Source organism: Silurus aristotelis (genome assembly GCF_946808225.1).
Source record: "Silurus aristotelis genome assembly, chromosome: 7".
NCBI lineage: Eukaryota > Metazoa > Chordata > Actinopteri > Siluriformes > Siluridae > Silurus > Silurus aristotelis.
In genome coordinates, this window is record NC_139580.1 from 6768252 (window position 1) to 6839343 (window position 71092).

Consider the following 71092-nt stretch of genomic DNA (forward strand, 5'->3'; position numbering starts at 1 on the left):
TGTTGTAGGAATGAGCAAAGCAAAGTGTAGAAAATGCGCAGGAAATATTGGATTTTATTCAGATTAGGCTTATATATTTAAAAACTCTCTATTTATCCTATTCTTCTTTCCAAAAAAAGGAAAAGTTTCTTCATATTGCTAGAAGATCTCCCTTGTACAGCTCTTTTTAAGTCTTTCCATGGGTTTACAATTGGACTGAGTTCTCTGCTCTGGTTGGGCCACTCCAGGACTTTGATTATCCTTTTCTGAAGCCATGTCTTTGTTGATTTTGGTGTGTGCTGTAAATAAATGTCATGTTGAAATGTGAAATCATTCATTTGTAGAAGGTTTTGTCCCAAAAAATATTTTCACATTTTCCATCTATCTTGACAATTGCCCCTGGGCCAGCTGAAAAAAAGCATTCCCGAAGCATAATGCTACCCCCACCATGCATTAATGTCGGCATGGTGTTCATTGGGTGATGCTCTGTATCGACGTTGCATCAAACGTACCTTTTAGAATTAGGGCATTAAGTACATTTCCCATGTGGTTTATAGGATAAACTTGTTTGGCTCAGATGGTGTCCAGCATGTGTGGTGATGCCCTGATAAGGAGAACCAAGAAAATTGTGTCTTGGCTACAGTTAAGCATGATGGCGGTTGCATCATGATCTGGGGCTGCATGAGTCCTGCTGGTACTGGGGAGCTGCGGTTAATTGAGGAAAATATGGATTCCAACATGAACTGTGACATTCTGAAGCAAAATATATTGCATTTAACATAATAATGACCCCAAAATGTTTCTTCAGACCTGATCCCTACTGAGCACCTGTGGGGCTCCTCAAGCGGAAGGTGGAGAATATGTATATACTATAATAATACAGAGGTCAAATGTTTCCTGTAGTTTTTCACCAGGTTTGCACACACTGCAGGAGGGATTTTGGCCCACTCCTCCACACAGATCTTCTCTAGATCAGTCAGGGTTCTGGCCTGTCGCTGAGAAACACGGAGTTTGAGCTGCCTTCAAAGATTCTCTATTGGGTTTAGGTCTGGAGACTGGCTAGGCCACACCAGACCTTGATATGCTTCTTACAGAGCCACTCCTTGGTTATTCTGGCTGTGTGCTTCGGGTCATTGTCATGTTGGAAGACCCAGCCTCGACCCATCTTCAATGCTCTAACTGAGGGAAGGAGGTTGTTCCCCAAAATCTCGCAATACATGGCCCCGGTCATCCTCTCCTTAATTCAGTGCAGTCGCCCTGTCCCATGTGCAGAAAAACACCCCCAAAGCATGATGCTACCACCCCCATGCTTCACAGTAGGGATGGTGTTCTTGGGATGGTACTCATCATTCTTCTTCCCCCAAACACGTTTAGTGGAATTATGACCCAAAAGTTCTATTTTGGTCTCATCTGACCACATGACTTTCTCCCATGACTCCTCTGGATCATCCAAATGGTCATTGGCAAACTTAAGACGTGCCTGGACATGTGCTGGTTTAAGCAGGGGAACCTTCCGTGCCATGCATGATTTCAAACCATGACGTCTTAGTGTATTACCAACAGTAACCTTGGAAACGGTGGTCCCAGCTCTTTTCAGGTCATTGACCAGCTCCTCCCGTGTAGTTCTGGGCTGATTTCTCACCTTCCTTAGGATCATTGAGACCCCACGAGGTGAGATCTTGCATGGAGCCCCAGTCCGAGGGAGATTGACAGTCATGTTTAGCTTCTTCCATTTTCTAATGATTGCTCCAACAGTGGACCTTTTTTCACCAAGCTGCTTGGCAATTTCCCCGTAGCCCTTTCCAGCCTTGTGGAGGTGTACAATTTTGTCTTTAGTGTCTTTGGACAGCTCTTTGGTCTTGGCCATGTTAGTAGTTGGATTCTTACTGATTGTATGGGGTGGACAGGTGTCTCTCATGCAGCTAACGACCTCAAACATATATATATATATATATATATATACACACACACACACACACACACACACACACACACACACACTCATCTGTTGGCTGCCCAGGACCCTGTCGCTGGTTCACCACTGTTCCTTGCTGACCACTGCAAACCAGGAACAAACCAGGAACATCCCACAAGAGCTGCAGTTTTGGAGATGCTCTGCCCCAGTCGTCTAGACATAACAATTTGGTCCTTGTTAACCTCCTGAGAGCCTTACACTTGTCTATTTTTCCTGCTTCTAACACATAAACTTTGAGGACAAAATGTTCACTTGCTGCCTGTTATATATACCACCCACTAACAGGTGCCATGATAAAGAGGTAATCACAGTTCTTCACTTCACTGACCATACATGGCCATGGAAGAGATCACAAGAATGTGGATCTTATTAGAATGAACACTTGCAGTGACCATGCACATACAGTAGACTCAGCACCGTGAAGACATCTTGATAAAGTTGATTCCAGAATAAAAAAAAGAAAAAGACTTTCAAAAGGCTTTATTGTGTCATGTTTTAGAGGAGTGCTCCAAACCGGTTTGAAGGAGGAAAACAAAAACAAACGCTAAAAAAAGTCCAAGTGAAAACATAACAACCCATTAATGTGCTCAGACACATTTTCATTTCACTTTTATTTACCTGATAAAGTCATTTTTTTTTGTCCTCTCTGTACATCCCCACATTATTGCCCTTATTAGTATTAGTCTTAAATTTTACATCGGGTCTTTTATTTGATCAACGTTATTTACCGACATCATGCTACACACTTTACATTACATAAACAAAAAACAGGTGTAGCCAGACACCATAGTTTTTATCCTTATATAGTTACTTTAAATGTTATTGAACTCCAAAGACACTTTACAAGAGCCTTTAGGTTTCAGAATGCAGAGAAAATATACAGCCAATCATTCTTTTTCAATATTATATTGTGTTGGTGATGTACTTGTCACATGTACTTTAATACAGCACCCCTGGAGCACAGAGGGTCAAGGGACTTGCTTAAGGGTCCCAAGAGTGGCAGCTTGGTGATACTAAGGATTGAACCCCTGACCCTCTGCTCAGTAACCCACCTCGCTTAGTCCTTCTTTTGTCATATTTTTGGGAAACTTTTGCTATATGGAGGTCTGTGGCGGTCTGTGTGGTCTAAGTTATTTTTTTGTTTCCTCCTGTAATGATTTGTTCAGCACCGCTTCTCTCCCAGGCTGTATATGGTTCAATTGACAATAAAAGCCACTCGACTTGACTCGGCATGTATTTCCTACTAAAGAGAAAGATCTTTTTTCTATCGTTATACAATACAAAAAATGTCGTGAGTTCACATTCAGAAGGCAATTGATTAGACACTGAACTTGAAAATGAAAATTTAAAATCATAAATAAAGAATGCAATTCAATGCAAATATTGCACAAGATTCTATTCACAAGCTTGAGTACATGACTGCCAGAACAGTGTATTGCACATTCATACACTACCATGGGAGGTATGTTGCACACTGAGATTAGGTCATTAAGTGTACACTAGGGCATGTACTGTATGTTTTGCTGCAACATGAGCAGTCCTCAGTCCTTTACAGCCATGTTTCAGTTATGGGTGCAAAATAATCCAAATAACATACACACAGCCCTCATGGCAGTGTTTCTTCTTACTTATATCAGAATCAGCTTTATTGACTAAGTTCCTATCTATCTATCTATCTATCTATCTATCTATCTATCTATCTATCTATCTATCTATCTATCTATCTATCTATCTATCTATCTATCTATCTATCTATCTATCTATCTATCTATCTATCTATCTATCTATCTATCTGTCTATCTGTCCATTTGTCACATGCATATCTATCTATCTATCTATCTATCTATCTATCTATCTATCTATCTATCTATCTATCTATCTATCTATCTATCTGTTTGTCTGTCCATTTGTCACATGAATATCTATCTATCTATCTATCTATCTATCTATCTATCTATCTATCTATCTATCTATCTATCTATCTATCTATCTATCTATCTATCTATCTATCTATCTATCTACAGTGAGGAAAATAAGTATTTGAACACCCTGCTATTTTGCAAGTTCTCCCACTTAGAAACCATGGAGGGGTCTGAAATTGTCATCGTAGGTGCATGTCCACTGTGAGAGACATAATCTAAAAAAAAAAAATCCAGAAATCACAATATATGATTTTTAAACTATTTATTTGTATGATACAGCTGCAAATAAGTATTTGAACACCTGTCTATCAGCTAGAATTCTGACCCTCAAAGACCTGTTAGTCTGCCTTTAAAATGTCCACTTCCACTACATTTATTATCCTAAATTAGATGCACCTGTTTGAGGTCGTTAGCTGCATAAAGACACCTGTCCACCCCATACAATCAGTAAGAATCCAACTACTAACATGGCCAAGACCAAAGAGCTGTCCAAAGACACTAGAGACAAAATTGTACACCTCCACAAGGCTGGAAAGGGCTACGGGGAAATTGCCAAGCAGCTTGGTGAAAAAAGGTCCACTGTTGGAGCAATCATTAGAAAATGGAAGAAGCTAAACATGACTGTCAATCTCCCTCGGACTGGGGCTCCATGCAAGATCTCACCTCGTGGGGTCTCAATGATCCTAAGGAAGGTGAGAAATCAGCCCAGAACTACACGGGAGGAGCTGGTCAATGACCTAAAAAGAGCTGGGACCACCGTTTCCAAGGTTACTGTTGGTAATACACTAAGACCTCATGGTTTGAAATCATGGAGGTTCCCCTGCTTAAACCAGCACATGTCCAGGCACGTCTTAAGTTTGCCAATGACCATTTGGATGATCCAGAGGAGTCATGGGAGAAAGTCATGTGGTCAGATGAGACCAAAATAGAACTTTTGGGTCATAATTCCACTAAACGTGTTTGGAGGAAGAAGAATGATGAGTACCATCCCAAGAACACCATCCCTACTGTGAAGCATGGGGGTGGTAGCATCATGCTTTGGGGGTGTTTTTCTGCACATGGGACAGGGCGACTGCACTGTATTAAGGAGAGGATGACCGGGGCCATGTATTGCGAGATTTTGGGGAACAACCTCCTTCCCTCAGTTAGAGCATTGAAGATGGGTCGAGGCTGGGTCTTCCAACATGACAATGACCCGAAGCACACAGCCAGGATAACCAAGGAGTGGCTCTGTAAGAAGCATATCAAGGTTCTGGTGTGGCCTAGCCGGTCTCCAGACCTAAACCCAATAGAGAATCTTTAGAGGGAGCTCAAACTCCGTGTTTCTCAGCGACAGGCCAGAAACCTGACTGTGTGACCTGAGAATATCTGTGTGGAGGAGTGGGCCAAAATCCCTCCTGCAGTGTGTGCAAACCTGGTGAAAAAATACACGAAACGTTTGACCTCTGTAATTGCAAACAAAGGCTCCTGTACCAAATATTAACATTGACTTCCTCAGGTGTTCAAATACTTATTTGCAGCTGTATCATACAAATAAATAGTTAAAAAATCATACATTGTGATTTCTGGATTTTTTTTTTTTTTTAGATTATGTCTCTCACAGTGGACATGCACCTACGATGACAATTTCAGACCCTCCATGATTTCATAGTGGGAGAACAAAATAGCAGGGTGTTCAAATACTTATTTTCCTCACTCTATCTATCTATCTATCTATCTATCTATCTATCTATCTATCTATCTATCTATCTATCTATCTATCTATCTATCTATCTATCTATCTATCTATCTATCTGTCCATTTGTCACATGAATATCTATCTATCTATCTATCTATCTATCTATCTATCTATCTATCTATCTATCTATCTATCTATCTATCTATCTATCTATCTATCTATCTATCTATCTATCCAACTATCTATCTGTCTGTCTGTCTGTCTGTCTGTCTGTCTGTCTGTCTGTTCATTTGTCACATGGACATCCATCCATCCATCCATCCGTCCATCCATCCATCCATCCATCCCCTGTGCAATACAATCACTGAGGCTCCTTTAACAGTGCAGAAGTAGAAACCCATATGACCGGCAGGAGGCGCTGTTTTCAATGTCTTGCTCAATAAAAGTGAAATTTCTCTACATACCAGAAATAAATACCCCAAATTATTGCCAAAAGTGTTTTTCTTTTTTTTGCCCCGTTTTTTTTTTCTTACTACAGCAGAATACATAATATGAATTGTATATTCATAAAACAGGTAAAATAGCTGATATTAAAAAAGAAAAAATCTCACAAACGTTTGACAGATTTATATATTTATTGATTGATTGATTTTGTCAGTCAGGAAAACAAATAAACAAACAAACTAAACCAAAAAAATAACATTGCACTTCCAATTATTTTAATCAGTTGATAGTGAGGTTTTCTACCTGCAATCAAATCAGGGAAGGAAATCTGAACCCGGGCATGAACATAAGACTGAATAACGCGTGATAAAAAACATCAGGATCACCATTACAACCTACAGCTAATTGTTTTAGGTGTGGGATTGAAGTGCAGGGTTGTGTGGGTGTGTGTCTATACATAAGTTGGGTTTTCAGTGTTGCATTTTGTTTACTGTAGCATGCATGGCTGATTTGCTTTTTTTTTCCTTTTGTTTTATTATCATGAGCATCATTCCTGCATCGCAGAAGCAATTGCATTAAAAAAAGATTTTTTTTGGGTGTCGTATAAAAATGTATCGCTGACGTACAGGATCATGTGAGTTTCTTTTTCGTCCCAGATCTCCCAGTGTAATGCACGGCTACTTTCTCTCTCCTCTCTCTGTCTGTAGGTTTCACCCAGCAGTCTAATAAGGATCTGACCATCAGTTTTACTTATGGGCGCTGATTGCGGTCTATAAAACAAGAAGAGGAAGAAAAAAAAAGGATTTTTTTTTTCACAAAAAAGTGTCGTGGGTGTTTATTTTCCCCGGATTACGAGGTAAGAATATTATTTGATGAGTTTGTTTTTATCCCTCTATTTGTTATAATAATGATTATTATAATAATAATGAGAGTTGCATTGCATTACAGTGCATTATGGCACTGGGACATGTATTGCACTGCACTGCACTGCACTGGGGGGGAAGTTATTGAACGCAGCATTGCAGCTTCTTCCTTTTCGTTCCCATTTCACTTTTTCGCTGGGGTTTTTTTCCCCACACATTGGGATTGGTTTCCTAGTTTACAAATAATGTCTTGGACACTTTAAGGGGTTGTTGTGGAAAAGAAACAAGACGCTTGGATGCACTTACAAATAGAAACAACACTAAATAACACCGTTTATGACTCTTATAATAATGTCTATAGGCTGCACACACTGTATACACTGTAACCCCAAACTCCAGCTTTAGATACATATTAACAGTGTAAACGCTTCAGCAGGTTACAAACTCACTTTCTTTAATATGCCGCATGGCGACTTTTCCCCTGTTTCTAACGCGCTCTGCTTTGGGAGAAGTTCATTTTCCAGTTCAAGCACAAGCTTTTAAACTTTGGGCATTAAAAGTGCCACTGATGCCACCGGTACTGGGCTTTGCATAAGGGCTATTGGAGGGGGGGCATCTTGCTGCTAGCTTAGCCTACTTAGCCTAGCCTAGCATGTCGACACTTGGGCAAATTTATAACCCCTAAAGACACATTTTCTAAATTCACAAGTGAGGCAAAGAGTCTCGATTCTTGTTTTTGTTTATTTGTAATCTTTCTGTGTGTTTAGTATGAGAGAACTGCTCCCAAGGAAACGACTTAGCAGGCTAGTCATGTGGGTTCTAGCCAGCCTGCTAGCCTGTGTGTGTGTTTATATTAAAATATATATATAATGTGTGGTTTTATGAAATATTTGTACGCTTTGTCCACCATTTAATCAAAGTCCACTTTCTCCTGAACATTCTCGAACATACAAGATTTGTGTTGGTGTGTTAGGAAAATGATTATCTGCTTTGCTAGCAGTGCCATGAAGGTGCCATAGATGTGCATCATTATGTGTTTTTATTTTAGTAGTTCATTTTAAAACTGCTTTACACCAACATTTTGCACTTTAGAACCCATGAAGGTCGTGCAACATGTCTGTAAGCACCCAATAGTTCTTTTCGGGTTATATCTATTGGGTTATGAGAAGACAGGACTCTGGTCAGGTAATGAGTGTGTATAGATACATGACCATTGGACTGGCCTGATGTTTACAGGTCAGGGGGATTAGGGTATTATAGGAGAGGTTTTCCTGCGCAATTTGCATTACTGTAAAGCTGTTTATTTTCAACCGAAGTATAATCAGGGTGAAGTTCTGCGCTAGGATGGTTGGGGGGTTTGAAGTCCCAGGAAAGCAAGAGTCATTACAATTATTGTAAAATAAACATCTGTGTTTTAACTTCTTTCCCATCCAAACTTCTTTCCCACTGTATGTTGCACCAAATCCTCCTGATCTTGGTGTTAGTGAGCTTAAGGTTCATCTCTATCTAATGCGCTCTTCCTGATTACAAATGGAAGACCACCCAGTGCAGCTGAGGATGTTCTTCACATGAACAGTCCAAAGATCCATGAGGTTACTATGTCTTGTTAAACTCAAGAACCATAATGATTTGGACTGTAATTAATAGAAACAGTTTGCTACAATTGCTTACCATTGGCATGAACAGTTTTTGCATTTGTGTCCATCAGTGAACAGTTCATGGCCTTAATATTGAGAAAGCTATAATGAATAGACATTCGGGGTCTTCTAGATGAGGATGGGTTCCACTCAAGGTATCTTCGTCACGCCATCGAAGAAAGTTTTTCCATGCTGCCGTCGCCATTGGCTCACTTATCAGAGTAGAACATATAGGGACTGGTTTCTAAATGTAAAATTTTAAACTCATGTTTGGAAATTACAGTCGAATTGATGCAATGGCGCTTCAGTCTTTTGGTTTCTTACATCACTTAATCTGTCCACTCTGAACAGATCAGCTTCCAAACCTTGTCAACGCGTGCGCCAACATCTCCGATGATGAACCTTTATTTTTTATTTAATGAAGATAATCCTTTATTCGTCCCACAGTGGGAAAAAATGTGCAAATATGAAGCAGAAACAGTACAAATACATACAGTACAGTGTATTGACTCAAAAGAAAAAACAATAATAGCAGTAGTAGTTACACTATCAAACAAACAAATTGCACCAGGGTGAACAATGAACATGGCTGAAACTGATATGAGCGCTTGTTTTATTGAGTTTTTATGCGCTAGCAGCAATACATTTCGGTTTATCGCATATGTTTTGAGACTGTTTCTATTTCTTCTGTTAAAACCCGTCTATGGTGTCGGAGCTATGTACATTCGCTCATGTCTCCCAGGAGTAACGAAAAAAGGCAGAAACACTAAAGACAACACCAATATTTCACTATAAACACATGGGTTTCAGGGTGGAGTTTTGCTTTAAGCAAAATCACTTAGCCTCAACGGCACGGCTCTGTGTTTGAATTGGATCCTCGCTTGTACACTGCTTTGGATATAAGTTTCTGCCAAATGAATAAATGTAAATAATCCTCTACAGGCTTGCACACCACCGCTGTCACCACTCTGACCTGTTTCACGGCCCTCAAAGTTTCAACCGAGCACCAACGTGCACCCATACACTGCTTCGGTTTTGGGTGGAAGTCAGAAAGAAAAACCGGGTGATTTCAAATGATTTGGATTATCACTTGGGCAGTTTTGTAGGGCGTCTCTAAAATTGCCGCAGCTCCCGGGTTTGATCTTTTCTTTATCCTTTCTGAGTTTTTGTGAATGTTCCTAGGCCTATGTGGGTTTTCTCTGGGTTCTTCAGGATCCTCTTAACCCTCCTCAGAAAAGTTTAGCTTACTCTAAATAGCCTTTATGTGTGTGCATGAAAAACTGTGTTGGCCTGGTGTCCCATGCGCTCGTAGGATCGCTCCACAGAAACTATGACCTAGTTAAAGCACTTCCTGGAGATAAATAAATAAATGAATGAGTGGATTATCATTGTGAAGAAGTTCTTGTTGAATTCAAGTGGTCTAAACATCAAACTGAGTGTGTTCACCTTTTTTTTTTTTTTAAGTGTGAAATAATGGAAAATAATGTTTTCTATATATACAGTATATATATGGACAGAATATTGGGACACATACATTTTTCAACCATATGTGCTTCTTCCCCAAACTGTTACAACAAAGTTAGAGGCACACAATTGTACAGTACCTCCTTGGATGCGGTAGCATTATATTTTCACTTCTATTGAACTCGAAGAACCAAACACAAGTTCCTATAAACACTACAAAATCTAGTAAAACATCTTTCAGAAGTATTGATGACATTATAGCAGGTAATAGGGACTGAACGTGAAATGGGATGTTCAAAAAGCACACCAATCTTATGGTCAGCTGTCCTGAAACTTTTGTCTGAGGATATAGTGTATCCTGAACTTTTTAAAAAGATTTTTAGACCAATGCTGAATTGGGGAATTTGTGGTTGATTTTAATATTTTACTAGTTATTGATGTGTATTTTACTCATATTCAGTGTAAGATAATGTCCATAAAAAGAAAGTACCCGTAAACCCCTTACACAGCTTATTTTTAAAGCAGTGCTGACATCTTTATATATTGTCATACATAGATAATATCAGAAACGTCTTCAAATATGATTATATAAAGTCTGCTAGATACAGCAGTTAAATATGTTGGAGTCAAATCAGTATTACTTATTACAGTATTACAGCACTTTCAACAGTTCTTCTTGTCACAAAGCAGAGACAGAAAGAGAAACAAGCCTTGAGAGAAACCAGACTAAAAAGAGAACCTCATCCTCATGTGTGTGACAGAGGATAGTGCGATTTATAAATCATTTCTGTATAATATATAGTCAGAAAGTGCCATTATGGTGGCATATTGTACATGCATTCAGCTCCGTCAAATCACTGACTGCACGTAGGAAACTTTATACATATTTCTATGCATAAAGTTATACAGGGTAAACCCCAGCCTACGTCTTTAACATTCTTGGTGTTCGGGCTTGTAGTTACTTTATGCATTCCCTGCATTTTCCTATTATGCAGCATGGTCGTGGAATAATTAGCAAAAAAGATTCAAACATGAATTTTTTTTTATTTACTTAGAGCAATTGATTCATTTAAATCTGTATATATATATATATATATATATTTATATATATATAAATTTTTTTACATTTATTTTTAGTAAGAGACCTGTGTGTGCTTAAATATTGAGTTGTGCATGACCACCACCTTTGCCAGGTCGCTTTTAGAAAAGAGAACCTTGATCTTAATGGGACTTCAGACAGAAAGACCAGTGATAAATAGCTAGACAGACAGACAGGTGATGATAGATAGATAGATAGATAGATAGATAGATAGATAGATAGATAGATAGATAGATAGATAGATAGATAGATAGACAGACAGACAGACAGACAGACAGGTGGCAAATAGCTGGATAGATAGATTAATAGACAGACAGACAGACAGACAGACAGGTGATAATAGCTGGATATGTAGATTGATAGACAATAAACAGACAGACAGACAGATAAAATGTAATTATAGCCAGACTCTTATGAGCATCAATGTTATAACTTTTGTTAGTTGAAGTTATCAGTGTTCAATGATTAAGACTTGAGTGCATAAATGTTTGCAATTCTGAGCCCTCTTTATAGTTTATGGTACCATCCACAGGAATTTAATATGCAAAGCAATATATGTGTGTACATGTACCAAGTAAATGAAAGCTATGATAAAAGGTATTGTCAATGTAAAATATTCTACAGTAGAGTACAGTACTTTTGAACTTGAATGAACTCAAATGCACCAAGGTTGAGTTGGAAAAACCCCTTTTCAGTTTTTCATGTGCTTGATTCCTGCATCGTTCACGAGTCATTCACGATCGAATCGTTTGCCAGAAGAATCGGTTTGAACGGAACTTACACAATGATTGATATTTATGTTCAACTCCAAAAAAGTTGGGACACTGGGCAAAACGTGAATAAAACCAGAATGCAGAAGTGATGATTTGCAAATCTTATAAATCCATATTTTATTCACAGTAGAACAAATACAATACGTTTAAACCGAGGAAATGTACAATTTGAACGAAAGGTCATTTTGAATATGATATGTTTAACACAATTCTGGAAAAAAAGTAAGTGTTATTAAAATTAAACTGTTGGAGAAACATTTTGTAACTAATGAGGTTAATTGCCAGCAGGTCAGTAGGATGATTGGGTATAAATAGTGTATTTTAGAGAGGCAGAGTCTCTCAGAAGTAAAGATGGGCAGAACTTCACCAATCTGTGAAAGTCTTCATCTACAAATTTCAGAATAATGTTCCTCAAGATCAAATCGCACAGTTTCACAATTACAGTGTCGAATCTTTTTTGGATTTGGGGTTGTATAATATGACTTATGGAGACATTGTATATCACATTCCAGCTTCAAATGTTAATGTCTGGAGTTTTTCAGAATGAGTTCCTGTGTATATTAATACTCTATGAACTTCCTATTTCTTCACCGACACGATTCTGTCCTGAGCTCTTTGCTAAAAGAATCCTGAAACTGCCTTCTTTACATATTGAACTGACAGATACATGACCTGGAGTGCACTTTTATCTGTTCCAACTATAATATTATGTTTTTTGGGAATGATCATGCTTTATTTTCATCTGCTTTGTTTTGCAGAGGTGTAAAGAAAATACAGAATTAAGGGGTCAGTGTGGGGTGCAGGGGGTTTAGGTTTCAATTCCAGCTTGAAGAATGCATTAATCTGTACTTTGCGTGAACTGCCATCTTGCAAAATTGTGTTGTTTACATACTGCCGAGCTTTTTTTTTTTTTCTTTCTTTCATGAGGATTGTGCAAGTCAGGCCAGAGTTGCCAGAAAGTGCAAGTCAAGAGCAGCACGTACACTTTCCTTCTCCGAGCCCACTAAAACCCACTGGCTGTGTTTCCATGCTCATCGTTATTCGTAATTAGTCAAGCGGTAATGACAGGAAGAAGAAGGAGGGGAAGAGGGAAGAGAGGGGAAAAAAAAAACTCGTAAACGTGATAATTAGTTAGGTACAGAATCCTTGGTGATGGATTGAAAATGACAGATGAGAACTTTGGGCCAGATAGGATTTTTTTATATCCTGTAACTCCTGGGGAAAAAAAAAAAATACGGAATCGGAAAACCGAACCTTTAGTATAATGTCATGTGTCAGGTCGCGAATTTGCATAAGAGGAAAGATTAGGTTTAATGAAAGTGTTAGGAATTGGGACATTTGGGGAAACGGTGGGTTTTTCATTTCAAATCTTTTGACACAAAAGCCGCGGCGACGTAGATCATCGTCTCTGTCATTTGTTTTAAAATTAGCCGTCTCTGTACAGCACCGAAAATAAAAAAAAAGAACTTGTTAACAGTGTATGTATATCATCACAGGCCTAATTCTAATAATACCCCATTTGTGCTTGTTGTAGTAACCACTCCAGACTCTAGGCCTTATTGGGAGTGCATGACTGGAATGAGATGTTTACATGGCACATTCTGCAGCTTATAGTCTAGCGCTAGCACTAGCATGGAAACACGGACACTTGGCCCTCTTCTCCTGTCTGCACCGTTGCAAAAGCTGAAACTTAAACTACTTTTCTTTACTTTCCAAAAAAAAGGAGGTTTGTTCATTTTAAGTGTTTGTTTATTGCTATTTTTTTTCTGTTTAGGTCTTTCTCACACGCTTTCGCTCCCCTCTTCTTTACCCCGGGTGTGAGATATTTGCTGTATGGTGCGTTGCCAGAATCGTAGCGATGAGCTGCCAGCCTCGAGAGATTGTAGCGCCAGAACACCTCCTTAAAAAATCTCTCGCTTTGCTCAGGACGAGCGAAATCTCCTCACCCCAATCCTACGTCTCTTTGGTTTTACTTCTGATATGCTTTGATTCTTGAGCTTGGATCTTGTGAGGATTCAGGCCATGTAGGATTGGGGGAAGGTGCACAATTCGATATTTCGAGCAATTCCAGAGCCACGATGCAGGAGAACAAGGTTAATCTGCGTATGCTAGCTTTTAATTAACGACATGGTAGCGGTGTTGTTGCTGTTACAGCCCTGATTTGGTCAGATCAGACCTTCATTTTGTTTCTGCTTTCGATTCCGGTTTGACACACTGAATTTGGATGTTTAAAAGTTTTCAAGAAGATCCACACGGGGTATCCTGGCTAATCATGGCGCATCGATTTGTTCCTATATTTAGCTGAGCGACGTAGAAATCTGGAAGCTTGTATCTTTCTAGCCAGCTGATGCATGCTACCGTGGCAGGAGATAACACCACATGTCTCAGTGCCACTGGCCACAGTCAAAGCCATGAGGTCACACGCTGGATAACGGCCACTCTTACAGTCTGCAACAGCTGAATCGTATACTGCCTCCTGGTTTTTCCATCGCAGGGTGTGGGATCTCTGCTGCAAATTTCAAAGTTTTCTACTATTGTTCCTCTTCTCCTGCTCTATGTTTAGAAGGATAGAAGAAGGAAAGGTGCTTTATATTTGTCACATGGACTTTTTTTCAAACCACAGTCAAGTTCATTCTTTTTATATCCCAGTGATGTCAGGGTCAGCCATGTTACACCACTACTGGAGCACGGAGGGTTAAGGGCCTTGCTCAAGGGCCACAAGAGTGACAGCTTGGCGATAACAGGGTTTGAACCCTGACCTTCTTACCAGTAAACAAGAGCCTTAACCACTGATAGTACTTCTTTTCAGGCTGAATCTGTTATTGATTAAAGGACACATCATTTTTCATAATTTCATAGTTACATTTAATGACAGACAGACAGACGATAATTGGGTTTGAACCCCTGACTTTCTCATCAGTAACCCAGAACCTTAAATTCTGAGCTACTACTTCCTCTATTCTATCCATTCTCTATTCGAATGGGTATTTTTGTCTGACCATGTGTTCAAAAAGTAACCACTACTCTACAGGTTAGATAGATATGTTTTATGTTTTTTTTAGTGTTCCCCAGAACTCTGTGAGGTCAAACTGAACCATTTTTCTATTCCCGAATGAAGAACAATAGCATGTCCCTGAACTGAAAAACATCTCGCTTTCTGTCTTGAGAAAACAAACATGATGGTGACTGTTACTGTTTATATAACATAAGTGATAACAGAAACTTGTTTCACAGCATTTTATGTAACTACTAAATAAAAAAGAAAATGGGGAGGGGGGGGGAATGAATTGAAGAAAAAGTATGTTCTTTATTAAACAAATACAATTATACTTGTAGTCAAGTTGGTGTAAGGGGAATAAAAAAACCCACACACTTCAGGACTTCGGTGTTTTTGGAAAAATAATCAGCTTGTAACAGTTTGATAGGTTTGGCTATGACAATCCAAAAGAAAAAAAAAAGTGGGAGCCTTTCCAGTTTGCTCATTTGCTCAAATTCTGTCCCGGCAGCAACTTGGAGAGATGTTCCTCTGCCATTTGTAGTTCAATTGTTTAGCATATTAAACCTCGTCCATCCTCGTTCAGGAACCTCGAATTTTAATCTGTATCGGTTCAAAGTGACTTAGAATTGAGTAAATGGAAATGGCATGCGAAACAATGGGACAGTGATAACACTTAAATAGACCTCAGTAGTTCTACAGAGAAAGTGTGTGTGTGTGTGTGTGTGTGTGTGTGTGTGTGTGTGTGTGTGTGTGTGTGTGTGTGTGTGTGTGTGTGTGTGTGTGAGAGTGTGTGTGTGAGAGAGAAATCGTATCTGTTTAGTGAATGATAGCTCTTTGTGCACCACTCGGGGAATACATCAGCACCGAATATGACTCTGCTGTTCTTTTGCTTTGCCCAGTGATGACATCTTCCAGAGCAGATGTTTCCTCATCAGTAAACCATGCCAGGGAGATTCAGGATTCACTGCAAGCTCATAACCCATTATATGCTAGTTAGAATTTGGCTAAAAACATCTTTCTTTTTTTTTTTTTTTTTTTTTTTTTTTTTTAACCCATTTGTTTGTGCCATGTCAGTATTACTGGTGAAAATGGAGTCATTAAAATGCTGTGTATTGGTAGAACTTCCTGTCCGTTCTCGGTGGAGTTTGGTGATTGGTTGAGCTGAAAGTTTTACAAGTTAAAACTGCTCCCTGGATCAAATCAGATAACACTGGACGTGGTACACTGAATGAGAGACACAGAACTATATAGACACCTACTGTGAGGGAAACATCCTGAGAAAACATGGACCTACCTACAGAGAACATGCAGAGCAACTCGCTGTGGAGAGCGGTCTGAGCTCAAACTCGAACCAGGAACCATTTAACTGTGTTGAGGCAGTGCTACCCATCTGATATGAAAGATACTAAATTTTAAACATTTTAGCCAAAGATTTGTGGACACCGGTGTGCTGGGGTTCTTTCCCAAACTGATGGAACAAAATCATTTTCTTTGGAAGTCTCTTTCAGTGTTGTGTGGTTGATGTGGAAAAACCCGAAAGCCATGAAGATACCAGGTCGGAGTGGAAAATCTTGAGTACCTTGCTGAAGAACTCTGACCTCAACCCTAACTTGAACACCTTTGGAATAAACCGGAACACACACTGAACCCCAGACCTCCTCAATCTCCTCAACATGAACGATTTCACTTATGCTTTTACAGCAATGATCACAAATCCCACCATGTAGTCCCCCAAAAATCTAGTGTAAAGCCTAAGAGAGTGGATCTCATTGTAAACGCACGGCAGGGACTAATTCTCTTCAACTGGAGACCACTCTGTGCAACTGAGAATGGTTCCACATTAACAACCTAAAGATCTTGTTAATCTTGTCAACCTGAGCAACTCAAGAAGGATGGACTTTGAGGATGGATTCTACTGAACGCAGCTCATATTTATCACTTTTCTGCTTATGTGGCTGCATCCGAGTGACTATTTCTTAACATTTTGATTTAATTTGTATTCCCAGCTCCAGTGGTCTCTTAGAGCTCACGCAGCTCAGCGCTGCTGAGTAACACGTGTAACGCAGCATGTAGTGTGAGTCATTTGAGTCAATTCCGAATGAAAAAAACGAATACAAATGAATGCAACGACAACTAAGCGATGCTGTTTTAGGAAAGTAATCACCTCTATTCCTCTAAATTGATTTTAATGTATAAAATAATTGAAACGTTCTTGACATCGTGACGTCGTTCCCACACGCTCCCCCGGTAGTTACGGTACTCGCGGATTACGGATAGGACACGCAGGCGGCGTAATCGGCCTCACAGAACTGTGTGTTCTCGCAAACCGACAGCAGTCGAGGTGATGATGCATTACACATTGAGGAACTTCCTAATTGAGTCAGTATCAGGTGTTAGTCATTATGAGATGCAGCAATCAACACTGTGTGTGTATGCGTGTTGGGAACATGTGCTCTGTTTTTAATTAGATATTTGAAAGAAACAAATGGCGCATGACCGGTTTATTCGGAGTGAACGATTTTGTATTGGTCCTGTATAGAACTTCTGAAGGAAAAATAATGGACGTGGTGGAAATTCATGCCGATATGATGATGATATTATCTATAATGACATACATAGGTGATTTATTTCTCTTCGCTTTTTTCAGATTTTAAAGCTATTTTATCCTACTGGTGTGAATTTGTGTGTATTATACTTTCCTGTAATTAGATTTGCAAAATTTCAGGAATTTTTTTAAAACTAGATATTTTTAATGAGAATTAATGGGAATAAACTGGTAACGTACAGAATTGCAGGTTAGCCTTTAACAGGGAACTTAAATGCAGTGTAATCGTTGTTAAAGACACCAGATTAAGTGCAATTTTAGTTACATTTCTACCTGCACATTCATCAATCACATGCACACAGCACACTTACTCCAAGGTTATTGAGGTCCGTATATCCACTTTGCATTCCTTCATAACATATCACACTATTTCTTGAATCCTGCGTACAATATAATGTCAAAAAATGTCCATCTTGGCAAATATTCGTGTGAATTACATAAATGTACATTTTAAACTTGTCAAAAATGAGATTTTTTTTTAAATATTGTTTTAGTTTGTATGAATGTCAGCTTATGAGCAAACAAAATGTATATACTTATGTTTGTATATGATTAGTTTATATCAATTTCCCAAAATATCTAACTAATTTCAATTCCTAAAATTCCCATAAATTCCTGCCAATTTTCCAATTTGGAATGTTCCTAAAATTCCCCAGATGAAGTTCCCATAGAAAGTTTCTGGAAACTTACCAGAAGTTTTCCACCCCTTTGCAACTCAACCTGTAATATCACAGGTATCATATCAACTGTAGCCTTTAAATATCTTTGAAACAGGACTTTTTTGAAGACGCGCTTCTGCTCGCTCTGGTTATAGAATGGTGATTTGAGTTACTGAAGATGCCTGGAAACAGATGCTGATTCTCCTTCAGGCTCAAGGTGGCTCTGAATGCAGAACCGACACTCTGGGGATGTTTTTATTTATTTATTTTTTGCACCATTCTGTGTAAACTCTAGAGGCGGTCATGTGTAAATCTCCCCCAAAAATCTGCAGTTTTCTGAAATTCTCAACTGGTCATGCCAAATCACACTTTTCCTAGTGTTTCTCTGGCTGATTACATGCATTGGTCACGTGATTAGCTGACTGGAAGATTGCATGGATGAGGAGGTGTATATGAGGGACTGGTGTAGCATTGACATGACCCATTTCTAGTTGAATCATCGAAATTTTCTCCCCTTATTTTTTTTTTGTCAGGATGAATTTTCTCGATCGCCTATCCACGTTTTATTTATTTTGTATTTTTTTTTTTTTAATGATGGTCAAAGTTCAGCGTAGGGTTCGCATGTGAGGCTTGACGATCGAGGGGGGGGGGGGGGGGTGCAGGATTTCGCTTGTGATGAACCACACGCAGGTTCAAATTTCCCCACGTGTTTTTTTTTTTTTTTTATGCTTTTTTTTCTGTTTTGTTTTTTTCGTCGAATGAGATCAGGTTCTCGGAGTTCACCAGAGGCCGAGTCGGTGTTGACTTCTAGCTGAGTCGATGCGTGAAGTGCTGCGTCACTGCTTGCTGATCAGCGTTTCAGAACGCTCGAGCTCGCCAAAACTGCAGCGGTGCTCGGCTTCGGCATTCAAATAACCTTGCCAAATCTGCCATGCCACACGTTTCCCAGGTAACAGCCTTCCGGTTTCTTGGCAAACACAAAAGCGTAGTAGTCTCAGGGCCTGTCTAGGAGAGGGGACACACACACACACACACACACACACACACTCACACACCCACATCCCCTCCTCACTGCTGACATTTTTCTCTCGTCTCAGATTCCAGAGAGCTGCAGGACCAGTGACGGAGACAGAGAGGGAGAGGGAGACAGACTTAGTGGCGTAGTGAAGGAGACAGACATCAGTGGACACGGAAAGAAGAACAAGCGTGAGGCGCTTCAGGAGGCCTCGTCCTAGGGGAAACCCTCACCGTCGCAGAAGTTCTGTGAGTATAGGACGGCGTTTATTTATTTATTTTTTTCCCACTTCTGCCCGGTTTTCATTGGGTGCCGATGTTAGGGGTGTGGCCTGCGGGAAAACACGGAGCACAGCAAGTGGCGTGGGTCTGTTTATTACCAAGACATCAGCTGCTAAACACATGAGGGAGTGGGCTACGTTTATAAACCACATACGCTACATCAACAGGGATCACATGCTTTATGTGTGTGTGTGTGTGTTTGTCATGTGTTCATAGCTTGATGGGGACCGAATATCCACGCAAGGACATCAAAATCTGATCGTTTTGACCTTGTTATAATCCCAACAAAATATCAGTGCTCGTTTTCCAAAACCTGCAGCTTTTATAAAAAAAAAAATACAAATAAAAAGAGCAATAAAGTGTTTTTTTGGGGTCTTTATTATTGTCACTTAAGTTAAAGTTAGAGCTCGACTTGGATGTAACAAAATGTTAACTTGCTGCATTAAATAATTATGATAATGGATCGTCCTCCCAAGGACAGGGTTAGTTAGTGCGTGTTTGTGTGCGTGTTTGTGTGCGTGCACACACTCGAGGGCTATCCAAAATACATTTGAATTTTAATTATGATAAAATAATCATTTGGATGCATTTGAATATTAATGATCCTTAACTACTGCCAGCATTAGCAGAAGCTCTAAACCACTGAAGATGAAAATTGGTTTCGTTTCTTCACCAGGAGACATAAACAATACATTTATTTTAATTATTTATTTAATTATTGTGCATTTATTCTTAAAACACGTTTATTTATTTATTTTTGCTCTACACTTTATGGACAAAAGTGTTGGGACACCTGATTTTTCCAGCCATATGTGCTCCTTATACACACTTAAATAGGATGTTTATAGGATGCAGAAGCATACAATTTTCCCTTCACTTGAACTAGGAGACCTAAACCTTGTCCAGCATGACAATGTTCCTATGAATCTGAATGGACCCCATGTATTGGAGTGGAAGACCTCCTGCTATTGCCCATTGGGATGAATGTGAACTCCATGCCTCCTCACATCACCTACATCAGTACCTGACTTTGCTAACACCCCTGTGGCTGAATGAATCTCCGCAAAATCTTATAGTCGGGTGTCCACATACTTATGGCCCATCTACTCAATGCACCTAAGCCAAATTGTCGTTCTATTCACTATGAACACACACTACATAGGGTGTTACATAATAGACCCTACGCATTTGATGTCGGCGTATTATCGGCGTTTTTTACCCGAGACTACGTTTATGACACAGTGCAGAAGAGAGGTCCAGGCTGAAAAAGGATGTTCATCATCATGGAGTCTAATTTGGATTCCCCAGCATGAGCTGATCACTCTCATTAGAGCTGTTTGCCCTGTAGGCTCTCTGCTGGGTTCATGCACATTTTATTCTCTGCCTGATCTCAATATGTGCGCAATGGGCTGTTACTCTTCCACTAAAGCTGGAACATGCGAAGAGGAAAGCGTGTGATAATTGAGGGTGTGTGCGTGCGTGTGTGCGTGTGTGTGTGTGCGTGTGTGTGTGTGTAAGAGGTAGAAAGAAGAGGGAGAGAGCGATGTGAGAGATGAGACTTACCATGTGTGCCTCAGAGCACCAGTTTTCACTCTGGCTAAATCAGTCTCCACATCTGACTGATCACACACACACACACACACACACACACACACACACACACAATGCTGAGCTTGGTCTCAGAACGCCGCACTATAAGAATAGAAAGAGGTTGGTAAGCTGATATTAGCAAACGTATCACATGCTGGCTGTACGCAGAGGACCATAAAAAGAATGAGTATTTACTGTAAATTCTGCCGATGTGTCTGAGGACACCTGATGGAGACTTGGAGGACTTTCTTTTCCACCTTTTTAGATTTTCTTCATGACGGTCTCGCCGAGTAAAACAAGGCCACACATCATAATATTCAGATCACCATTTATCAACTCTTCGCTGGATGTTGGGTTCATTATTGACAGACTTTGTCTCGTTAGCAATTTGCGAGCAAAGACCACAATTACTTGTCATGTCATTATACAGATTTGTATTTTGGTTTATACAGCTGCAATAGCTGAAATGCCCATGCTTACGGTCACAAGTGCTGCACAATGGCGTCCCGTGTAGCACCGATGCTTCATAACCTCAAGGTTTAATACTTACCTCAGGTTATTGTCAGTATTGAGTTTTACATGTTCTTCTCATGTATATGCATATTTATGGGTTTCATGTAGGCTTTGTGATTTCCTCCTCTCGTAACCATACTAGTAGTTTGGTAAAAAAAAAAAATCGCCCCTAGGTGTGAATGGTAATCTGGGATTGACTGGAGTCCCATCCAGGCTGTATTCCTGGGATCGATGCCAGATTCAGCACATGCTTCAGTCTGACTCAGCGTGAGCCTTTCATGGTTAAAAGCTGGTTTGAATGTTCTCTTTACCCTGTAATAAAATCAAGAGAATGGACGGACCATGTGTGTATGTACCTAGCTAGCTGGTTTACTTAGAAATCGACTCAGGAATGATGTTCCGCTTTGGTTTAAGACTTAAATGGGAATATTCCTCTCGCGTCCTTTCATCAAATGCTATTATCAAAGCTAGTTAGTACTACTGCGTCTATATACCCAGTTTTAGCTATAAAAGAAACTCTTTTCTACAGGCAAGCTTGCAGTTAGTGGTAGTGATTAGATTGGTTCCTAACTGCAGGTACCATTAAAAAATACATTTTATGGAAGTTTATTTATTGTTTTATTTAGTTCCTTTATTCAATTATCATTTTGCATTGACTTTGAAACTGTGCCTCGAATGAAGTTCAAGCATTGAGACTTGGCTAGAAATTTGAGCTAGCATAAATTAGAATTGCTCCAGCTAGCGTTCTCAGCAGTCTGTTTTTTGTGAGCCGATTAGAAAAATAAACAAATAAGTTAATAAATAGATAGATACAAATTGTGTTGCAAATGCTTATACATGTGTTGAATTAATTGTGCACTTATGTTCAGCCGACTTGAAAATAAACGGATTTTGGCTATCGCATGAAAGTGTAAAAATGTTGGAAATTCGGACTGAAAGTGTTACCCAGTTGTATTATTATTATTTTAAAAGATTGGATCTCGCAATAAATCATTCCAACTGAAGAGAACAGGAGTAAAGAAATTGAAATAGATTGTGTTTCCTCGGCTCTCCAGCACGTCTCATCATTAATGCATTCAAACAGCAGCAGCTACTCATTCTGTGTTGCCAGATCAGTCAGGATCCCACGTTTGGGCCATTATCAATCGCCTCAAGTTAAAAACTGGGGTTGGGCTGAAAGCAGTGAGTGAAAGTAAATATTGGTTTAACCTTTTGCAGGTTATAAACAATTAATTGTACTGAGCAACTCTGCCTGTTGTGCCATGCATGTGTGTGCCAATTCTGCTGGAACACAGCTTAAATTTCAACGTTTCACCAACGTTTTTGCATACCTGCTTATTAGCGTTTTATTCTGCCCAAAAACCAGTGTGTCCTGAATTTTACTTCCAGGTTCGCCCTAGAATTTTCGTTTTTGATTTGGTTTTGATTCGCCACCATGTTAAATCTGTGCATATTGGGCAGGTTAGAGCTTGCGGAATCCTTTGAAGTGGATTTATTGGAACAGTTTATGTCCGGTAACAATGGAGCCTTTCACACAACGACGTCACAAGACCATACATTTTCCATTTAGTCCTTTGGATCCCTAACCATATTCAAAGCAACTTAGAAAAGCATACCATGAGTAGGATGCAAATTAATAAGAACAACACGGGGAGAGAGCGTATGAATGCGTTCGTAATACGAAAGAGGAACAGTTTATCTATGCATTATCAAAAGCACATATGCAACTTGGGGCTAAGAATAATTTCAAAGTGCATTAGTTATAATAGAGAAACAGAAACCGCATTGTTCATAGTTGGCGAAAGAAGGATTTACTTAATTGAAAAGGATAGAAGATCCCTGATAGGCATGCGCTGAAAGTCAGTCATAAAGGGAAAAGATGGTTCTGTCTACAGACTGAATGTTTAAATATAGTGGATAGAACAGTCACGGACTAACAACCCAGTAACGGTAAAAAATTTTGTCAGCAAAATTCACAAGTGTTAATACAATGCTTTTTGTGGAAATGCAGAGATCAGCAGTTCCACATCACAGACTTCTGGAGTCGGGAAAAAACTAAACAAAATTACATCAAGTTTAGCGTGAATTTGCTTTATCATCCAATAACACAGCTGAATTGGCTAGATTTATTTCTGAAGGGTCAGACCTTTGTACTGAAACTCGTATCTGAAATATGTGCAGGCATCTTGTTCAAAAGGTCCCCAATTGGCTACACATTTTTATCACTAAGAAATAGTGCTATATTTTTTTGGTTCTAGGTTATCTTCGATTTACATAGAGTTTCATTTGGAATTTGCATCATCAACCAGTAGCTTAACCACTCTTTCTGGATTGATTTTCGTAGATCTGGTCATTTTTTTTTCCCACTGCAACCCAAGAAAGATCTGAAACGTGTGTAGGCATCATATTTTTCCCCAAAGCTTCCTGACTTAACTATAAATTTGACAGCACAAAATAGGCGGTGTGGTGTGCAAGATTCCGTCTGTGGTTTGTAATGTTTATTGGTTACCATCTTGAACAGGGTACTACGCAAGGAAGCTGCCAAGAAACTCCCAGTGCACAGGAATCTGTGTACATATAGAACTTGATTGCCCCTAAATTAGCGAAATCAAAATTCACTGTTGAAATTGAAGGGAATGATACTGCTAGCTAACTTTTAATCACATTTTGTTATGGAGTAACCGTCAACATCAGATTGACAGGGACTTAAAAACTAAAGAGAGCTTTTCTACCCAGAAAGTACAAATGTAGGCATCATCTTAAATGTATCACCAAAGAAAATACTCAAATACTTACGGAAAATTAAGGACTCCATATAACCGCTAAAATCTGCCGTAACGTCTCATTTTACCCACCTTGATCCTGCCATGGAAAGAGTCAATGCTAGCTCGGCATTGAAAAAACAATAAACAAACGAACAACTAGCAGACTGACAGGGTCAGTAAGAACCAGTCTCGCAACACAACTTAAGGGTTTTCGGATACTGCACTTGTGGATGATATGGGCATTTGTTAGACTTCACAGTCACAGGATTTGGGCTACATCTACACTAATCCGGATAAATTTGAGAATGGCGTTTTCACCTAATCCGCATTCACACTTTAATTTTCCCTGCTTTTATTTCCTTTCTGACTCTTTGAAATGGAGCGGAAATGACTAATAATGCATCTTTTTGTATTCACTTTGGAGTGTTTTTAAAAAGCGATGTTTGGTTTATTTTTTGACTGAAAACGTCATCTCAGTGTGGACAGAAGGATTAAACAGAGAGAAAAATAGGAAAAGAAAAAAAAAAAAAGTATGGCCTCAGATGAGGCAGTGCCAGTCATTTTAAGGTACTTAAGTGGTTGAGTTTGACCCAGAGTTACCGTCACATTAGCTGGCTTATTGTGGTGTCAATGTAGGCTTGCAGTTGCTAAGATCACGTGAACCAGGTTGCGATGATCCAGTAAGGGCAGAATTGGTCAGAAGAGGCAACCCTATCCGCTTTTTTGTTGTTAAACCTTCCAGTTGCTTGGACCAGGTGGTTCAAGAACAAGAATATTATAAACTGATTTGAAAAATTCCCTTATTCAACGCAAGTACTCGCTTTATCTCAGTCAGGGATGCCATGAATCCAGAGGCTAACCTGGGATAATGGTGCAAGACAGGAGTCTAGTCAGGATGGGCCATTAAAATTGTCAAGTCAAGTTTATTTCTAGAGCGCTTTTCACAACACACATTGTCTCAAAGAAGCTTTACAGAATTTTAACAGAATGGTGTGCATTTATCCCTGATGAGCAGCCATGGTGACTGTGGCAAGAAAAAACTCCCTTAGATGTTATGAGGAAGAAACTTAGAGAGGAACCAGACTCAAAAGAGGAACATTTAACTCAACATTTGCGATCATCATAGATCAAACACCAGCTTCTCCATGCCAGAGCCTTTAAACACTCAAGGAGGTCCAATGTCAAAACTCTAATTGGCACTGGTACGTCTCTATATGGTTCGGGAAGTTTGCGAGTTCGGCATTTACTTCTTTAAAAGTCCACAATCTTTATAAGGTGGGACGTGACTGGGGCTGGAGCAACCTCAGGATGCCTTGGGATGGGTAAAAACATTTACTCACACAATTTCTTAAAGTCAACCCATCTATCTACATATTTTGGACAGAAGAAGAAAACCGGACAACCCTGATCAAACCCATGTGGAAATCACAGACCGTAACCCAAGATTAGACTGAGACTCAGACCTATTACCGTAGAGCTGCCACATACTGCCACAGAGTTATTTTCTTGTATTAATCAGATAAAATCTATTCACTGCATTGCTAGGAAAGATGAACAAACAGGTTTTGGAGCAGTTTGAAAGGTTTAAAGAGAGCACGGTTCAACAAAGGAAGTGAGACAACAAAAATAGCAAACAAATTAACATGGTTATAAAGTGTTTGTTTAAAAGTAGTTTCCAATTAGAGTTTTAGTTTAGAATTCCAGTTAAAGCTTTGTTGGACTGATGAGGATCAGTATTACCATTGTGGAAAGTAATCCAAATAATTAAATAGTCTCGTGTGTGTCTGTGTGTGTCTGTGTGTGTCTGTGTGTGTCTGTGTGTGTCTGTGTGTGTCTGTGTGTGTCTGTGTGTGTCTGTGTGTGTGTGTGTGTGTGTGTGTGTGTGTGTGTGTGTGTGTGTGTGTGTGTGTAAACCTAAAGAGCCATGAAAAGACAGTATTGCATGTAGCCCGATTCTCGACAGCTCAGAGAGTTGCTTGTGTAACCGATGCATCTCAGCCAGCGAGAGGGCGGATGGGTGGGTCGAGCTTTCGGGATGGAACGGACGTTTTGAAAAATTGATAACTCTGCAGAAGGCATCCATGTCTTATCTATCCACGTCCATTAAAGCGCCGATTGGAATTTGCCAAAAGAGCTCAGTTACTGCTGTGAGTTTATGAACAGAGAGCCCAGAACTGTACAGTAGGTCCTGCTTCATTCTCATCTATTAACATTGATGATCAAAGACTAAAAGTTTTCAGCGTAATGAATGGAGGTCAGGTTCGGGTCGTTGGAGCACAGTGCCCATAAAACCCGAGCTGAACTCATTGTGTTTGTTTGCATGCAGCATTACTGATGTGCTGTGTGTATCCTTCGGTTCCTGTGGAGTCAATATTGAGTTTGGCAGCGACTGAAATTCCTGTGCTGCTAATGTGCTGTAATAAATCCGGTTGGATGAGGAGGCGGAGGTGGGCTCCTCTTCACTCACTTTATTTGTTCAGTGGAGCGTCGAAGAGGCTCGGCCCTCTAATTTGATTGGCTCTGATGAGCGGTGCATTGAAGCCGATCCTAGATCCAAAACTAGAACTCTCTCAGCTGTTGTTCTAGCCAAGCAAGACACAGAACAATAATATGATTCTGGTATGCTCTATGAAACAATACTATACAAGACCTTCTGGAGTTTTCAAGTACAAGCCAACACCCAGGGTTCAAAGATTTCGACAAGGAGGAGTACGGTGGAATTAGAAAAAGAAAAGCTGAGTTATGGAACAGAATGGGGTTTTTGTCATTCTTTTGGTACATGAATGTACCTTTTGTACTGCTACAAATCTTCAGAACAGAACAGTAACTGTAGACATTTCTATGACTGACCAATACTTGTGTTCTAAAAGTGTTGGCTGTAGACCAATACTCGGCATACAGGTAGCTACAATTGCCAGCTCTGAAAAACACTGGAACCCTCAGGTACAGAACGTAACCCAGATCATGGAATATTTAAAGGCAGGCCATTAGAATACTTAGCAATGAATCAGTGGCAATCGACACCTCTCATGCAAAGAACCCTACCCAGGATTTGGAATTGTTCACTGTGAAAAAGCCTAGTTAGGCAACATTGTCCACGTTCTAGAATATCAAGGACTGCCCAGAGTTTGCGTTCTCAAATTCTTAACCATAGACCATATACCGAAACAATATTCCCAACTTGAGACCAATATTAAACTGCAGTCTTTCCAGACCTCCTTCATGCAAAATTTCTACAGAATTGTACTGTGAAAATGGGTGAAAATAATCTGATAATGATGTATATAAAATATACAATGTGTTTATACCAGACACCTTTTTTATATTCATTGTATATCTATTTAAATCTGTGTTGTATAAAAGTAGTAAATACTTCTTTCATATTCCATTTTCTGAAGGGGTCACACCAGGACGAATCGATCCGAACCTCTGTTGGTAACATCTTTATGTGATAGGAATTCACAGGTCAGAGTTCAACACAGACTTGAACTTTGGAATGCAGAGAGATGCAAAACTTCTTCATAATGTGTATGCATTTCCAGGGTGCTTGTCCACATGCCTTGAATGGACTTCCTGGAACAAAAGATTTTGCCTAACTCTTTAATATATAGAAAAATTCCCATATTCTAAAATACTCAGATACGGGACAGACCGGTACAGTGAATATGCAATTCTCAATACTCAAAATGCGGTGGACGAAATACACATCATGTATATTGAGTTCAAATAGAAATACAGTAGGTAAAATATTACTCCAGTAAAAGTGCTGCCTTTATATTTTTACCTGAGGAAAAAGTACAAAAGTATTTCCCTTCAAATGTACTTAAGTATCCAAAGTACTATGATTTTATTACAGCTGTAATGTTTTTATATCACTTTTGCATAATTAACTAAGTTTATGGGAAAAGTCTCTATTAACAGAATGATATTAATGAGTCAAACACTTACTGATATCTATTAAAATTATGAGCCCAAAACGTACTTCAAAAATATTATGCGAATAAGGCCACGGGTGTTTGGCAAGTTGGAGTCTCTTCCATCATTTATTCCTCTCAAAATGTTCTGCTTGCTGTTGAACTGACACTGAACTTATGTTCGTGCTAAATAGATACCACCAAGCAGCAATCAAAACAAGTCTACCCTTACTGGTGGTTTGCTGCGTGTTTGACCAGTTACGTTTTTATATTAAAAAAAGAAGATATTTGACTTTGAAATGTAGTAAAGTAAAAAAAATAAAAAATCTCCCTAAACAGAAATACTTCAGTAAAGTACAGATATTTATATACGCTATTTCTGTATTGCCCTTTAGTTTACATTTTGTTAATTACAAGGTACACTCCAGTGCTAAGTTCTCTCTTACACACTGTACCTTGTAGTATACAGTATGTTTACTGGTGGCACTATTTTGTGTTTTGTGTATTTGTCCTACACTCTCTTGTGTCGTCTTGCACTGACTTGTGTTGCACTGTTTGCACCAGGTTGCACTTTATGTGGCGAGGACACTTACTACTCCTCAGCTCTTGTGTTTTCTGTTATGTAGCTTCATGCTAAATGTACCACCAGGGTTCTGGAGGAACGTTGTTTTATTTCGCTGTGTACTGCGTCAGCTATATATGGTTGAAATGACAATAAAAGCTACTTGACTTGAGATGCGTGAAAGAGCTACTTAAATACAGTAACGATTTACATTTACTTTGTAACTGTCCACGGGTGCTACTCAGATATCTGTGGCAAAAGAACCGATTTAGGCTCTAGAATATTCAGGGTCAGACCAAATATACATTTCCACTATTGTCAGCTAAAGTGTTTAGAAAGTTATGGAATCGTTAGCTATAAAACTTTAAAAAGAACGCCCGAGTGTAACCTGTAATTGTGAAATGTATCTGTTTATTTGACCATGTGTGATTAGTAATATATTGTCCTTTTACTATTACTATGTGAATGAATACATATAAAAAAAAATAAAAAAAAAGTTTCCAATGCTGTAAATGAATAAAACCCACCACTGCATGATGCTGCATCTGCCTGCTCAGGGTCAATGTGCTGGTTACATTTCTGTACATGTTTATTTATTTTGGGGAAAATGCTCCTGCCAAATCTGTTAGAAATTAATGCAGACTGTAAACGAATAAGTGTGAGAGTGGGTTTTTAAAAAAAACAGCCCCATGCGGTCTCTAGTAGGAGATGCGGTTGAGGACCTGGCCGAGGCCATGCTGACAGTGCTGACATTCGCACACTTGGATTTCGTCCTGTTTTTTTCCGCTGCTCATTTTTAATTAAACTGAAAACCTCTCCGATTGACGGCCACGCCCACTTTGGGTATCGGCATTGGAAATGCAGATAGAGATATTCAGAGCACTTTCGCTGCCGTTGTGTAGTGTATTATTTATAATATATATTTCTGATTTTGTTGGCAAGTGAACAGAATGGGTGTGTGTATTCTGAAATCCTGTTATGTACGCCGAAGTTTGCACATCGTTGTATTTCAGTGGATGATTACTTGTGTTTTAACTGGGACAAAGCGTTATTCTGCGAGACATAAAATATGTTTAGAAGCCGAGGATAACCTTCAGCTAACAAATACACGTTATAGTAGCATGCAGGTGACACGCTAGTTGGCTGCCAACTTGATGCTTTTTTTTTTTTTTTTTTTTTGTAAATTGGCTGATATATAAAGTCAGGCATTTATTAACAAGGATTTTATTTGTTTATTTATGTTGGCATGTTTTCATTTTGGTTCGAATTCAGCCAAGTTGCTAAGGAACTATCTCATGCTGCCCTTCACTCCCCTTCTTGTTATTCAGAGTTGCTCTCTGAAAATTATGTTAAACTGACACCAACGCCAAGAATTTTTTAAAATAATGACTGTTGCTTTTGGCTTGTGGAGAAGTTTCATGTTCATCAGTGTTTCTGGCCACCATGTTGCATCTCCTGTGCCAATCTCAGGTCAGAGGTTCTGCCAGTCAGCTGTCTCTGTCGGAGAGATAAAAAGTAGTGAGGATTTTTTTAATGATCGTTTTCTTCAGGGGAATATAAAGTGGCTCGATTTTGCCAGATGACCCAGTTTAGTTTAGCAACCCAGTTCAGAAGTTTGCACATCCAGGCAAGGGTTGTGAGCAGCGCGCTGATCCAGAACCCATCTGCAAAGCGCCCGTTGCCAAATACTATTTGATTACGAGTGCACAGAAGATTTCTGGAGCAATTGAATTTCAGTTTGATTTTCAATTTGCAAATGGTCGACTCAGAATTGGATTGTACTGTGGCAAATGTGTGTTTAAAGCTGATCTTTATTTCGCAAAGATATGCATGAATTGAGAAAGAGGAAAAAAAAATACACCATTGTGGTCTTGTCATATTATAAATCCCAGTTAGTGAACCCTTCGTGACGCATCGTTAAATGTTGGCCTCCGTTATTAAAACCGGAATGATTTCCATTCGTGTGAATTCGTGTGAATGTTGTGAGTCATAAAGAACCTCTCATCTGGAGCGTCACAATCACAGAAACTCATCTGGAGCGTCAATATCGCAAGAACCTCTCATCTGGAGCATCTGCAGTTGGTCAGCGTGATCAAAAGCGCACAATAAAACATTTATAAATCGGTTAGAGCCGTTGTTCTCGACGTGGCCTCTGTCAGATCAAGCTTACAAGGAAGAACAAGGAAAAGAGCTGTTCATGTGATGCAAAATGTTTTGAATCTACATTTCATTCCCGTGTAGCTGAAGTTATTTGGGCAAAAAGTTCATGAAAAGCTCATGAAGATGAAGGGGCGATGAAGGGGTGCATTTGCATAATGAGGCAATTTATTTTTTTTAATAATTGGAATGTACTGATGAACTGAACGTTTTGCGATCATAAAGAAGGGGGGGGTCGACTTTTTCGCAATTGAAAGGTGTCCCTTGCTACAAAAGAGAGTCTCTGGATTAGTGAGTTAATTTCCATATTTGTGTAATGTGCCAGTGTTTAAACCGACAGTATTGCACCGGAGTGTGAATATTCTCTTGTATCACCATTTAGGACTGGAGGAATAATAGTCAGTAAGCATTGTATGAATCCCAGAAGTCCGAAGCCGGATTTGTTTTTGGAATAGGATTAGGCTCGTGGGACAGCTACAAAACGTTTTTTTGGGATTCCCGAAAAGCAAAGTGTGCTAATGGGCAAAGGAATTAATCTTTATATTGGATGTTTTTGTTTATGCAGGCCGTTTTCTGCATCAGCTCCGAACATAGAAGTTTGATTCGTCATTAGAGGATCCTTATCGGATCGTATAACTTGCATTTATCGTGTTCCAGAGTGTATTTCAGAGTATCGGGATACATTAAATTAAATATCCTGAATCTATGTATTTTACTAAGGCTGCTGTTGTTGCAATGTCCATTGTTAAAAATGCTATACAGAAAAAGAAATATTCTCAGATCAATCCTAGACTTACCAGAATTCTATTTAATTCAATTCTATTCCATTTATTTTTATATGTATAGCGATTTTATGAATGGACATTGTCTCATAGCAGCTTTGCACAGATAAAGTGGTAATAAAAATGTAATAAATGTTGGCATTTAGCAGATGTCCTTATCTAGAGCGACTTATAACTGGAAAGTAGAGGGTAAAGGACCTTTTACAAGGACCCAGAATTTGTATCTTGATGGTGAACTTGTGGCCTTCTAATCCAGAGTCTAATGCCTGAAACTCTAGGTATCCAGAATAGTTTCTGAATGTACTTTGGAAATTTATCTTGAAATGTAAAATTCTTTCTACACAAATCCCAGCCGTGTTAAGAAGCTAGGGCCAGAGTGCAGGGGCAGCCATGATGCAGCACCCCTGGAGCACTAAAGGTTAAGGGCCTTGCTCAATGGCCTGAGAGTAGCAGCTTGGTGATACTAGGGATTAAACCCCCCCCCGATCTTCCGAGCCTTAACCACTTAGCTACCACTTTACCCTAATAGCGTCTGCCAAACGCTCTAAATGTTAATATACAGTCTATCACAATGCATAATACACATAGAGGCAGTTTAGTGTTATCAGCTCAGACCACTGTAGATCAGCGCATTGCAAACTGGGTACATCAGCAACAGGCAGAGTTCAAATTAAAATTAAACAGCTTCTTGCTCACCATTGATATGATTTATTTTGAGAAAATCTTCATGGCACAGGAGAGTGGTAGCTCAGTGATTAAGGGGCTGTACACTGATCAGAAGGTCGGGCTTTCCATCTCCAGTTTCGCCGAACTGCCACTCTTGGGCCCTTGAGCAATGCCCTTAACCTTTTGTGCTTCAGGGGTGCTGTATCACGGCTGACCCTGCGCTCTGACCCCAGCTTCTGAACAAGCTGGGATATGCGAAGAGAAGAATTTCACTTTGTGCTGTAATGTATATGTAACAAATAAAGGCTATTCTATTCTATTCTATTCTATTCTATTCTATTCTATTCTATTCTATTCTATTCTATTCTATTCTATATTGTTGTAATATTGTTCTAACCCACGAATTATCCTTTAAAAATTTTGGAATAAACATTCATGCTTGGTTGCTTTGGAATGGTTGGAAAAATACCATTACATCATTACATTACATCATATCACAATGCATTTTTGAGAATGTTTCAGGTTTCATCAACATCCCACTCCATTCCTACCAATTGATCCCAATAGATGGTAATATATAACGTGTTTTATTTGACCTCTGAATAAACCTTTTTGATGTTTTCCTTTCCTTTCCTTTCCTTTCCTTTCCTTTTTTTTTTTTTTTTTGTTTTTTTTGTTTTTCGTTTTGGCTTTATCACCCGAGCCTTTTCTCTGCACACTGGATGAATAAGGCAGTGGACTAATTACTACCTGAATGAGTGTCATTGTTTCCCAGTGCTGCTTTTGTGACTGATGCTTCACTCGAGGTGGCCATGTGGAACTGCAGCGCTGGTGTAGTTTTACACAGCATGAGTGTGTCACAGTAACACCACCATGGACGGATAAAAACATTTGTTAAAATGAGAAATGATTCAGCGAAGACCTGCTCTACCTTTTATGGTAAGAGTTTTACTTTGGAATAGGGGTGTAGGAGATATATATATATAGTCTATGATAGTACCGTAATTGCACGACGTGAGATTTGACATTATCGAATATATCGCAAACAAAACACACCTACAGAGTGAACGCATACACTGCATGATTCAGTGTATTGAAATGCATTTAAAATGATCACAAAATTCAAGATTCGGGGCAGAAATTGTGTGCGTTTCTTTTAATTCATATAGTAAATAGTAATATCACGATCTCCAAAATTCAGCTTTTAAAATATAATATAAAATGTATATTATATTATAGTATAAAATACTGATGTAATTTGCTTAGTAACAGCAAAAATGTCTTATTATCCTAATTAACTGATTAAACCACCACACAGAATATGAAGAATCTAAAAACATTTTAGGAATCAGCTAAATATTTTCTATCTTTATCAATAAAAGATCAAGATATAATGTTTTGTCAATATTGCAAACCTGGTCATCGGTATAATGAACAAAAATTGCCAGATGATTAAAGAAAGAAAGAAAAAAAGGACATGATAAAAGTCTTAATGATGATACTTAGTAGTTTCTGTAAGTTCCAAGTTAACGCTGAGGAAATCTAACGCGTCAATGAGATACAGTAGGAGTATCCCTGATGTGTGTGTGTGTGAGAGCGAGAATGTGTAGGTGCGTGTTTTGCTGTGTTGTGTGGTTTCTCAGTCTGAATGATGTCCAGATCCTCTGCACTTTAGATTTCCTCCCTCGGAGTGCTGGGATAATGCTCCCACCAGTCCAGGGTTGTTTTGTGCAGCAGGGTTGCCTTTTACAAACGTTTCCATTGCAGTAAACATTGAGTACAGCCATAATATTGTAACACACTGTTGAGTCATGTTTGGATGCCATATAGCACATATTAGAAGTGTGAAGGTGGCAGTGAACTGGTGTTCCTGTTGCTATGTTATTGCTTAGTGTCATGCTGTCAGGGATGAATGTAATAGCAAAAACATGATATTGCGATACTTGAACTGGTAAAGTGCACTATATGGACAAAAAAGTTTGAGGATTCCTTATTATTAGAAGATTCGTATGTGCTTTTTGAACACCCCAACCCACATCTAGTTCCTATTTTCTGTTCTTATATCCTCAACACCTTTTGAGAAGATGTTCCACTAGATTTTGGAGTGTGCTTGTGGAGATTCTTTTAGCCACAAAGGTGTTAATAAAGTCAGGTACTGATGTAGGTGAGGTGAGGAGCCCCAGGGTGCAGTCAGCGTTCACATTCATCCCGAAATGTTCAGTTGTCACAAAAGCTATTGTCTATTTAGTGTACCTGCAAAACTGCAAGTCCACATTTAAAGGTCAAAATTCCATTTATTTTCATCAAATCTTTTAATAATACCTGTGAAAAACTGGTTAAAAAAAAAAAAACAGGGGGGTAAAAGATGAGACATCGGTACGAATATAGAATTTTAGCGTCCGGTCTGTGAGTAAGACACTCTGTGGGTGTTTGACGCTGCTAACAAACAAAACCACGCCATGATGTAATTTATCACAATATCAGTGTCATATCTCCCAACACTACATCCCATTTATTTCCTTGGCTATACGAATGTAGCGCAATAAGTAAGATTTGAAACACTTGTTTAGTTATATATACCCGTAAAACAAGGTAGTTTATGTTCTAGCAGCTATAAACACTCATTCTCTTATTATCTCTTCAACACTTTTCTCTTTATTAGCAGCTCAGGTGCTGGAGGCTCCTTTCTTACAGCACTAATGGCCTTCTTAATGATGAAAGAAACAAACGCTGCATTTATTTGTCACATGTTCATTACAGAATAGGGAAATTCTTTATCATATCCCAGTTAGAAAGCTGGGGTCAGAGCATAGAGGGTTAAGGGCCTTCCTGAAGGGCCCAACAGTGGCAGCTTGGCAGTTTGACATATTTGCATTGGTTATTTATATATAGTGGTTAGTAGATGCGCTATACTTTTATTATTTAGAAAGTGACCAATAATTTGTGACCAATATTTTATATGTTGATCGAATTTCTCTTCTCTAATCCGTTTCCTGAGCGCATCCTCTCAGCACCACTGCTGCTACGTGAATATGACGTATCGCAACACTACGGAGACCGAGGCGTGTCCTGAGAATCACATAGAATACAGATTAACATGGCAGAGGTAGAGCTGTGTCTTCCTGGAGGCAGTACAGGAAAAGAACGTCTGGGTTTATTTCATCTTTTCTTCATTCTTTTTGCACCAAAAAAGTCAGAAGGCTGAATGAATGATTTGCTGTCTGTCTGAGCCAAAGTGAATTGCAGAGCATCATAATTTTTCCATTGAATCGCATTGTGTTGAAACGAATCGAAATCGGATCGCACTGCATTGTAATTGGGGTGAATCGCATCACATTATATTAGCTGCTTCATATGTATATTTAATGTATCGTATCGTTGGCTATGCATTTCGATGCAAATCGCTTCGGCCTCAGTTATGGAGATGCACATCACTAATATATATAATTTTGGGATTAGAGGTTCCTATAGAAATTCTCAAATATTAAATGAGAGCATTGATATAAAATAAACCCTAGATTTGCATTGCAGCAAAAAAAAAATACTGTGTGTATGTAGAAAGCTGGTGTTGTAGAAAAATAAATCGGCGCTGTGGTGCGGTTACATTTTAATCACCACAGGTTAATTTTATCCAAATAGACGTGGATCCAGAGCGAAATTCCTTCAGTTGTGCGGTTGTGGGTCACAGGTATTGCTTGTAGGAATTTATGTAGTAGACCATTATGTAATTAAATCCATAAACAGCAGATAAAAAGTGTAAGATTAATACTAAACGCTGCAGTTTCATTAGAAACCTGAAGGCAGACAGAACACCAATGCCACACAACTACTGCAGAAAAATACACGTGTGTGTGTGTGTGTGTGTGTGTGTGTGTGTGTGTGTGAGTGTGTGTGTGTGCGCGTGCAACTTTTTTCCCTTCTCGTGCCGAATGTTTTCACACATTTAATAAGTATTTCAGCCGAGCCTCGAGCCTGTTCCGACCCTTGGAAGAATGTCATGTGCAAAAACTCTGCTGATAAACTCATTCCCACTTAATCAAACGTAACGCACACTTTAGTGAAATAATGGAATAGCCAGAATAGAATAGCCTTTTATTTGTCACATATACATTACAGCACAGTGAAATGTTGTTCTTCGCATATCCCAGCTTGCTTGGAAGCTGGGGTCAGAGCGCAGGGTCGGCCATGATACAGCGCCCCTGGAGCACACAGAGGGTTAAGGGCCTTGCTCAAGGGCCCAAGAGTGGCAGCTTGGCAATACCGGGGCTTGAACCCCCGACCTTCCGATCAGTAATCCAGCGCCTTAACCACTGGAGCCACCACTCCCCCCCCAATAGGCTGAAACATTATCGCTCTGATCGTTCTGCATGTTCAGGGACCCGTGTTTTGTGTCCCGAAGCGAAATTCAGCATGTGCAATATTGTTGTCAAAGATTTTATATTCCCCTTAAATTCAGCATAAAGAGGAAATATTCAGTTCCCTCTTTCTCTGAATATCGTTGATTAGTCAAGAAAGGGTTAGGGGTGTGTGTGTGTGTGTGTGTGTGTGTGTGTGTGTGTGTGTGTGTGTGTGTGTGTGTGTGTGTGTGTGTGTGTGTGTGTGTGTGTGTGTGTGTGTGTGTGTGTGTGTGTGTGTGTGTGTGTGTGTATGGAGATGTTTTATAGCTCTTTAGTTTTGTATAGTATCTTGGATCTTCATTTATTATGAAAGTGCTTTTAAAAGTTACACTCGGTTCAACACTTTTATTTTGGGTAACGTGAGATATGACGTTGAAAAAGTTCTATTAAAACTAATAAAACACAAAATATCCATTAAAGTGTTGGGACTTTTCCAGCCATATGTGGTTCTTCCTCAAACTCTTACCTCAGAGTTGGAGGCATACAATTGTATAGGACGTCTTTAGATTTGTCGGAGCATGAGATTTTCCCTTCACTTGAAATAGGAGACCCAAACCTGTTTCAGCATGAAGATATGTTTTACATGGTATGGAGTAGAAGATCTAATATAAATCTTAACCCTATTGAACAATAAATGTGAAGGCTGACTGCACCCCAGGCCTCATCACCTCACCTACATCAGTGCCTGACTTTACTAACACCCTCGTAGCTCAATGAATCTCCACAAGTGCACGCCACAATCTGGTGGAACATCTTCCCAGAAGAGTGGAGCTCATTAGAACAGCAAATGGCTACTAAATATGGTTCAAAAAGCACACAGTCAGGTCTCCACAAACATTTGGCTTGTTTGTTCTTTGGCTTATTTCTGTAATAACTTCATCTATGTAAATTTTGTTACTAATAAAAAAACGGAGTCTAATAAAAAGGTAAAGGAAGGGGTAGCTCAGTGGTTAAGATGTTGGACTTTTGTTTAGAAGATCGTGAGATCAATCCCACCACCACTAAGCTGCCACTGCTGGGCCCTCAAGCAAGGTCCTTAACTCCAAACTGATCGGTTGTCCAAATGAGATGAATGCAAGTGTCATCTGCCAGCAAAAGCAGCAAATGTAACCATTTTATATCAATTCTAATGATTATTTGTAGCAGGTATATATGTTAAATTTACCATGAACTCCTATGTTGAGCTGATTTATTGTTTAGGAGCACCTGGTTTCACAACTCTAACTGACCGTAGAAGACTGTAGGATGGACGTTGTTCATAATCACACACTCCATTGCTCATTATATTATTATTATTATTATAACACTCTGGTGTTTTATTGTTTTTTATGATCTATAATCACACTACTCTTGGTGTCACTCAGATGAGGATGGGTTTCCTTTTGAGTCTGGTTCCTCTCAATGTTTCTTCCTCATACCATCTGAAGGCGATTTTCCTTGCCACAGTCGACCCAGGCTGCTCATTGGGGATAAATACCCATCATTCACTTATATTCATTCTATCATTCTTACATTGTGTAAAGCTGCTACTTCTAAAAAAGCTGCTACAATTGTCCATTGTGAAAAGTGTTCTAGAAATAAACTTTGGTTTAAATCGAATATGAAAAGTATAGCGAGAGATTGCATGAATTGTCAGATCCGTTAGAGAAGCAGATGTCACACGTCAAACGTCCTGCTAATCAGCTAACCCCGGGATGAGTAGTTAAATTTTTTGACCATTTTTGAGGCAGCATGAGATGCATCTTTCTTTGCAAAGCAAATTGTTTTTACACAGGAGCATTGTGTGAAAAAAAAAAAATGGCAGAAAAACAGGTTCCTCAGACTGATTTTCCAGAAACACAATCATAATAGTATAAATCGTTAAAAATAACGGGTTAGGTTAGGCAATTAGGGTGATGTGAAATATTAAAATACTAGCGCAGACGGCACCTCTACACCATCTTACCATCTGCTGCGTGCTGGCTTGGACGTATACACACAGACGTCTGTGTGTTTATTATCTCTGTCCTTTAATCCACAGTCAACAGTGTCTACTCTCTGTCTGTCTGTCTCTTTCTGTTTCTATCTCTCTCACCATTCTCACCATTTTTCTAGTTTGTGCTGTTGTTTAGCGTCAATGCAGACACCGCTCCGCCCCGGTGTAAACAGATCGATACTTCATGTGTGTCCAGTAAAAACGGGAGAGGGTGGGAAGGATAAAAGAATGAGAGAGAGACAGACAGAAAGAGCGGGAAAGAGAGAGGGGGCAAATCAGGCGTGTGTTATTTTTTTTATTTATTTATTTTCTCCAGATCTGCACTTAAACAGGCGGTACAGAGTGTGCAGCCAAACTATTTGCCGCTTGGCCGGCAAGCTGGATCTCAGAACTGGACCTGCTTAATGGCGAGCCTGGGAGTCTTTCAGGTGGAAGCTTGTGTAGAATCGCCTCTGCGATGAGTGATGGGACAGTAGGCTTTTGTTTTGGCTTGAGATATTAATTTAGTCCTTTTTTGCAGTTATGTGGCTGAGAAAAGAATTAGTTTTATTAGTCCTTCCACTGTAAATTCCTTTATCACTGAGTGAGGAGCTCAGTAACACTCGAGGATGTGCTCTTATGGGAAAACAATCAATGACCAGTCACGGCATGTTACTGTAACTACCAGCATGATGGTGATTACTTTTCCATTACAAAGCATTGGAAGTGTTTTTCTGTGTTGGTTTTTTGCTTCAATTTGCTAACCACTACTTCTCTTTACTTCTTCTACTTGTATTGCTTTTATTTTGGATACATTTTTCGTTCCATTTAATGTCGCGGAACCTTCATGTAACATGTATTATTACACACGTGACGCATATAACGACAGCATTTTATTATTTTAATAAGGTATTCATTATCGATGCATATTTGATTTTTTGACCTGGTACTGAAGGAATCATATCAATTCTAAACGACCAATCAAATTCGAGAACAACGCTTTGGTATAGTTTGAAATAAATAAATAAAAAATACATTCTTTAATGATTTGAACTCGGCAACCTTCTTCAGCCGAGGAAATATGACAGCTGATTGAAACAATATGGAAAAGAATTGGGGGGGAACGGATCCAGAGATCATCAAGCAGTGGCTAGGAAAGAGAAAAATGCAGCATAATCCCTGGCGTTAAGAAGCATTTCATACGTGAAGAGTCTGAAAAGAAAAATGGGATTGAACTGAAAGGAAATGCTGTAGCTCTGAGGTCAGAACAGCGCTGCACTGTCTGGGTGAAGTTCCATGTTACACGTCTTTTGATGGCTATATTGTAATAGATATTGTAATAGATGATCGTATAACACTGGGGGAAGTGGGCACTCAGTGGCTAAGGCTTTGGGTTGGTGATCGGAAGGGTGGGGGTTTAAATCCCAGTCTCACCAATCTGCCACCTTTGGGTTCTTCAGCAAAGCCCTTAACACTCTGTGCTTCAAAAGGGCGTTGCACTTTGACCCCAGCTTCTTAACATCGCTCGGATATATGAAGAAATAATTTTGCTGCGCTGTAATGTACATGTGACAAGTATAAAGCACTTTTTTTATTTAATTGTAGTAAGGATGCACGATTTAAACTTTCATACATCACGTACTGAAATCCATTTTATATTTATAACTCAATAATTGCAGTATTTATGCACACAGCATTCTCAACTCTAACGTGTTTTTAAATATTCATTGAGATACTCTATAGTCGGGGTGTAACGGTATTTCTTCTTCTTATTAAACTTGAAAACAAACACAACAATGCCAGGGGTATAAAACAGAAACTGAAGTTGTCACTGTGGCTCCTCGCTGCGTAGCGGATATCATTTATTTAGCGCATACATGAAAACCCTAAAGAATTCATAGCACCAACGCGAGCTATATGGATTCTTTTGTGTTTTATGTCCAACTTTAAAAAATTCTCTTAAAAGGAGAAAATCCTGACAATTCCACATTTCGAGGGAGTGAACGAATGAATGAAAGATGGAAGGAATTAAAATATTTGTTAAAGTCTGCTGAAATAAGTAGAACAGTTAAATAGATCATATCTTTAGAAAATAATATATTGAATGTAAAACACACACACACACACACACACACACTTGAATATACATCCGTATTTCTTAAATGTGGTCTAACAAATGTAAACTCTTGAATACAGTTTTTCCATTTATTTAATTTTATTTAATACACTTTTCTATTATGTTGATCAAATGTAGCGTGTTAATTTGATTAAGTGTATTTTATACATTTTTTTATATTATTTTTATATATTATTTAACCAAGCAGGCGTTTGGATTAATGATCACAATTGATGAATTTGGATTGAACACAAATGTTAATGATAAACTGCATTAATAAAAAGAGACCAGCAATTTAATGTACCCAATGTACCGAAATTGTACCGTGTCTTAAAAACCGAGGTACGTACCGAACCGTGAACTTTGTGTACCGTTACACTCCTGATAAACAATGTATCCACTGTGGTGCTTAAAAGTTTGTGAACCCTTTAGAAAATTTTTTTTATGTACAGTATTTCTTAGTACTTCACAGTACTTCCTAAAGCAGGTCCGAAAAATGAACAAAGACATCAAGTACCCATTTATTATTTATTTATTGAGCAAAAAAGATCCAATATGTTATAAGTGTGAGTAGGAAACTTTCAAGCACCACTTGGCATCTTTTTGTGCAGTTGTGATTAAAAAAAAAAAAACCTTTGGTAGTTTTTACATGGCTGTATATATATTTGCCTTTTTTGGACATAAAGTTTGTTACGAATTTGTGACCTTCTGATCCAAAGTCCAATGCCTTAACTACCAAGCAACCAGCTCCACTTTATAAACCCAAACAAGCATTCTGGACCGGGGGTTTATTTTCCAAACGGGTTTCCCCAGACATGAATGAATCTATTGTTTTTTTTTTTTTTTTCCTTCATTTACAATATACCTTCCAGGTTATTTGTAAAAACAAGGAAACCCAGACCACAGGAGGAAAAAAAAATCACCTGTTGCACTTTTAAGGAGCTTACCTTAACTGACACGTTCATTTTTTAATTTCCAGCTTCCTGTTTTAATCACTAAATCTTTGTCTTGAAAAAGAAGGGATTTCATGTTTTGTTTGGTTTTTTCCCCGAATTATTATTATTATTTTTTTTTTTTGGACTAAGCAAACTTTATAGTTTTATTAGAATGTTGCCCCACACATCAGGGAAAAGCGTTTGGCCTTGTCACCAACCATGCACGTAAATCTAAACGTTTAAACGTTCCTTGTTGCACTTCCATTAATGTTCCCTCTTTGCAGAATTTTCGTTCCTGTTCTTGGATGTACTTCGTCTTGTGTGTATTTTTTCCCACGTATTGGCGACGTGTCTGTTTTATTTTAAAGAATGTTTTCATGAGGATATTTCTCAAGCATGGGGAATGAGTGTCCTAAAATCTGTGACATGAGTAATTCAGTTGTAGTCAGTTTGTACTAGAAATCTCCATGCGATTCACATCTCAAAGCGTCGCCATAGCTACCAAATACTTGTATCCGATGCACACTTTTTTAATCGATGCATCACATTTTAACACTGATGCGAATCTGTGAAAGTTACTATTCCTAAGGACTTTGGATCTAAGGGTGGTGAGTTCAAATCCCAGCCACAATAAGATACCACTCCTGGGCCCCTGAGCAAGGCCCCTTAACCCTATAGCTGCTCAAAAGAATGAGATAAATGTAAGTCGCTCTGCATAAAGGCATCTGCTATAAATATAAATGTAAATGTATTGCTACATTCTTGATTGTGTTTTTAACTCTCTAGTTTTAAGGTATTATTTAAAATACATTCTGAATGACTTTTAGAGTGTAACAAACCCCCTGAAGTGCCACCATGAACCCTCGGCTTTTGAGGGAAATGAAGTATTTTAAAAACCAGGATGATGCTGTATATATTGTATTAAATTTTTTACTCTAAATGGATATAATATGCATAAAAAGGTTAAAGGGTAGCCAGCATTATTTAGCTTGAAATGATTTGCATTTGAATTCAATAAATATATATATTTTTTATTATTATTATTATTTTGAGGCACGTTTGTGTATTTCAGCCGTCCATGGAAATGTCATTACACTCCTGAGGTATAATAAATGATCTACTGTAGAGCCTGGGATCTTTATGAATGCAGCTGTGGAGCATAACTGCACTGTTAGTGGAGAGGTGTGTGTGTGTGTGTGTGTGTGTGTGTGTGTGTGTGTGTGTGTGTGTGTGTGTGTTTGCTGAATTGAGGACATTAGCATTCTCGTTTTTATTTAATCTTATTTTTCTCATACGTTACGGCACCCAGACGTGTAAATTGATTATTTTTTCCCGGCGTGAATTTTAAACACAGCCCCATCTGCAGCGCTTTAATCAATCGGATCAATAATCAACAGCGAGCTCATCTCGAGTGGCTTTCTATTCGACGTTTGAAGAGGATGCCGATCCAATCACGCAAGAGGTTGGCCGATGGTTACCAAGGCAACTAGTCGAGTGTCCCGTTCTGCACTCGAGTCTTCTCGTCAGGGGATTCACCCCAAATCTGCCATTAGACTCTGATTATTCTAATGAGGCTCCGTTACCGAGCAGAAAACTGCGAACCACAGCGCAGGGCTTCCGGTTCTGCCTCAGCGTCACTGCTCTTCCACAGAGCAGATCTGTACACTCATTCAGAGGAGCCTCTTCAGTCACACTGTGTGTGTGTGTGTGTGTGTGTGTGTGTGTGTGTGTGTGTGTGTGTGCGCACACCTGTTGTGCTTCTTCCTTGTATTTTATTTAAATTGTGCACTATAGTACAGTATAGTCTCCCTCTCTCTTTCTTTTTTTTTAATCTCTTGATCCTTCTCTCTCTCTCTCTCTCTCTCTCTCTCTCTCTCTCTCTCTCATCCTTGTTTTATCAGTCTATCTCTCTCATTTCATTTGTCTCTCTTCTCCCCTTCTTTTTCACTTTCATTTGGATTCAATCTCTCTCTTCCTCTCTTGATCTGGATTTTTCTCTCTTCTGTCTGTCTTTCTTTTCTCTTGCCTTGATTTGTCATCTATCTATCTATCTATCTATCTATCTATCTATCTATCTATCTATCTATCTATCTATCTATCTATCTATCTATCTATCTATCTATCTATCTGTCTCTCTGTCTCTCTGTCTCTCTGTCTGCCTTTTGCTTATTTTTCTTTCACTTTTGACTTCTTTCTTGTAATTTTCACTCTCTTCATCTGTCTACTTCCCGCTTCCATCATTCTCCTATTCCTCTCTTGTCTGTCTCTCCATCTCTCTCTCAATCTGTTTATTTTTCTTTTACTCTGTTGATCTTTTGTCTGTTTCTCATTTTCTTCCTTTCTTGATCCATCCCTGTCATTTGCCCTCTCTCTCTTCTCTCTCTCTCTCTCTCTCTCTCTCTCTCTCTCTCTCTCTCGCTCTCTCTCTCTCTCTCTCTCTCTCTCTCTCTCTCTCTCTCTCTCTCTCTCTTCTCTTTCTCTCTCTCGCTGTGTCCCTGTGTGGCTTGGAGTATTAAAGCGATTATGCCTATTGTCTCTGCAGAAATGATAAGGTATTAAAGACCTCTGTGATAAGATTTAAATTAATTCTAGGCTTATTCAAATTCAGTTATCCTGCCGTGAGGAACACGGTTCTCCTTTTCTCTTTTTTTTCCCTGTCTGTCAGTCTTTCATTCTCGTTTCTGTTCTTTTCTTTCTCTCCGCTTGATCTGCAACCTTCACACACACTCACTGGGTTTTTATCTCCTGATCCATCACTAAAACTGCCTTTAAGCTCAGTCAGAGACCTGTTGCCCTCAATGCCGCCACTCTGAAGTGCTATTAAAAGCTGAACTCATCACCTTGTCTCAGAAACCGACTGCATGAGCCCCAAACTTGCCGCAGTGCCTGAGTGGGCCGTCTCTCGCTGATACAAACTTTGCTTACTTTGGTGCTATGTGAGTATTGTGGAAATCCAGAGATAAGATTAGCTTTTTTGAAAATCCTATTCAATGTCTAATCCTCGTTTTCTGTTCTAATAACCTCCACTCTTCTGGGAAGATGCTTCCAGATTTTGGATTGTGCTTGTAGAGATGTGGTGTGGAGGCTTGGGGTACAGTCAGTGTTCACATTCATCTCCGAGGTGTTAAAGCTCTATAGCAGGAGATTTTCTATCTCCAACCATGTAAAGTATGTATCTATGGAGTTGGATTTATACACGGGGGCATCGTCATGATGGAACAGGTTTGGATCCCCAAGTTCAAATGAAGGGAACACCTCATGACACTGAATCCAAAAACAACTGTGTGACTCCAACTTTGTGGTAACAGTTTGGTAACCACATATGGCTGTAAAAGTCACGTGTCCCAATACTTTTGTTAAAATAATGTATCTTTTTTTTTTGGATGTGCTTTCCTTCAGTCAGAGGTGGTGTTCATGGTCAAGTGCTTGAGAAACATCATTTCGAAGAAATAATAATAAGAAAAATGAAACAATGTTTGTCAATGTTTGGGAAAGTGTGAAATGCGACCGTGCAGGAGTGAAAATGTGATAACGGGATTTAAACACTTTATGCGAGCACAGTGGTAATGCACATTTGGAATAATCTATTGTTATTCAATTCAATGTATTTATTATTTTTTATTTTTTTATATTTTATTATTTTTTTTTATGAACATTGTCTCAAAGCAGCTTTACACAGATTATCACTAGCTAATCGCTAGTTATCACTATTAATTGTACACTAAAAATTGTTTACGGAAGTAGTTTGCTCATTTTCCCTACTAATTTTCTCACAAGCGAATTCCCGCCCCAGTCGGCTCTCCACCATCATTCTACAGCTAATAAATTGTGGAGTTTTGCATTGAAGCGCCCGTCACTGCACACCGCAACAATGATGGAACTGTAATGAATGGACATTCGGTGCCACCCAGTTGAGTCTGGTTCTTCTTAAGGTTTCTTCCTCATGCCATCTCATGGAGTTTTTTTGCCACAATAGTTACTGGCTCACTCATTACTATTCAGGGATAATATTACAATTATAAGGAACAAACTTCTACATTGTTTTATCCACTTTATCTTTGTGAAGCTGCTTCGAGACAATGTCTATTCTTTAATGTGTTCTACAAATAGAAATGAATTTAATTAAAAGATGTGCTTTTTCAATCAGAGGCTAATGTTACACACTCTGGGTGTATCTCAATCGGCAGTATAGAGCTTTTAACAATAGACATTGTCCCGAAACAGCTTTACATGGATATAGAGGTTATAAAGTTGGAAAGTTAAGTGCCCATAAGTTTGTTCCTTATAAGTTTATCTCTAATTAGAAAATCAGTGGCAAGGAAAAACTTCCCATGATAGTATGAGGAAGAAACCTAGAGAGGAACCAGACTCAAATAAACCCCATCCTTAGTGGGTGGGTGACACCGAATGTCTATTCATTATAGATCCATTATTGCTGAGGTGTGCTGTTCAGTGACCTCCTATTGTCCCAAAGCAGCTTTACAGAATTATAGAGATCATAAATATATATTTAAATGTATAAATCACTCCATATATGTTTATTTCTAATGTCGAGCCAGTGGTGTTAAGGAGACACGCCCTGAGATGGTGTTAGGAAGAAACCGTGAGAGGAAACAGACTCTGAGAGTGGTGGGACGACAGCATCCAAATATACCAGTGTTCTGAATGAGTGTATTTTGTGTACGAGAGCGGCTTGGGCATCCATGCTCACATTCGAATGTTGATGACTTAATTGCATTTACGGTATCGCATGACTGACTGGCTTCACATTTCATCATCCGTCCCTGAAAAACCCAAACATATAAAATATTTAACATTTGATATGGGTGGGATAGCTTATTCACTCATGGTACTTCAAGCAGGCGTACTTCAATCGTAAGTTTTTGCCTCGAACAATCAGTAAGTTTCTACACTTGCTAATGCAAGAAGTCATCTGAGACGATGAGGATTTGTTGGCTAAGATGTTTTCCACCAGAAAATCTAATGCCATTTCCAGGGAACATAGTGAGCATCGAATCTCTCTGGCTTTCATGGCACAATGTGAGGTTGAGTTTTTAAAGAGCAAACATACCGGTGCTTTGGAATGATTTAGCGATCAAACAATGTTCAGCGAAAAATGGTTGATTTCCTGATCAGTACCCTGCTCTAGATCGCTGCTTTAGATCTGCTTTTCCTGCTCTTCCACGTGATTGGCTGGTGTTGCTGCGATCGACGGAGGAGACAGAGGGTAGGCCGTCCCCCTGCTCAGAATACACAGCCAGTTTTGCTCTCGGTGCTCTAGGCCACAGATGTCGAACCCATCAGCGAATGCTTTTCTGTTGCGCCACTCGGGAGCTCTGTAGTTTATGACTTTTAAAAGAGTCCCACTAAACATTATTGGAAATGTATTTTCTCCTTTATCTCGAGAGCGTCGTATCAGCCCGTTTGCTCCCGCCCACCTCCACTCTCCATTCTTCTTATCCTAGACCGGCAGTGCTTCGTGCATAAAAAAAAAAATAAAAATCTTTTTCATGTTTATTTCCACTGACGTCATGCGGACGCAGGATGAAATGAATAACACATAGAGGTTTCAGCGTTCAAATACTATCCCTGGAACCATGCGCTCGGCTGGTTTATACATCACCAGCCGAGATCGTGAACGAAATCCGATTTATATACAACATAATCGAGCAGGAGTTTTCAATTTAAATCTGAGAAGGTCCAGCTCTGTCGAATTCCTCGCTTCCACAGGACTGGATAAGCAACTAGCTCGAGCGATGATGCATTTTGAAAGCGTTTGTGATTATGACTCTAAATACGATGCATCAATTAGAAAAAAATTTCATACCAATGTTTCATGTTTGCTCTTTGGACTGGTGCCACCGAATCGGACCAGATGAGACATCTGTTTGATTCGAAGTGAAGATTCGATGCATTCAAATGTCATTAAACATGTTTTTGCTGACTTGTTTTTTTTATCTTTCCAGAATGGATGAGCCTGTGAAAACTCCTCCCTCAGCTTCTTTTGGATAAATGATTTAGAGATCGCACTTGGCTTAAAAATGGGATCGGCTACAAAAGCCTTAATGGTTCATGTTGCTAAACTAGATTCAGAACGCTCTTATTTCTTGTAGTGCTTTGAGCAATACACCAGCTAATTTGATTATTACCCACATTAGCGATACCCGGACGATTTCATGCTAGCACTGTACCCATTTTATAAGATGTAAACACCGTCTTAGTCCTGCTGTAGGGCCGGCCGATCTGACAGGGTGAAGAATCTTTTTTTTTTTTTTTTTTTTTTTTTTTTTATAACACAAAAACTCACTGATTTACACCTGATTATTTGGTTGACGCAACTGAGGTATAACCCATTACAAGCCTATTCCAGGCTTATGTGCATTGTTATCATATTGCCTCTAATGGCTGGGTTCGCATGCCGCTGCCTTCCTCGAGCCATTGTAATACATAATTCATAATTCATACCGTCTATTCAGAGCGATCATACAACATACTTTTAAAGCCTCAATCAGAACGCTGTTAAGGGCTTTCTTATCCATGTGATAAACTCTGCGTGATTCCTTGATTGTGGTGCCATTAGCCATTGTAGGTCTTAAATTAAACTTTATTTTTCAACACTCAATCTCGCAAAATATGTATTTAACCATTTCAATAGGTTTTAAAACATCTCGGGGAACCCTTTTCCTTTTTTTTTTGCATTTTTTCAAGTTTTCTTCGCTGCAAATGGGAGAATGGTCGTGTCTTGCTCTAAAGATGAGTAGCAGGGTTGCGTTTCTTCTTTTTGTTTATATACACAAGTGGAATGAGAAGATTAGCCATTTTAAGCCTGCATTTAAAATATGTTTTTACATTTTGAATGTATTTTCCGTCATCAATCAGCATCGTTATTTAACCTACATTTTTTTGTTTCTTATGTCGTTTCTAAAACAGCCTGTTAAACATGTGACCTGAGGTAAAAATGTGTTAAATAATCTTCTTTTTGTGGGAAAAGTCATGAAAAAGGGACGTGCGAAGGACATTTGAAGGGTGTGATAAATAAGGCACATAAATAATTTGAAAAATTATGCATTTGAATAATTATAATCCAGGGTATAGTGTAGGCTGAGACAGAATACTGTTTTTATGAGTGAAGATATCGATCTGAAACATGCACAGAGTTTCCTGTTTAAAAAACATATTCAATTTACACACATTATTAATATTTTAATAATATCTAATATTACAGGGGCCCAAATGAAAGCTCAATGCAAGCATAATATTTTTATATATTCTTTTCGGAAGGCTGGGATTTTCTTTTTCTCTCAAAAGTATGTGGTATATTTTATTAAAAAATTATTGTTTATTTTTATTTTTTTATTATTTTTTTATAACTTTTTTCTTTTTAGTTCAGGGACAGACAAAAATTAACATATGACACATACTATACCTCAATTTATTATATATTCTGTTTGGAAAACTGGCATTTACTTTTTTTCTTAAAAGTATGTATTATTTCCAAATTTATTTGTTATTTTTTAATACTGATTTTTAATTCAATCTCTTTTAATTCAGGGACGGGAAAAAAAAAAACAACCCACAAAAAAATAAAAAATCTCATTAAGTTGTGAAATTCCAAGCATATAAACTCGTTAGCTAAAGTTTGGTGTTTGAATTTGGTAAAAAAAAAAAAACACCATATCTTTCTAAGCAAAAAAAAAACCAAAACATGAAAAGTAAAATCACTAATTAACCTTTAGTGCTCTTCGGCCCTGTGTGCTGTAGGGGACATCACCAGTGTACAAGCTGTTCCGACATTTTGCAATAATTTTCCAAAATTTTTAAATCACGCTGTGCGTGTGTGTGTGTGTGTGTGTATATGTGTGTGTGTCTTTCACCCAGCATCTTTGGTTTTAACTCTGATCTTGGTAATTAGTGTTACATGCTTGTCCAAGCAAACTGGTATGTAACAGTTCATCAGTGACAGCAGCGGTCAGTTTTGCATAGACTGCCTCGCTTATGGGCTAGATGAGTTGCCATGGTAATGGCATGGTTCTGACAGCCAGAGTAAAGTGTTTTGGGCCAAATGGAGGTTTAAACGGCTAGAATTCATACGCGGGTGCCTCGTCTCACGCTCTCAAAACACATCGAGGTGCATGTTCTATAATTGATACCCGTTTATTCACCAAAATGAAAAGAAATAAAGAACCCCGATTGATCCTAACCAGCGAGCGCATTCAGGACCGTCGCATTTAGTGTGTGTGTGTATGTTTGTATATGTTTATGTATGTGTGACTGATTCAATCAATTATCTTCTCTTAATGAATATGCGGACACATCTTTCCATGCGTCTGTCTTTAAGGAGTGCGTAGCGTGAGTCGGGGACAGAAGACGACTCATGCATGTTTCATTACGATGGGCTCATCACCTCGGCGATGTCAGCCCATACCCCCGTCACTCACTAACCGGAACGGATCATTACTCTCTCTCCTGCTTTTATTCTTTCTCTCTCTCTCTCTCTCTCTCTCACACACACACTCACTCACACATACGGACCCGTCTGCGCTCCGCTGGGCGGCTGTGAGTGTGTTTCTAATTAGCACCTGAGAGAGAGGCGGAGTCATTAATATGCAGCGCAGAGGTCACACTGCTCTGCCGTTGCCATAACGACAGCATGGATATGAAGTCAGGCTTCATATTTTAACATATTAATACTCTGAAAGAGAGCAGCAGATTATTTAATTTGGAGAAGAGCATGCACATGAACCCTATCAGGATCGGGGCGGTAAAAATTCACCCTGACTTTTGGCGCCGTGATCGCAGAGCACAGAGTCAGACGTACCGATGTGGTTCAGCCGTGATGGATGGATGGATGGATGGATGGATGGATGGATGGATGGATGGATGGATGGATGGATGGATGGATGGATGGATGGATGGATGGATGGATGGATAGATAGATAGATAGATATGTGACAAATGGACAGACAGATAGATCTAACACATCAATCCATCAATCACGTTCACTGCAATATTAAAAAAAAACACCCCAAAAAAATGGATTTTTGTTTTCTGGTGCAGCGTAGACGCATCGATGCCCTGAAGAGTAACATGCATTTACATTAACACCATCTTAAGACACATCTGGCATTTTGGAAGATTGCTCAATGAGGCTTGAATAGCTGGAGGCCAGAAAATTCATGTTCCTGTGGTAGTCAGGAAGAACAGAAACGTGCAGTTGTTAAGGGAGAAAGGCTTTAAGGCTTTCTGAGGGGTGTAGAGGAAGATTCGGAGGAACATTCGCCCTCTTGTAGGTTTTTACACTCTGTGAGAAATAGTTACTGATCTGTTAGTTTGGACAAATTAGTATTTAAAAATTAAATGCCCTTAAAATATACATACATTCTCTTTACATAAGGTGTGCCTATAAAAAGCAGAAATGACCTGACTTCATTTATGGTCTAATGTAGAGTTTAAATACCGGTGTTAAATACCTGTGTAAAAAAAAAAAAAATGAAAAAGCTGCATCATTACTGGGGCCTACTGATGAGGTTCAACTTGAGGCCTTGAAGTAATTGAAAAGTTGCATGACTTGATTTATTTGTGCTTAAAATTAGTGTATATAGATTCTTTCTTTCTTTTTTTTTTTTTTTACTGTCTATCTGATGTTAATAAATCTTGTATTGTGGGAGATGTGTTGGCTTGCTCTGTGGAATGCCTGAACTCCTGGACCCCTCCATGGGGTCTGTCAGTCCTGTTTTGTTTACTGATTTATCTGTACACCTACAAGGATCTGTTGAGACTTTTGTTACTGGTGCTACATAAAACAACAATCACAGAAAACACAGGGCTAAGGACTAGTAAGTGTCCTCGCAACATAAAGTGCAAGGACTATGAATTTGCATTAGGTGCGTTTACATGGAGCATTGTAACCGGTATAAAAGTCCAATCCGAATAAAAATGCTCCATATAAACACTTCAAACAGAATGAAAACGCTCAAGCCAAATGAAATTCTAATTGGTTTAAGAGGGGTTTCTATAAATTAAAATTCTGCCATGCAAACCCGTTAAACCGATTATTCCGTTGATGAGATCCATTACTTGAGGGACAAAATGCGCAAATCTCTGTGCGATTTCAGAAGCCTCTTGTTCACCTGGCATCCATATTAGATCTCGTATCGGCCAATGGGAAAATAGAAGATATACACAAACTCTTTTTGTGAACACTTAATTTGCCACAACGCGGTTTTCCACACAGCTTCCGAGTTTGTACAAAACCACCGCGACACGCATAAGCAGGGGAATTGGATTTCTGATGGTCTCATCTTCTGGGGCCATAAATCCTCTACCAGTCGTGTAACAAACATGTGAATGACCGGCAACTCATGCGAAAGTTTAGTTTCCATTCCAGGTCACTAAATTCTAGCAATACAACCCGGTCCCAGTCTTCACCATGGACCTTCATCCATACGCTTCTGCTTTTTGGAGGAGGGAGGGGTAGTATTAAGAAGCTCCTTAGAGATGTCCAGCCACCAAAAAGCTCAGATTCCTGTGCCTGTCTTTTTCTCATACCTTCCAGCAGTAGTATGTCTACAAATTTACTCTGTTGATTGATTAAGAGCAACACTTTACATAAAAATCGCGGTCATAAAACATAATGGAACTCCATGTTGACAAGACATGACATAGACTAACGTACGCATGTCACAAAGTCATTCCGATTGAAAGCGACGGCACATGTAAACACCACATCAGATTAGATTACATCTAATAACAGTCTGTAAACAGTCCACCGAATCTTTCAATGATTTTATGGCAAAATGACAAAAAAAAAAAAGTGTACGTGTAAACGTGGCTACAGTCAAATCAGAAATCAAGTCTTTCCCATAGTTGACTGATCATGTATGTGTGACAACGATGACACTAGGTAGCAATAAAACGGTTCCTCCAAGATGTTCCTGCATCGGTCTCTGATCATGGAAAGCTACATTTTTACATTGTTGTGGGGGTTGGATTTATTCACACATGTAAACAATATTTATTACAATCTTTTTTCTTTTCACAATTTTATTTACAGCATTATCTGTGCTGTATATTAATTTATTGGGAGAAAACCGGCAGTTCTAATGTGAAATCAGACATTGAGCACCCCTGTATATCCAAAATGGCATAATCCTTGTTTCATAGCACCGCTGCAAAGATTTGGCTGTCAGATTGGTAGTCTAACCAGGCTCCTTCTATTGAAAAATGTAATCTTTAACTATTCAGGGTCAACCACTAATTCAGTTAATATAATAGTAAATTATTAGTGTTTTAATATTTGCTTATTGTAATTTTTTTACCATTATGCCCTTGTCTCTGCACAGGGGAGTTGTGGGTGATGATGTCCTATGAAGCTCTGCACTGGAGCTGATGTTTCCGATCAGTGGGGGACTCCGGAGCCAAGGCTGGGCGACTCCGGAGCGGACTGAGGAACTGCAGAGACCCGCTACTGTATCGGGAATCCACTCTGATCACCTCGATCCCTTCCTCCCTCCCTCTGCAACCCCTGCAAACTCCTCTGTCAGGATTACCCCTGAACCATATCAGTGAATTTACCATGTCCAGCCGAAGGAAGTCCTTTATTCCCTGTATGGTTTCTGTTAGTAATGTGGAAATGGGTGGCCCTATGGAAATGGATATCTTGGATGACAAATTCGTGGAGGACAGACCTTCCTTCAAGCAGCCTTCAATAGATATGCATCAGGATTCAAGGCAGTGTGCGGTTGAAGAGGATGTGGAGGGTCATGTGGACGGGATTGGAGAGAAGATGGAAGAGAAGTCCTTCACCTCACAGAAACAACAGAGTAGGGGCTACCAGTGTAAGTACTGCTCCTTCTCCACCCAGAATCTCAGCAAATTTAAAGAGCATGTGTACTCTTCTCACCCCAATGTCATTCTGAACCCTCTGTACCTGTGTGCTGTCTGCAACTTCAGCACCAAGAAGTTTGACTCTCTCACAGAACACAATGAAACCGAGCACCCAGGTGAAAGCAATTTCAAGTTCAAGCGGCTTAAACTTGACAATCAGACCGTTCTAGAGCAAACCATTGAGAATGAGGCTGACTCAAACTCTCCAGAATCTAAGCTTATGCAAGATGATGAAGATGCCTTTGAATTTTTACCCTCATGTCCATCAGCAATGCCAAATGTCGAAAATGCTATTTTTAATTATGTAAATGATGTCGACAGCAATTTAGATCATCTGCTCTTAAACGATCAGATCACTGCAGTGAATGTAAATGGAACAATCATCATCCCTGAGCCCATGATGCTGGAAGGGCTCTCCCATGTCATGCCGCTTTTGCAGCGGCCCCCGAACCTGAGCTCCATCCCAACAATCGCAGTCCCTCTGAACACAAGCAAGTACAATCCATTATTGGACAGCAACACTACACTCATCACCTCCTTCAACAAATTTCCATATCCGACTCATGCAGAACTCTCGTGGCTCACTGCTGCTTCCAAGCACCCTGAAGAGCAGATCAAGGTGTGGTTCACCACTCAGCGACTCAAACAAGGCATCACCTGGTCACCAGAAGAAGTGGAGGAAGCTCGCAAAAAGATGTTCAATGGCTGCATGCCTCCTTCTCACCACACATTCACCGTTTTGCCTACGCCCGTGAGCGAACCAGTTGCCACCAGCCAGTCTGTTGCACCAGCAGTGTCCTGCCATTTTATTGGACACTCCACCCTGTCACCTGCTGCAACTGCAAATGGAACTTCTGGTGCCTGTGCGGCTGTCACTGTGACAACAGTTACTAATATGCATAATCTCAAGCGTCCTTTGGGAACATCAGCGATAGCCCATGATGTGAAACGTCCTATGATTCCTACAGATGAACACAAAGAAAAATTATGCATGGCACCTCCACCAGTCCCTCCCCTAGAGAGATTATCAATGGCTCCTCCTCCTGTACCTCCAGAGAACAAAAGATCCATGCTCCCACCTTTGATTGCAACTGACATGAAACGACCTGTTGTTACCCCGTATGCTTTGCCCAAGGGGAAGATGCCAATGGTATTTTCACTTGCACCCCTTAAAGATAAGATAACCATGGCCCCCCCTCCCCTGTTACCCAGAGATAGACACCCTATGGTTCCCCTTGTCTCAGCTGATCTAAAGAGGTCCACAGTTCCCCAGCAAATGAGAAATCAATGTCCTGCCTTTTCTGCCATTTCTAAAGACAAATTGTCACCGTTACCTACTCATTTAAGCTTACCGTTGGTGCCCCCATTGGTGACTTCTCAACTCAAGAGACCACCAATTATTCAAACTGCACGGGCCCCAACTGTCGCCCCGACCTTGATCCCCACTTTCTCTCTGGAGAGTAAACCACTAGAGCTGTCAGTGGAGCAGAAGCCCACAAGCTCAGAGAGTCGACCCACAGAGAGTCAGAATGGCAATAATAGAGTCCCCTGTGGGGATGGTAAAAAATGGTTTTCTGATCAGAGTGCACTGGCCCATAATGGTTTACAGCACTTAAGTAATAACTTTGCTCCAAAGGAGCGTCCAAAAACAGTCCCAACCCAGTTCCCTCTCCTGGAAAGATTGAAGGGGAAAACTGCTGAGCAGCTAAAGGTTTTAGAAGAGAGTTTTCAGAGAAATAGTTTCCCATCACAAAACGAGGTTGACCACATTGCAATCACGACGAGACTCTCTAGAGAGGAGATTGACAGCTGGTTTTCAGAAAGAAGAGCCCTTCGAGACAACTTAGAAAAAGCCCTTCTAAATTCCATGGGGTCCAAGAGGACTGATATTTCAGAGAGAAGATCACTTTCACAGCACCAGCATGCTTTGCTTAATGGAGTTTACAAACAAGGTTTACCCATGTGCCCTCTGCCTCCTATCATTGCCCCCACCTCGTCATCTGTGCCTATGGATAGGAAGTCCCTCAATCAACTTAAAGATGTCTTTGTACAAACACGGTGGCCTTCACCTGAAGAATATAGTTACCTAGAGACACAGACAGGTTTGGCTCGTACTGACATCGTCAGATGGTTCAAAGACAGCCGTCTGTCTCTGCGCAGTGGAACTGTAGAGTGGAAAGAGCTGTACCACAAGCAAAGTGGCAGTGAGTCGAATGGCCGGCTGATCTCAGATCAGCCATGTAATATCACCCTGCCAAGCCAGGAACGGAAGACGCCTACTGCAGAGTGCGCCAAACTAAGCAGCCAAGAGATCAAAGAGTGGTTCAACAACTCGCTGGGCCAGCGTGGGCCTGAAGTGGGGAGGAACGGAGGTCAGAATGGAGGTAGTGGGGAAAAGTGTGGAGGCTGGATGGAAGAAGCAGTGGGGACTAAGATGGCGTCGCGAGAGCTGGTCTCAGACACAGATTAGGGCACAAGAACGAGATTGGCAGGAGAATAGGGTAAGTTTGATCAAATTTTCTTATGCTTTTCTGGTCTGGTGATTATACAGACCAAGGGGACACAATAGACCGCTCCTCATCAAAGGATTTGGTTGTTGCCATGGAGATTTGGAATAGAGGACTGGAACCCAGGTTGGGCTCTTTGATGTTGTTCCGTTAAGAAAAACAAAGCTGTGCAGCAGGGAATTGAGACATACTGGGATGTTGCTATGCAAATAATGCAGACTTGATGGTTAGCTACAGTATACTATCAGAGAGATAGAAAAGCTATCACAGTAAAGAAAAAACAATTAATATTATTTTTTTATTATTTCTTAAAAAGGTTTATGCTTACATGTGGAATATTGTTTGCTAGCAGGGTAGTTCGTCATGCAAATGCAGTTTGTTTTTAAATTATTTTGAATCTGACTGCTACTTTGAACCTTTAATTAATATGTATTTCTTTAAATTTAGTAATACTGATTTATTATACATTGTTCACATGATATGGTACATTGTCTAGGTTTGTATGTTTGATATAAAACGTTTTATTTTTATATTTAAAGTTGTATCTATCTAGCTAGCTGCAAAAATGGATAATGTTTGTATTTTTAAATAGATAAAAGGTTTCAGTAAAGGGTTTTATTTGTTAGAATTTTTAGTTTTGAGGCTTCCTCTTATGAATTGTTGAGCATGTCTTGGCCAAGTATTTTTAGATTTGCTCAAAGGGCCTGTACTTGTTTTTTCTGATGTTATTGTCAAAAATTAAAAAAAAATAAAATAAAATAAAAATTGCATTATTGTGAACATGTATATAGATAAAGAAGACCAGAGCTGTCATAACCTGCAGAATAGTTGGCGGCGGTGTAATTCCAAACGCTTTTGATGATCCAATTACTCGTTAATGTGGCAGAATAACTAAGTCCCAAGCAGCTTGAGTTCATTCATACAGGTAGCGCAAGAGTCAGCAGGAAATTCCTTTTGGGGTTCATCAGCAGTCTGGTGCAGTCAGTAACTCCAACTGTCAGAGTGCTAATGATGGCTTTGTTCCAATTCTCCACAGGTAGGAACTGCTGCCGTTGTCATTTTGCACAGAAACGGATGAAAAGGAAAGAAGACGAAGAACAAGAGAGGTCTACTCTGAGATGTATTTTTGGAACCAATGATTTTGCTCTTGCCCTTTTCCACTGCACCAGCTTGCACATGGCACCAGACCGAAGCAGACAGAAGGAACCTGGTCACATCACAGAGTCCTGATCTGCAGCGGTGATTCTGAAACACTACTTGGTGCTTCATGTGTTTTGAAGCAGTGAGGGACAGGGCGAATGCATGGAGGAGATCAAGACCATCGAGTGCCAAAGCTGGATTTGCTGCATAACTACACTTCAAAAAAAAAAAAAAAAAGGTTCTTGTAAATATTTTTTTTTTCTGTACTGCTACAGATTTGTACAATTTTGCCGAGAACTTTTGTTACATTTTATAATGGGAGCAAGCAGCCCCCAGATTTTGCTCTAGCTGGTCTTTTCAGTAGACATGTCCTACATTTATTTTGTAACAACACCATGCACCACTACAGGCATTGCAATATATCAAACGGACTTTCATTACAGTTTGTCTTTGGAGGGACTTCTTCAAATCAGTGCATTTACTGACTGTTTCAAGGTGCTGTTCAACTTTCTGGATATTACATGCCGTCGCTTTTGCTATATTTACAGCTCTTACAGCGTGATATTTTGCAAACAACAGTTTAAAAAAAAAAGCAAAAAAAAAAAAAAAAAAAAGGAAAAATCACTTTGCTGTTAAACACACCAATGGTGAAATCTGCAAATCTGTTTTGTCCTGTACAGGAATAAAACAATCTCAATCGCCAGCGTTTATATGTGATAGTTCAACTCCGACTGTAGTTCCAATTAACCCGGTACCAAATACACGTTTCATATTTACTGCTTCTGTAATGTCAGCGTCACATATATTAGAAATACTGTACTTATACCAAGGTCCTGCTTACTACTCTCCAAAAGACAGATGCTGTCTGCTGTAATCCAATAAAACACAGCCTACCCAAAACCTTTTTCATAAATTGTACCTTTTTGATCCGAATGCTCGGAATGCAAGATGTTCTCAACGTCCTCCTGCACTGTTTTTTAGCTCTATATAGACCTGATCTGATCTGGTCTAATCTACGTTTTTAAGGACATCACCAGCTAAGTAAAATGTATTGGGAGTTAGGAAACCGTCAGCGCCGCAAGTTCTCGAGACAGGAGAGCTCTTGAGAAACCCTGAGTACCCAATGTTGTTGAGTATTGTTGCATCATCCTGACCAGAGCTCATCAACCGGTGCGGTGTAATCTGGATGCGGGCTCGGACGGAGTCTGGAAGTACTGCAAAAGAGCTGATAAAAGCTTCCTAAAGTTAAGTGATTCTGATTTTCTAAGCAGGAACCACCATCACCACGTTTCTGGATCAGTTCCTGTTTTGTGGTTAATCCAATCACATACACTAATGTAAAGAATGTATTTAGCTTTTTTTTTTTTTTTTGACTTGTGGAGATTTTTATTTTTATAAAGAAATTAATTGAGGAGCTCAAAATCAAGAATTGAAGTAGAAGACAATGAAGATGGAATGTTTAGAAATGACTGAAAAAAAAGTAGGGGATGTGTATTTTCCACATGGAAGTCTATCCTGGTGCTGGTTAACCATGTTAATGTGAAGCACTATTATGCAATATCACTCACAACCAGTCAAAATACTATTATTTACAGCTATTAGCATTAAAACCGTACTTGGCATTAAGTCAGGTAAGTTGCTTATCCAGGGCTTAGAAAGGAATGTTCTAGACCGTGGACCTTTTATACATTTTAGATAAACCTGCTGATAAGGTTTTGGTTTTGACCTTTGTTCCACAAAAACGCATTGTGAAATTAGTGAGCGAACGACATTGAATGTATAATAATGAGACATTTCTTCTGTGCTCTCTGGCTTTAAGTTTGCATGGATGACTGTGTGGATTGTGTAACCTCCTGAGATGCTGCTGGCACAGGACAAGCTTTTTTTCTTATCCACTCGGAGCCTTCATTTATATATGTGTTACAGATTAGCGGGTTTCATTCTGTTTGTGTGCCTCTAAAAGCGTAATTTGATATATACGACTTTTTAAACGCTTGACATTCGACTGCTTTTGGTGGAGTTTTAAAACGAGGCCCGGCATCTCATGTCACCGCTCAGTTTTGTCAGCAGGTGTTGACTTCATTAGAAAAAGTTGCGTGTAGCTATGGTTGTGACATGCCTCCTGAGGATTTCACTGGAAACTGGGGAAAAAAAATTTAAAAGAAGAAGAAAAATAAGACTAGAGTGCCTGGCAGACATTAAGGTTGGCACAAGACTAGAATTTCATTTTGAATGTCAAATTCCCATAGAGATTTTAAACTTGGCCTAGTCAACAGCCACTGAATATCCTAGTGGAACAAGTAGGGTTATTGGGGCAGGATGCAGAAATCAAACAGGGGGAGGGAAAATGTTTTGCTGATTTACAGTGTGATACAGAGAGTGACCGTGCAACCGGTGCCAGAATCCCAGCTTATCCAGAGTGCATTGCTTAATGCTTTATGGAAGAGTCCAGCCGGGTTTCACAGAACTCATACTCTGAATGCTGGACGGCTTTTTTGGGAAGCACTCCACAATCGTCTTTATCAGAATGATCAGAGAACTCAATGAAACAATAGCTCAGTGTCCTCCATCTGCTTTGGTGTGTGTGTGTGGTGTGTGGTGTGTGGTGTGTGGTGTATGTGTGTGTGTGTGTGTGTGTGTGTGTGTGTGTGTGTGTGTGTGTGTGTGTGTGTGTGTGTGTGTGCACGCACAAGTGAGCAAGAGAAATAATTCCCCCCACCATACACACACACACACACACACACACACACACAAGATGAATCCACAGCAGTTTCTTACTCAAACCATGCGCAAAAGACGTCAGCATCCGTTTCTTGTCCGTTAAAATGCGATCCGAATTAAAGCTTTATTGAATTAATGCGTGCACCGCACTTTTACCTAAAGTCTCACAGAAAGAGCTGTAGTGCTGCTTTTCAAAACTGTGTCTTTCAAGTTTTATAACCGGCCCATTTTGGCACTGAGCCTGTTACTAAGCTGCTGTTGTAGCGATGAAGGCTGGCCTTTAAAGGCAGGAAGTCCAATCAAACTGCTTTCCTTTTCTTATCTGTTTACTGGAGGAACATGGAATCACTGACCCTTTAGAGTTTGGGTCGTCATGGGCCAATTAAGTGGGTTTGGCTTCTTATCTCATGTTGTATTTTATAGTGTTTGATATTTTAAAGAACCCTGAAGTGGGAGTAATTGAAGTGGACCTTATACCTTATATATCGCCACGTTTCTCAAAGTGGAGGTCGGGGCCCCATAGTGGTCATAATCTTTTACATTCATATATATATATATACAGTATATTAACAAACTACAGTAAAATACCCCCCACTGATCCCAAACTACTGTGTGTGTGTGTGTGTGTGTGTGTGTGTGTGTGTGTGTGTGTGTGTGTGTGTGTGTGTGTGTGTGTGTGTATATAATGTATGTGTATATATATATATATATATATATATATATATATATATATATATATATATATATATATATATATATATATATAATATATATGTGTGTGTGTGTGTGTGTGTGTGTATACATATATAAGTTGTCTATTTAAATATTTAATCGGTATTTATCGCATGATTGTCACAAATTAACTCAATTTAAACTTTTTTTATGTACCTTAGCTACATGTACAAAGATTTTAACACTGTACATGCGCATGGACAAACATAGATGCTTTATGCAAATGTATGTTTATCATTAGTGAAACCAAACTCAACGTAGAGCACGAAGTAATTTGATGTAATTATGTTAATTAAAATTATGTAAATAATCAGGACACCAAACTGAACTTTCGCTATGTTTCCACACGAACGGTTTTAATTGCCGGATGTGTGCATCATGGCTGATTTTGGTGCTGATTTGAGACTTTGTAAACAGTAAACCAAATGTTTAGTGATAAAAAACGTGTATTATTTTCTTTATATCTGAGTAAGGAAAGGTCCTCATGAATAAATGTGTTGCAATGAAGGTTTTCATTTCACCTCTTTTATATTTATTTATTTGTTTTTAATTAAGATGGTCAAGCAATCTCTTATATAAAATAAAATTAGTGCCGTGAAAATGAGTAAATTTGCATTCATTTTGACAGCCTGATAGATAGACAGATAGACAGATAGATAGATAGATAGATAGATAGATAGATAGATAGATAGATAGATAGATAGATAGATAGATAGATAGATAGATAGATAGATAGATAGATAGATATGCAAAGGCAAAGAACTTTTTGAGGATTTGAGAATTAAAATTGTTGCGCTTCACAAAGATGGCCATAAGAAGAGGCTATAACACCCTAAAACTGAGTTACAGTACAGTGGCCAGGGTCATACAGAGGTTTTCCAAGACGGGTTCCATTGGAACAGCCCTCGCAAGGGTCCATCAAAGAAGTTGAGTCCTCATGCTGTGCATCAGGTGCAGAGGCTGCTTAAAAAAAACAGACTCGTGTAGTGCTGCCAGCATTGCTTTAGAGGTTGCAGAAGATCTGCTTGTCAGTGCCCAGACCATACGCCACATACTGCAACAAGTCAGTTTATATATGCTGTTGTCCCTGAAAGAAGCCTCTTCTGAAGCTGGCTTACAAGTAAGACCACAAACAGTTTGCTGAAGGCAACTTGTCCAAGAGCATAAATTACTGAAACCATGTCCTGTGGTCTGATGAGACGAAGATAAACTTGTTAAAAAAGAACAGTAAATCTGTACTGCTTATACAAGCTGCACTTTGACTACTCCAAGTTTTATTTCTAAATTATTGTCCCATAAGAAGATATACTAAAATGTTTGCTGAAATGTGAGGGGAGTACTCACATTTATACAGTAAATTATATATATATATATATATATATATATATATATATATATATATATATATATATATATATATATATATATATATATATATATATATTGTATTTACCCAAAGTGGTCCAAGGTAGAACACCTGGTAAAACGGGTCATAGGCGCCAAAAGCTCATTGATGCATGTGGGGGCGCGAAGACGAGCCTGTCTGGTACAATGCCACAGATGAGTCATGTTAGCTCTGATAGAAAGGTGTCAGAACACACAGTGCATCACAGCTTGCTGCACAGTGTGGACCTACACAATATTAAGCAGGTGGTTGTAATGCTCTGACTGATCGCTGTGTATATATATTATCAGGGTGCAATAGCAGTTTAAGGCTCGTTGCCCTGGAGGTGCAGCAATAACTGGTGTAAATCCTGTTAAACAGGCTGTTAATAACGCTAACTAAACTGGATGAAAGCCAGGTCAAGCCAACTGTTCTCTATTAACCAATTGTTTAAACCTGACATCACTTTTACTTTGGGTTCATTTATGAAACGTGTGGGAGAAAGGTTTGAGGTTCCAGAGTGACTTACTTTGCCAACAAATCAAGCATTTGTTATTGGACATACTCATACTTTTTGATTCTGGTGGTTACAAGCTTGCAAAAAAAAAAAGGCAAGTATAAATATGCTGCAATATCTATGAAACATTTGTTTTGTATTACGGTCACTACCATGTGAGCTCTACATTCTTCTCTACAGTTTCCACACAGATTGCATCCATAGCACCAAAAAGTCTCTTGTTAATCTGTGGGGGTGTGCTGCGATAGGAAAATAATCAATAACTGGCTGGTTTGTGCAACGTAATGCATGGTGAATTTAATGTTACCACGCCAGAGTTGGTATAAGAGCAGGTCCTGAGGTGGTGTTTCATGCCCTTAATACCATTTGGCAGGCACCCTTATCCAGCTCAACATACATTTATCTCATTTATAGAACTGATCAACTGCGGGGTTAAAGGCCTTGTTTGGGGGCCCCAGGAATGGCAGCTTGTTGTGGCTGGGTTTTGAACTCACAACCTTTGAATCCAAACTCCAATGCCTTAACTAAGCGAACACCTCCAACTTTCAGTTCTGATATACCAGTTTACGATTGAACATCTCTTCCATCAGCAGCCTTCCTTCACTTTTTTCTCTGTCAGGATACAGAGAAACAGGAACGCACAAAACTACTGTCTTGAAGATTTTCCTGTGGTGAAAAATATCATGGGTATTACAAAATACTCACTTTGGAGACTCCTTCCCTAAATATTTAATGAACATTGCTTTGAGAATGTTTAAGTCAAGTCAAGTTTATTTCTATAGCGCTATAGCGCTTTTCACAACAGACATTGTCTCAAAGCAGCTTTACAGAATTTAACAGTGAAGGTAAACGATGTGTATTTATCCCCGATGAGCAGCCATGGAGACTGTGGCAAGGAAAAACTCCCTTAGATGTCATGAGGAAGTACCCTTGAGAGGAACCATATCAATCGCCATCTCATACATTTATTATACTTTGTTAAATAACAAGAATTCATTCATTGATTATTAGTATCAGTGGTTTATAAGTGGTGTTGAATTTCTTGAAAAAAGTCTGATATAAAGTTTGAGTTTGAATCCCAGCACCGAGCTGCCACTTCTGTGCTTTTAAAACTTAACTTTCCAGTTGTATAAATAATATAATTTCGATCGTTCTGGATAAGGGCATCTGCTCAGCGCTATCTCAGATGTTAAGATGTTGGACTTTTCATAGAAAGGTTGTGAACTCAAATCTCAGCTCCATCATGCTGCCACTATTGGGTCCTTGAACTCTTATCTGCTTAGCTGTATAAAAGAGCTCATTGTAAGTCGGTCTGGATAAGGGGTGTAGGAAAAATTTAAAAAGTGTAAATGTATGAGATTATATAGACTACATTACAAGTCCCTGTGAATAAACCGTTACTGAGTAACTATAGCATTAGAACAAGCGCATTGATATGAAGCTATGATCAGAACTATAGATGGAACTGTTGTGCTGTTATAAAAAATTAGATTAGACATTTTCAGATCAGAATTGACAATTCAAAAGAGCTGTGCTGTGAAACAGGACACATTTCTAGTGTCAACAGTATGTGTAGAATATTCCGGCTAACATTTGTAAAATTCATACAATTTGTCGAAAATGTCATGTCTCGTAACATCAAGGATATAATTTCTCTTATTGTGTGTGTATATGTGTGTAGTGAATGTTGATCAACATTCTCTTTTAATAGAGACATTGCCAAATACACACATCGTCTCATTAATGCTAAGCCTGTAAGACATTTTCAAATGTCCCATTCTTAATGCTGGAATTGCTTCGCTTCTTCTGTAATTTATTTTTCCCTTTACGCTTGTGAATTTCAGGTATCTACAATTTAGTCTTTTTTTTTTTCAGTCTTTTTTCTTTCTGTGGCACACAACTGGCCTCGATTCCTGCCATCTTGAACTCGGCGAGCCTGTTTGGATCCGGCGCAGTCTTGCATGATGCACTAAGCACGCGTCACCTGTTAAGAAAAAAACAGTCGTATAAACTTGGATGCACACAAAAAGAAAAGAAAAACGTTGAAACTTTTTCGGAGTAAACCTATGCACCGAGAGTTCCGCTATCAAAAATTCCAGGAAAGTGGCTTATTTGGACAAAGTAAATGTGAGCGGACCCTCCCGCTGCCCTCGTTCCAAACGGTTCCGATTACGGTTTGATGGTGGAGCACATCTAGAAAACGTTTGCATCTGGAAGTCGAGGCTACTGAATCGCAGATGTTTTTTTAAATGCTTAGGGGGTTTCACACAATGATCAGAGACAGAGGGAGAGCGAAGCGAAGGGAATGATATGCCAATTCCAGCATAATAAAAGGTGAGTATTTTCAGGATCAAATTCCTCAGGACCTCAGGCACTTAATGTTTTTTGTTCATATCAGCTTACATAGAGGAAATAACTCGCTATGTCAGGTATAGATAGAAGGGCTGAAAGCTGACAGTCTTAGAAATGGCGTAATAACAATGATGTGGCACAGACCATTACATACGCACACACACATACTTAAAGGCAGGCAGACAACAGCATTCATTCATTTCTAGTGTTCCCAGTGTTTAATGCCCAACTGGTTTCATGCCATGTTTCCTCTGACTACCAAACCCAGTGAAGAGAAAACAACTAGGGTTTTTGCCATGTGATAATTTGTGTGCTAAGAAACAGTGTTGTAGGCATATGACTTCCCCACTTGTATTTTTTACTCAGTTATTATATATATATATATATCTAAATGCCATTTTAAATGTGTGTAAGTTAAAGCTGCCACTCTTGGGGCCCTTGAGCAAGACCCTTAACCCTCTGTGCTCTAGGAGCGCTGTAACATGGCATGACAGCTTGCTTGGATATGTGAAAAAATTAATAATAAATAAATAAATAAATAAATAAATAAATAAATAAATAAATAAATACAGTAGCTGGGTTACATCAGGTTTCTAAATAAAATAAGTTAGTTTCAGTTAATTTGTTTAGTGCTTTTAACATTGGACTCCTCCCCAAAGCAGCTTTACTGAATTATACATTTTAGCATCATAAGTGAGTCACTATAGATTTATCCCTAATAAGCAAACCAGTGGTGACACCATCAGGGAAAAAGAAATCCTGAGAGAGTATGAGGAAGAAACCTTGAGAGGATCCAGACTCATAAGGAAACCCATTCTCATCTGAGTGACACCAAATGTCCATTCATTATAGTTCCAACATTGTTGAGGCTTTCAATATTAAATCTAATCTAATATATGATATGATATATGATGAATATCGTATACAGAACTAAGAAAAAGAGGATATTTATTGGTACTGTCAATGTAATAAATACTAACTTCCAACATGTGGAAAAGAAGCACAGAATATGACTTAAATGAGCCATGTTAAAAAAAAAATAATATAAATAAATCCATCATTTAATATTGTTATTATAATATCAATGAATCAGGTGGAAAACAAATTATCAGAAAATGTGAACTTGTAAAAAAGAAAAAAAAGAAAAGAAAAGTGGAATACATTATTAGTTTCAAAATTGTGTGTGAAAATCAGTGTCAAAAAACATGGAAATGAAGAAATTGTCAGGTTTTTTTTTTTTTTAATAAATGATTGGTGAAAAATAATCGTGACTGTAAATAAAACTTGCAAAAACAACAACCTGTTACATCCAAAAGGAATTTGTGTTTTTCATTTCATAAACATTTCATCTTAGTCAAAAAAAAGCTTAAAAACAGCATTTAACAGGCTTTTAGGATTTTCACACTCTTCTTCAAAAAGCATCTCATCTCGAAGCCTGTTGTTATTATTATTATTATTATTATTATTATATATAATTTAATTTTTATTTTATTTTTTTCCCCCCACCAGAATATTCACCAAATTTACACTGCTTTGGTGAAGCTTTGCTGATGATTCTGATATGCAAAGGCATAAGTAAAGTTATAAATCATGTTTTTAGTAGTTTTAGATGCTTATGTTTGGTTAGATCTTATTCAGGTTTTTATAATACTAAAGCCACAATTTGCCACTCAGCCATGAATTACCAAGTGTGTCCATGGTACAGCTGATTTACAGTTTTTACTCCATATCAGGAAAAATTCACAAAAAAAACCCCACTAATTAATTAAAAAATAATGGTCATAGAAAATGTTCCAATAATGCGGCATAACCACTGCATCACCTCAGCTAGGATAGATACACAATAACGCTTCTTCCTTTAATAATATCCCATTATGATTACATATAAATACACTATATGGACAAAGGTTTTTGGAACATCTGACTTTTCCAAAACCAAAGTTGGAGGCACATTTTTTTCTTCACTTGAATTTAGAGACCTAAACTGTTCCAGCATGACAATACCCCTGTGCAGAAAGCCATCTACATGAATATACAATAATTCCCGGTACCACAGATTCTCACGCCCCCTTTTTATCGCGAAATTGCATTTGCCACATAACTAATTTCTTTGGCTGATTTTACCGGTCTCTCGTGAATAACACATAGACCAAAAAACTTATAGAGATTTGTTTTATGATGTTTTATGTAAAAAAAAAAAATGAAATTTATTAATAAAAATATAATTATTAATTATAAAATGAAGTAAAATGTTAATACAGTACAGTACTGTATACATGAAATAGCATTTTTGGGGTGGCGTCCCTTTATCGCGTTTTTTATTTCATTTATCGGGCTATCGCGATAAACGCGGGATTACTATATTTGGTGGAAGATCTGACCTCAACCCTATTGAACACCATAAAGATGAAATGGAATACTGACTGCATCCCAGACCTTCTCACCTCACCTACATTAAAACCTGACTTTACGAACACCCTTGTAGTTGAATTGTCACAAATCTCCACAAAATCTATTGGAAAATCTTCTCAGAAGAGTGGAGGTCATTATAACAACAAACAAGGGATTAAATTTGAAATGGGACGATTTTCAAAAAGCACATACAGACCTTCAGTCAGGCATCCACAAACTTAATTCCATATAGTGCATCTGCTCGCTGTTTTGTTGGATTTGTTTTGAATTGCTTGCCTTGAAATCAATGTGAGTCTTCTTTACTATATATACATAAACTCAGGAGCACTTACAGATTATTACCCAAATGAACTGATTTTATAATAACCAATAACGCTGTATAAATCACATCGTTCCTTTGCTACGATTAACGTCAACCGGTCTTATTATAGTTGATTTAACTAATTCACTTCCTTTAAATAGTGCAGTGATACAAATGGAAAATGGACTTGGCTGACCGTTTTGCGTTACTTCTTTTCGCTCGTACGCATGCTATTTGCATGGTTTGTGTCCCTTTGAGGTTATTTAAAGCAGAACATCTTGTTTTTTGCATGAATTTGTCTCTACACATTTAATAAATGTTTTTCTGCTACTGGTCGGGGTGGAAAAAAAAATCCAGAGAATTTCATATTTTTTTTATGTCTTACTCAAGTAGAAGTGGAAGTATCCTGCCAAAACATTTACTTAAGGAAAAAAGTACTTTTAACTTAATTAAGAAAAAAAAAAAAGAAAAATTGAATGTTTTTAATGAATAAAATGAAGTTAACGCTTTCATGTGAATAGTAACTTAATTACATATATATAAAACTGTAAATGATTAATTTTCCATGAAAACAGTGCTCAATCTTTGTAGCTCTATACACATGACAAACACTATGGACTTAGGAATTACTCCAAAGTAAAGAATGCTATAAATAACAACAAATGACTGTGAGAAGAAAGGTAAAAAAAAAAAGGGTCCATTTTGAAACTTCTGACCTCCAACCTTCTGAACAGCTTTGGGATGAATTGGAACACCGACTGCACCCTAGGCCTCCTTACCTCACCTACATCAGTACCTGCCTTCACTAAATGAGGACAAATCTCCACAAGCCCAATGCAAAATCTAGTAAAACATCTTCCCAGAGGAGTTGAGGTCAAGTAAATGGTGGCTAAATGTGGAATGGGATGTACAAGAAACACACTAGTAAATTCATTTCTTAGAAGGTAAACAGGTTTACCTCAAACATGTCCAGGACAAGACAGGCATATTAACTAGATTCATATTTATGCAGTAAAACCCACAAATTATGAAATAATCGATTCACTGTGTCACTGTCACTTTCTATTTTTTAGTTTGACACATGAATCAGGAAAACAGGCTTAAAGTCTTAAATGTTTAGCTGTGTAAATTTGTATTCAGAAAAACAGCAATGACGTCCTGAAACTGAAGATTGTCACAGCTGAAGATTTGGTTAGGGGTTTAGTATTACCAACATTAAACCCACAATTCAGGTAGGAAAAAATACAGTCCCAGTTAAAGAGAGGACAAGAAATGATTAAATAAAACAAAGAGTTAATAAGTAAATCCATAGAGGCAGACGTGTGTGTAAAAGTCAACATTTAAAATAGAATTTTGTATCACTTTGCAAACATTTTCCACTATTTCCTGCTTACAGTATTTTTTATATATTATTATTATTATAATTATTTGAAATTTGTCTTCATTAATTTAAATGTATGTTAGTATGGTGCAGGTGTCCACCACCAGCCACACCTCCGTCCTGCACTCAGCAAACTCGCTCAGCCTCTCCCTCCTACTAATCACCCACACCTGTTTCCAATCTACACTCCCCTTTATAAGGCCCCCGTTTCCACTCACTCGCCGTCCGATTTACAGGTTCCTCTATAGATCTACACAGGACTACCTGATGCTCTGCATTCTACCTGTTCTCAGGCTTCGCTTCTCTGGAAGTACTCTACTCCATGTACTAAGGCAAATAAAGCATTGTCTACTTTACTCCTGGTTTGATCTTTGCGTGACAGCAGGAGATATAAAACTATTCTATATGGGAATTTAAAAAGGATATTGACGCCTTGTTGGGGAACATCTTGCATCCATAGTATTCAATTATTAGATTTTATGGTTTTGCTCGTTCACCTTGGTAGTAAATATTTACAGTAGTTTCAGTCATAATAGAAGATTTGCATAATAATAATAATAATAATAATAAAAATATAAATATAATTCTAAAAGCTCAACATGCTTGAAAAGATACATTTTATTTATTAAGACTGTGAGACGGTGTTGTAATTGGGGTTGGGATGAATCTGGGTTTCCAGTCCTTCTAGCAGGTTTGCATTAGTTAAAATTATTTTTTTTTCATTGACTAAAAACACACCTGGCACAATTTTTACATACATTTTCATCGGAAAAAACATGACATCTTCAGAAAGATGGCCTACCACTGATTATTTACAATATATATATATATATATATATATATATATATATATATATATATATATATATATATATATATATGCAAATCAGCTGCAACTAACCTTATTAGTTTTAATTGGTTTTACTAAGCAAATCATTGTTGTATGATTTTAATAAAGCACATGCGAGAACTTCGTGGCTGTAAAACCTGGATCAGATGCAAATTTCCCCTTCAGTCATATTTAACCTAGGCTTATTAATCTCCATATACTCTGAATACACGCATATTTACTGTTTCGTAAAATCAGAATAAGAAGTCTTTTACACTATATGACCCCTAACTATATGATGTCTTGTGCTGTGTGCTTTTTGAACATCCCACTCCACAATTAGTTTATATTTGTAATTATTATAACCTCTATTTTCCTGTGGGCTCACCACCTGCAGGAGGGACCGTAAGGGACGGTGCTGTGAGGATTGGGCAGCAGTCGAAGGCGGGGGCCTGCTTAGACTGCTGCCCCCGCGACCCGAATTACAGATAAGCGGGAGAAAATGAATGAATGAATAACCTCTATTCTTTTGGAAAGATGTTCTGCTTGAGTGTTTTTGTAGAGATTTGTGGATTTATCCAGCCACAAGGGTGTTAGTGAAGTGTGAATCGAAAGACATCATATACGATGGTGTCCCTCCAACCTTGTGGTAAAAGTTTAGGGAAGAAGTAAATATGGCTCGAAAAGTCTGGTGTCCTAACACTTTTTTCCATATAGTGTATACTTAAGTTGCTTATTGCTTTAAAAGATTTTTAGAATTATTTTACATAATATATCTTTTTTCTGGTGCAATGTAGATTGTTATAGATATGGTTATTTCTTCAAGTAAGCATGGCCATTTTATTTCACAATCTATGTTGTTCAGACAGCTAAAGCTGACAGTTTGGTTGCATCTGTATAGAAATAAAGAAGCAAACAAGAGCAGTGCTATTATAGGCAAATGTGCCATACCTCTGAGGTAATTTGCCTAAAAGCAAATAGGCTGCGCCTCATGTCTCTGCATCAGTCGTTTCTCAACCATGTGTGTAGATGTAACAAATGTAATAGATCAGTAAGGGAGTGTGCATAAAAATGAAAACAAACAAACAAAAAAAAAAATGCCTACTACAGGGTTCTTTTCCTGCATAGTTATACAGAGATTAAACCGCCAGTCCCATCATGGAAAATTGTGCTTCACATCTTCTTGG

The 71092-nt window shown here is 38.8% G+C and overlaps 1 protein-coding gene across 4 annotated transcripts; it reads left to right on the plus strand.

Annotated features, from left to right (window-relative positions):
* The first annotated feature begins 6072 nt into the window (after positions 1-6072).
* On the plus strand, positions 6073-58176 carry zhx2b (zinc fingers and homeoboxes 2b). 4 transcript variants are annotated; one of them, XM_083546614.1, is made up of 5 exons: positions 6073-6412; positions 6706-6854; positions 19194-19359; positions 53086-56130; positions 57173-58176. In XM_083546614.1, exon 4 carries the CDS (start codon positions 53319-53321, stop codon positions 56097-56099), a length of 2781 nt encoding a protein of 926 aa, XP_083402740.1. In that variant the 5' UTR covers positions 6073-6412; positions 6706-6854; positions 19194-19359; positions 53086-53318; the 3' UTR covers positions 56100-56130; positions 57173-58176. The 4 variants fall into 4 exon arrangements, with proteins under 4 accessions (XP_083402740.1, XP_083402739.1, XP_083402738.1 ...); XM_083546613.1 differs by having other exon boundaries at positions 6320-6441; XM_083546612.1 differs by lacking the exon at positions 6073-6412 and adding an exon at positions 6431-6632.
* Positions 58177-71092: the final 12916 nt, after the last annotated feature.

Coding starts and splice junctions, on each gene's coding strand:
- zhx2b (XM_083546614.1), top strand. CDS start 53,319: ATGTCCAGCCGAAGGAAGTCCTTTATTCCCTGTATGGTTTCTGTTAGT.